Source organism: Cupressus sempervirens, chromosome 2, assembly GCF_028749045.1.
Source record: "Cupressus sempervirens isolate cs-2001-9-10 chromosome 2, ASM2874904v1, whole genome shotgun sequence".
Classification (NCBI taxonomy): domain Eukaryota; kingdom Viridiplantae; phylum Streptophyta; class Pinopsida; order Cupressales; family Cupressaceae; genus Cupressus; species Cupressus sempervirens.
In genome coordinates, this window is record NC_143119.1 from 306,771,471 (window position 1) to 306,843,559 (window position 72,089).

General features: G+C 34.7%; 1 protein-coding gene and 1 long non-coding RNA gene across 2 annotated transcripts; one reads left to right on the top strand and one right to left on the bottom strand.

Annotated features, from left to right (window-relative positions):
• The first annotated feature begins 7,004 nt into the window (after positions 1 to 7,004).
• Positions 7,005 to 25,972, top strand: LOC149572303 (villin-2-like). Its single transcript, XM_089813511.1, has 23 exons — positions 7,005 to 7,096; positions 17,027 to 17,149; positions 17,509 to 17,608; positions 17,845 to 17,913; positions 18,022 to 18,258; positions 18,541 to 18,718; positions 18,848 to 18,980; positions 19,331 to 19,490; positions 19,586 to 19,736; positions 20,951 to 21,051; positions 21,183 to 21,341; positions 21,589 to 21,657; positions 21,775 to 21,843; positions 22,064 to 22,201; positions 22,857 to 22,985; positions 23,267 to 23,414; positions 23,684 to 23,694; positions 23,831 to 23,971; positions 24,217 to 24,342; positions 24,621 to 24,686; positions 24,771 to 25,077; positions 25,236 to 25,474; positions 25,598 to 25,972. The coding sequence occupies exons 2-23, from the start codon at positions 17,100 to 17,102 to the stop codon at positions 25,709 to 25,711; spliced, it is 2,895 nt and encodes a 964-aa protein (XP_089669637.1). The 5' UTR covers positions 7,005 to 7,096; positions 17,027 to 17,099; the 3' UTR covers positions 25,712 to 25,972.
• LOC149572304 (uncharacterized) lies at positions 8,501 to 27,836 on the bottom strand. The gene is made up of 2 exons (XR_016359908.1): positions 27,614 to 27,836; positions 8,501 to 8,868 (listed from the first exon to the last, which is right to left on the bottom strand). It is a non-coding gene; the product is annotated as an uncharacterized LOC149572304 (long non-coding RNA).
• Between the last annotated feature and the right edge of the window lie 44,253 nt (positions 27,837 to 72,089).

Genomic DNA, 72,089 nt, shown 5'->3' on the forward strand with positions numbered 1-72,089 from the left:
ATTCCAATATATATTATGACTAGAAAATTTGAACATTAAATTTTTTTTAGTGGTTCAAAGGTTCATGGTTCATGAGCCTTAAGCTTTCCTCAACAAAGATACTATTAGAATATATAGTCCACCAATATAATTGAGAGGGGGCATAAATTAGTTATACAACTATTATCAAAATTATCAAACTTATTAAACTTTGGCCATGTGCACAATATAATCAGAAACCACAACAAGATACTCATGCACAATAACACCAAATATGTGAACTAGGGAAACCCTTGATCAAAGGGAAAACTAGGTGGGGATAGTGCCCACAAGATTATTATATTATTTATTAGAGGATGGACTCTGTTAGCAATCTATAACAACATTCAATACATATCAGTCCATGTTAGGAGACTTTGAATCCCTATCAGGAGATTACAACCCTATTAGGAGTTGTGGAAGGCAGATGGACCCACTATCCAAATAGCTTCAAGTGCAAGACCAATGAAGCCATTGTCCAAATGATCTCTATAATATTCCTTGCAAAATAATAAAAATGAATAGTACTACTCCTTTCTCTTTCTTTGTCCTATCAACTGGACTTGTGCTCCTTTTGATCTTGTAACCAAATCACAAATTTCGCATACAATAATCCCTTGGATCACTTACTCGCATTTACCAAACGCTCTGCTCCTTTTCACACTTCCTTGATTACTTCGCATTGAACATACATTACAAACAAGGGAAACATCTTTCCTTTATACTGTATCTTCAAAATAATTCTTTGAGTCGGTCTTGAGGTTTTCTTAATTAATTATAATAAGATAATTAATTAATTTGCAATTACAACAGCACTGTCAGCTCATAATCTATACAACTTCTCACACATGCAACACTAGGGCTTGTGCACTCACTGATGTCATCAAAAAATTATCTTCTGCCACTAACTGACCGCATTTCAATAGATTATATCTCTGTTAGAAGATATAATACAAACATCAGAAACTGCTTCTCAAGTACTCTATCTCTACACTGCTCTTTGTAAATCAGCCATATCTTTCGTACATCTCTGACTTAGTTAATGCACATTGCACCTTATCATTAGGACACAATGTAGAACATTTCCTTAGTTGTGCTTGACCAAACAATCAAAACCTTGTCCATACCACTGAGATCTATGTCTGCTACTCTACCAGTCTTCGCGGACTTGCTACTATGTTAACATCAATGGCAAACACAGCCATGAATGCAACATATCAATACTACCACATGCTCAACAATGCTTAGGATGCTCCCCCAAAGGAATATCATCAATATTCATGCTAAAAATCTCCCCCTTTGGCATTGATGGCAACATAGATGAAAAACATCTAGGTTACAAGATTACCAAACAATACTCTATTGTTGTTGTTGTTCTCATCTTTTCAAATCCTCTTCATCAATCGAATCGGAAATCCTCTAGAACATTGCTCCATTTAGAAACTTCTTAGGATCAACAACAATTGTTCACACTAAACAACTCTTAGCTTCTCCCCCATTCAAAGGTACTCTTATCTTTCCCTTAGGCATTAATAACTCTTCACATTGCATATCTCCCCCATAGAAATACTCCTTTTATACATGAATCTTTCTAAATCTCCCTAATAACTATCTCTCCCCCATACATACTTAGGAGATGTTTTTCATGCACTCATCTCCCACATTGACATCAATGAAAAAAAAGGTCATGAATGCAACATATCAATACTACCACATGCTCAGAAATTCTTAGGATACTCCCCCAAAGGAATACCATCAGCATTCATGCTAACAGACACATGTCTGAGTAAATGGTAGTATGAAAGATGATTTGTCTTTCCCAAAACCCATGGAAAAGACATATTAATTGGTGATTAATGGTAATGATGGCAAGACATGCTTCTGTATGTGCAAAATTGAAGGAAACATTTAATGATGGAAAGTACCCTATCACCTCACTTATATTGTCATCAATCTGCATGCGTTTTTCTCCAGGTCACTTGCATTAAAAAGGCTATTTTCTTTTCATTCCTTTTGTCATTGATGTTTAAGGTAAGAATTTTGTTTTGTCTAGAGATACAAGAAGATAGCATTAGGTCCATTACCAACAAATTTTTCACACGGCCAACATGGTGAGTCGTCTATTTCTTTTCTATTGGTGGTTTTTTTTTTCATGTGGATTAAATTCTTGTCTATGTTTTTTTTTTCCATCTTTTCTTTGCTTGTGGCTAGTCAATCCCAATTGTTCATGGTTGCTTTCTGCCCCAAATTGACTGAAAAAGAGAAGTAGTCATCCATAAGTAGTTTCCTGCTTGAGATTAAGGATACATTCCTTGCTAATGAGGACTTTGGAAAATTTGTAGCTAGATTCTCCAATTCAAAACCTGGGTCTATATCTGAAAAAGTCTATGAAAGTGGGTTGTTGCAAGTCTTTGGTTTCCTTGAAGCCATCCCTTGCCCAGAACTTGTCCTAGAATGCTAAGATAGGTATGATGCTACTGAGAAGTGTATCTGCACCTACAGTGGAGAAGTTTTGGTATATATGAAGTTGTGATGGGCACATTAAGAATTCCTTCGCATGAAGTTTATGAGGATTAGACTAGCAGTTCATCCTATGCACAATTCACCACTACTACTAATGAGTACATTAACATAATTGCTAAGGGTTGGTTTCTCAAACCAGAAAGAGGTGGTTCCCATCTCCCACACCCCCTAACCAAAGAACACATGATTCTAGAGATTAAGGATATCATAACCTTGTTGAACAGAGTAAAAGGGAACCCACATGTGTTCCATTGGGAGAATTGGATGTACTTTTTCATCCAAACCATTTTGAGCAAAAATAAATTCATCGATTAGGTTGATATTATAGAAGTAAGATTATAGGAAGAGCTTTCCCAAGTGTCTAAAACCTCTAGCTTTTATATGTCATCATATTTGTTGTATATTTTGGCTTGCGATGGAGAATGGAAAGGCCTTCCTCATCAGGTGTGGAACCAAAACATGCCCATCTATGAGTACTACCCCTTGTTGCAAAAGTACAAAAACCCAAAAGGTTTCAAAAGGGTTCAAGATACCTTTCTTTCCAAATAGTGTTTGAGCTACAAGGGAGGGAGAATAGGAGGTTGTCTAGGGAAACAGCTCTTCTAGTCAACATCTTTGGTTGTTTCTTCACCCAGTTTCCAAAATTCACATTTTTGAGGATAGGGTGTATGAAGGAAAACCTTTAAGGCTGCCTTGGCATTGCCTAGACCGTTATGTATTTATTGAAGTATGTAAATAGTTGGCGGAAGTGGAGAAAATTTTTACAACTTGGAAAGGCTCTAGCTACACCTTTCTTGTAGAGGTCGAACATTACCAGTGCAAATCTCTCCAGGATGCCCTAAATCTGAAGGTTGAAATTAAGACTATGAACCCCTCATTCTACTCCCCACATCCAAGTTTTGATAGCCAAGATTTTTCCTTGAAATATTTCGAGATGCGTTCGTCTTTCTCTCATATTCCTTAGAAGATTTTTGGGTAGATTACCAAGATAACTATGAGGTTAGAAAAAGATGGTGGTCGAGGCTTACCATAAAACAAGTCAAAGATTTTAGTCTTCAAATCGACATCTCTAGAGTTATTGAAGAGACAAATGAGGAAGTGGTTGAGCCTATCCTCTATCTATGGTTGATTAGTCAACACAACAAGAAGAAGGTTTACAAACCAGAACCTTACCTATTATAGCAAGAACTAAACAATTGCTTGCAAATAAAAGATGGCCAATGCCAATCATCTCTAATGTTCAAAAAGCCTCTACTAGCTCTAGTTCACCTCATCCTATTTGTGATACTAATGAAGTTGTCCCCTCTCCCACTGCAGATTTTCAAAAGCAGAGAATTGAACATGAACTAACTATTCAAAGTTCAGTTCAATGCTCTCCCTTAATCAAGTGGACTCGCTCGCATAGTAGGAAGAAGTTGAGTCAACAGAGCTCTACTAAAGAAACTCATACAAAGCCAATTGAGATAGCCTAAGGGAAGGATCTGTGGCAAAGAGCTCAAGTGGTGAAATGGATAAGGGAAGTAAGTAGGTTGTAGAAGGAGAAAATACCCTAAGTTTAATGGCGATTTGTGCATCCCCTACTTTTCAAAGTCCTCCCCCCAAGGACAGTGTTTTTGTCCCTAATTGGTTCAACTGTCAGTAAGCAAGTAGAGAAGTATAGTTCCTGCAACCCTCCTAGTGGAGGATATGGTGAGTAAGTTCCTTGGAAAGACTCCTAAGGCAAACCAAAAATTGAAACTATGTTAGATGTTGATGTGAAAACAAGGCACTAGGTAGTCAATGTTATGAAGCCTGTAGCTGACAAAAGCTTAGATGATGTGCCACCATAGGATTATATAGTTGAGAAAACTATCCTCAGCCCTGCATCTAGAGTTGTAGACATGAAGATATGGATCGTTGGTTATACAAGGATTTCTCAGCGTATTTGGAAAGATCAAAGGGATAAGCAAGAGCTTAAGCAATCCCTACATAGGATGGCAAAGTATATACATGAACTTCAAAATCTGGATACAGAAGCCTTGCCAAGTGCAATATATGTTATAGACATTACTTCTCCACTTAATAAAAGCTTCATTGAACAGGTCAAAAGAGACAGGTCAATTGCCCACGCTTATGATGAATGGTTGAATGTGGTGGATACCAATGCAAGGGTAGAAAAATTGATGATCGCTCTAGAGTCAGAGATGAATGCCTAAGAGTCTAAGAAGGTAAAATGGGATGAATATATCATCAATATTTCTGAAGTCCAAGAATATGGGGTGGATAAGTTCTTAGTTGAAAAACCTGGAGTAAATGTTAATGTAGATTTCTCGATCATAGCTTGAGCCAATCTGGAATGGAGGAGCACCATAATTGAACAAGGCTTAGAAGAGTGTGTTGAATTGCAAAAGGAGATGAATTGTTTGAAGGAAATTCTAACTGGTGACATCAAGAGCATTGATGTCAAAATTATGGAGAACATAGACCAAGAGGGGAAAACCTCCAAAGAAGTAGAATCGGCTTTCTTTTCGAAGATAGAGGCATTGAAGCAAGCAAAAGCGGTCTATGTTAAGGACCTAACCATAGTTGCCAAGGTCGGTTCAATGATGATCATCTGCATTGACCATTTGGAAGCACAAGATAAGAGGTTGGAACATGTCATTCAAATCATAATGATGTGGAATTTGTACCTTGAACAACTTGGAGTCCCTCAATAAAATGAATTGACAACTTTCTGGCAATACACAAAGCTTGGAAAGAAGCCAGTGATGGTCTCTCTATGACTAGGGAATTGAATGATGATGTCAGCAACATGGCTGGCAATTAGTTAGTGATCTAGGGGCCACGAGCGATAGTTGTTTTATTTTTCTTAGGCCAGTATGTTTGTAAAACTCTTTTTATTTGACAGTTGATAACTCCTTGAGGAGCTAGTTTTAAAAATTGATTCGGAAGCCCCACGTGGCTATTTATTTTGTTTTGTTAGATCTTTGAAGGGGACTCTCTAAACATGGAATAGATGTAGTTATTTTGATATAGTTGATAAACATCTTTTTGGTGATTTATGATAGTGAAGTAATGATGAATAGTGATTAATCGTGTGGTTATTCCCTTGTCATCTCTCATATGATCGTATGGTTATTTGGTTGGATTGTGTTTCGAGTGAAATTTTGTCTTACTGTGATGATGTATTTTTCCATTGATTTGTTGAAATAATGTGTACATTCATTTTGGTTGTTCAATAAGTTTGATCAAAAATTTGAGAAGCTCATTAATGTATGTCATGTGGCATAGATTGTGAAGCTATTATCTTTTAGATTTGCAACATTCTTTTATGTTTATGGGTGAATATTTTAATTGTCTTCGTGTTCTTTCGAGTTAAAAGAGCAAGTAATTCAATTCATTTGTAATAAAGGTTATAATGATTAATCTTTTAAGAAGGGAGTTGTGCCTTTGAACACAGAGTTTTTTTTTTTTTATAACATTGAAAAACTCATTTGTGGTGAATTAGTTTTTCTTGTTATTAAAGATACTAACTAACAAGCAGGAAAAATTGTTCACTAACAAATTTTACTAAAGTTACAAACATTTAAAAACAAGAAAACTTATAATACTCTAAATAATATTAACCAGTAAAATTATGCCTTTGTTATCACCTTCAGTATAACCTATCACAAATTAATAACTAAAGTTATTATAATTTAAATATTGTTTACACTAAGTTATGTGTTAAAAGGTCACCATAGATTGAGAGATATTACCAAACCAATTTTACTTGAATTCTTCAAACCATGTAACCCAATGTCCATATTTACGAAATTTGATTATAAATGAAAAAATGATACGATGCTTTAGCCAAATTAAATTATTTAAATAATTTCTCAATTATTATTCAAACAAAAATCCTTTCACCAATGAAATGAAACAACCCATCCCACAACTCATCAAAAGCACTTATACAATCATTACATAAAATGAACCTCATACATCTAGGCTCACACCTCATAAATCTAAACATACACCTCATATATCTATAAAATAATACATTTCTTCATAAATGTGTCTAGATTTATTCAATGTGTTTTATATGACTACATAGCCGTTTCCCAACCCATCTGGCCAATGTAGCAAAAACCATTGAAACTATAGATGAACCCTTACACATCCAAATACACATGGACACATTCAACTTTTGGTAGAAGTTAAGAGTCTCTTATAGGCAATACTACGCACAACACCCCAATAATCTATAGCATAGACCGTCCCAACTTATGACCAGAAAATAATTGTCCATTGTGCCGACTAAATAAGATATGAAATAGAGAGTGGTCCTTGGGTATCACACTTAAGTGGACGGCTTCTTTTTTTCTTTACCGACTTTTGCTTTATTATCAACTCTTATTTTATTACACAAAAGAAGAAAGAAAATATATTCCCTGCGTAAGAAGTAGACTAAAGGGAATAACAAGCTTCTTTGCACTTGTGTTTCGCATTTCTGTTATCAGCAATATAGTGGATTGCAGATTGCTCTTCTCATACCAATCTCATCAAATACAACAGTATCCTTCACCTTCAGAAGGTAATCTTATATATTCACAGCTTCTGTTTTTCCTTTATAATTTCTGGCTTCATGTAGCATCACGATCGGTCTCTGTTAGTGTAATTTAATTGGATGTGCCAATGCATTGAAAGTGTTCTTCGTAGAGTTTTTCGTGCTTTGACCTGTGTTTATCGCAAGGATGATTGAAGAATCTGTGTTATAGAGATTAGTTTGGGTTTCTGCTCAAGTTTTTGTGCAAAGCAATTGTTGTATTACAGCAGTTTATAAACTGAAGATATGAGTACGGGTACACAATAAGGATGGGAACCGTTTTGAATGCTAAAAGATTACTATTAAGATAACAAGGAAGATCCTAATGAGAAGAGCCCTTCAACTATTCAACAGAGACATCTATAATTCATCGGCCAATCGAGATCCTCACACTCATCTAGAATAGATTAGAGGCACTTTTCAATTGGTAAACCAGTAACCAACATAACCATTAGATCATACCTGAGCAAGAGCAAAGATGATCGAGCAAATTGGCATGGGGTATAGGAGTTCCTAAATAGGAGCAAAACCTATGTTTCATTTGTAAATAGTCCCTTGGAGATGTTTGTAAGCTATCTGACATTTGAACATAGTCATTAGGAGGTCTGATTAAGCTATTGTACATTTAAATTTATTGATCAAGAGATGGGACTGATATTACAGGGTTGGGTGCCCCTCTTTCCTACTCTCAAATTCTGTGATGCAATTTTGTTGCGGGGGTAACCAGAGTTTCCTGGTGACTTCAAAGTTATTGTGGTATGAGTTCAAAATTGAAGATTATGACTATTATACGACTGTAAGTCACTTCTTGCTAACCATGACAATCATTGTATACTCGGTAGATAGCCTGAAGACATGGTGTTCTTCAAAAGTCAGAATCAAAACCTTGCAAAGTTGGGCTGCCATCGGAATTGATCGATATCTTGATTGGATTATACTCCTTGAAAATTAATGACTTGTGTACAATTTTAATTCTTTTACAGTTTAAGTAGATATTTATGAGTACTTCTACTATACAACTCTTCAGAACAAGAAGAAGACTCTGCAAAAGTAATTTGAGCTTGAAGATTTATTTCCTATAAACCTGAGATAAGTTGAACGTCCTCCTTTTCTGTTGTCAAGTACTCACGTTGAGAGAATTTAAGAATAGCAACTAGTATCTCTTTCCAAGAACTACTCAACTGAAAAGATCATCAAACGACGTAGACTAATAAATAAGATATCATGCTACTGATGATGGTCTCCCATGGCATGGTGGCTAGTGAAGATGCAAGACATAAATAGTCTACAATTGAATCTCAGCACAATCATATCCTCCCACATTAATGTGGGTCGATCCATGTGAACCTCTCATTTTCCAAAAATTATTTTCTCTTCCCTACAGTGAAATAATGAAGTCAAGCACGTAAAATATATAGAATTGCCAGCTAGTTTTATGTTTGCTTAGTTATACTGCTATTTTAATCCATAGCGTACACTAAAAGAGTCTACATTCTCATATTCAGAGCATCTGAGAAAAACGCTCCGTACAGACATGGGAAATGCTGAAGAAAATAAACAGATAAAAAACCACCTATATCTTTGGTAACAGATTGCAAACAGTACTGTTACACAAATAAGTTTTCCGCAAAGCTTGATCACATACTGTACAATATCCTAACGAAATGAAACGGCTATTGTAGAATTCATTTCTGCCATCTATGTAGCACTTCATCAGTAATAACAAGTTATGTTCCCCTGCACTATAAAAGCTGCATTCCCTGTTTCAAACAAGCAAAAGTATGCATTAGCTAGATGTATATGGCATGCAGGTCTTGGAAAGATAGAAAATTGATGAAAAACTTCATGATTAAAAATGAAGGCAAAAATCCTTTGTGTGTAGACACGATTCCAAGTAAAAAAAACAGACTTATCTGTGTTGCAATATTTTACAACGTTTTATGTTTTATTGCACACTAGCCTTTTAAACATATCTAATATTTTATAATATTCTCAAAACATAAATTTGCCAATTGACCCATGATGGTAAATTTGTTATTCATGGGAGAGCAATCGGTACCAGAAGTAGCAGCAACACAGTCACCTGGATGTTGGATATTTTCCAGGAGAATATAAGTCATGTTAATTGGCTCTCGCATCATTTACCTTTTCTCAAGCTAAACTTTAATGGATTTTCAGAGAACCTGTTCAAGGGAACATATTGTGACGTATGTAGTAATCTTCTGAAACACACTCATATTTCGTTAGTTAAATTTCAAATAAGGTTTGGTATTCAATCTCATTGAAGAAAGTGATAATTGCTATTGATGTCTTTCTGTTTATAACTACACTCTTTTAACCTTCTTGATATACCATAACAAACCTCAAGCTGTAACATGTTTCCTCGGTTTACGAACCTCATGACCTTCAATGGTTGTGTACTGCTCCCACAGTTACCAAACCAAGCCTAAATAGTTGCATATCAACTTATGTTGTAAGGCCTTTAACTAAATTATTGTTTTTTGACAATTTGCTTCTGGATTTGATTGTGTTTGCTATTTTTTTTTTTAGCATCAACGTTTCGGATCACACTCTGTGGTCCATCATCAGGATGAGAGAATGCAAGAATGAAAAAATGTGAGCTGATCCAGCTAGTGCAGGGGTTAATAAAGGGAGAAGGTAGGTAAAAAGTGAGGTGGACAGAAAAAAAACTTGAGGGTAGGACCCACGGGAGAGAGAAAGAAGAAGAAGCATTGAAAACAAGGAGTACAAAAATGACAAAACCCCAAAGGAAAAAAGAGATAAAATTAAAAGAACTTAATTGAGAGTAAACGAAGGAGTCTCCCAAGTAATGAATTAGAGAAAATAATTAGTAAAAAACAAAGAAATCTAGAGGCAAAAGCAAGTAAAAAAGAAAAAGAAAAGCGTTAAAAGGACAGGAGATATAATAAATATATGTATGCGTATATGAAAATGTAAATATAAATACTATAAAAGGAAATTAATACTAAATACTGGTACAAATATGACCTAATAATAACGATATAAATAAAGAATAAATAAGACAACTATTGAGGTAAAAAATGAATAAATAAATTTAAACAAATAAAAATCAGTGAGGAGGAAAAGACGAGAAAAAGCGAACAAAGGAAGAAGAAAAGGGGGACCAAGACTAGAAAGTACAAGAAGGGGGAGGCTGAGGCGGAGAACAAAAAGGGGGGGGGGGGGGGGGGGTTTAGAGCCACGACATAAAGGAAAGCATACACAAGAGGCAAAGGAGCGAGCACGACCAGGGAAGAAGAGAGGAGGAAGGACATAAAGGGGGGGGGGGGGGGGGGTTTAGAGCCACGACATAAAGGAAAGCATACACAAGAGGCAAAGGAGCGAGCACGACCAGGGAAGAAGAGAGGAGGAAGGACAGGGAGGGGGGATGCTCAAGGGCAGTGATGACTATCCAGCGAACTTAATAATGGTTGCCAAGACTGGCTCAAGGACCATCCATCCTCTCGATTGAGATTAAGGGGATGGTGGTGAATTTCAATGGCTTCCATTAACTTCCTCTTGAAGTAGTTATCTTCCTTGACAAGGATTTGGGTGCTCTCGAGACAAATGTGGTGTTTGGTTGCAGATGAGTGCTTTGCTAGAGCAGATTTTTGGACTCTTTCATGTTTGATGTCTGCACCATGCTCCCTAATTCTAGTCTGGAAAGAGCGACCTGTTTCTCCTATGTAGGCTACACCACAAGAGCAAACAATCTTGTAGACTCCTGAGTTTAGAAGAGCATCCTTGGAGTCCTTAAGAGGGGGAACATAGTTACGGATCCTGGACAGGGGTTTGAAGGTAACCCTGAGGCCCTTTTTGGACAAGATTTTGGCAATCTTTTGGGATATACCATCAACGAAAGGAAGGGCCGCACTCAAGGGAGGAGGAGACAAAAGAGGTTTGTGGTTGGCACTGGCGAGAAGGAAAGATTTGGCTTGGTTAAGCGCCTTAGAAATTTGCTTATGAGAGTAACCATTAAGTTTGAAGACACGGCGGAGATGGGTCAGCTCCTGGTTCAAGTTGTCATCATCGCAAATTCTAAGGGCTCTAAGAGAAAGGGTCTTGAGGATGCCAACCTTTTGGCTGGGGTGATGGTGAGATGAAGAGTGGAGGTATAAATCAGTGTGCGTGGCCTTGCGATACACACAACGACCGAGGGTTCCATCTGCCTTCTTGATGAGAAGAACATCAAGGAACGGTAACTGGTTGTTTGACTCAAGGTCCATCGTGAAGGAGATGTTGGTGGATAAGTTGTTGATGTGCTGGTGGAACTCCACTAGCTTGTCTTGACCATGTGGCCAACACACATTTGTGTCATCCACATATCGCTTCCACCATTTGGGTTTAAGGGGGTAAGAGTGGAGGGCCACCTCTTCAAAATGCTCCATATAAAGGTTGGCGATGACTGGGGACAGGGGAGAGCCCATAGCCACCCCGTCTACTTGCTCATAGAAGATGCCTTGGAAGGAAAAGAAAGTGGACCTCAAACATAAATCCACTAAGGAAGCGATTTCCTCACCCATCTTCTCCTTGATGATGTCGATAGAGTCCGGAATGGGCACCTTGGTGAAGAGAGAAACCACATCAAAACTCACCAAGATGTCATTTTTCTCCAACTTGACGTCCTTGGAAAATTGGACGAAGTGGCTAGAATCCTTGACAAAGGTGTTAGAATTTCCCACCAATGGGGAGATGAGCTTGGCAAGATGAGATGCCAACTCATAGGTTGGCGACCCAATGGTGTCAACAATGGGTCGAAGCGGGATGCCATCTTTATGAATTTTCGGAACCCCATAGATGCGAGGAGTTACTTCTTTAGATGGCCACAATTTTTTCTTAGTGGTCTCATCAAAGGAGGATTTGGATATGGCGGCCTTGACAAGCTTGAGAATCTTCAAACACGGGTTACGAGGAAGGATTCTGTAGCTATTCGAGTCAGAGAGCAAAACCTCCATCTTGGTGACATAATCATGTCTGTTCATGATGACAGTGGCATTACCTTTGTCAGCCTTGGTAATGACAATATCGTTGTTGGCAACTAAATGCTTGAAGGCACACAACTCAGCTTTGGGGAAGTTGAGTCTGGGCAGTTTGGCACGCCTGAGGGCAACAGCACAGTCCTGTCTGACCTCATCCGCCAAATCAGAGGAGAGGGAGCGAATAGCTTGCTCGATCTCAACCAAAAATTTAATGTGAGGAATAGATCGAGGAGCACAGGCAAAGTTGAGACCACGTTTCAAAAAATTAAAGGAAAGACGATCAATAATGGCATGAGATAAGTTAACCACAAGTTTATTTTCCCAATCGAGCACTGTGTGGTGGGAAAGAGAAGGGAAACCGGACTGGTCACTAATAGGGTTAGCACTAAGGTTCAAGGGATGAACCACATGATTGGCGGCAGCTGGGAGAGCATTAGAGCCACTAGGAAGATGGAGAGACTCCCACTCCGACGTCGCCATAGTGGGGGATGAAGGAGCAGAATCCAAGATGTCCCAGGAGGGAGCTTGCACGTTGGACCCCCGCTCACTCTTATTAGTGGTGACAGGAAATGCAATTAAAGAGTGAGGGGCACGATGGGAAGCATCAACAACCGCATTAGAGAGCGGAACACCAACAGTCCGACCAAGAACGCTGGACGAAGGGGTAGAAACAGAGTTAATCAAGCAAGAGGCCTGCACGCTGGACGATGGCTCATTGATATTCAGGGTGACAAGACTAGCATTTAACGCATGAGGGGCTCGATGGGCTGCACCAACTACAGAGTTTAAGAGAGAAGAACAAAAAGACTTACAATGCACGTCATGAGAGTTAAGAGTGTAGGTAGACGTACCTGCATCACCCAAGATGGAGCCGTTAGGGAGCATGGTGCAGACATCAAACATGAAAGAGTCCAAAAATCTGCTCTAGCAGAGCACTCATCTGCAACCAAACACCACATTTGTCTCGAGAGCACCCAAATCCTTGTCAAGGAAGATAACTACTTCAAGAGGAAGTTAATGGAAGCCATTGAAATTCACCACCATCCCCTTAATCTCAATCGAGAGGATGGATGGTCCTTGAGCTAGTCTTGGCAACCATTATTAAGTTTGCTGGATAGTCATCATTGCCCTTGAGCATCCCCCCTCCCTGTCCTTCCTCCTCTCTTCTTCCCTGGTCGTGCTCGCTCCTTTGCCTCTTGTGTATGCTTTCCTTTATGTCGTGGCTCTAAACCCCCCCCCCCCCCTCCTTTTTGTTCTCCGCCTCAGCCTCCCCCTTCTTGTACTTTCTAGTCTTGGTCCCCCTTTTCTTCTTCCTTTGTTCGCTTTTTCTCGTCTTTTTCTCCTCACTGATTTTTATTTGTTTAAATTTATTTATTTATTTATTCATTTTTTACCTCAATAGTTGTCTTATTTATTCTTTATTTATATCGTTATTATTAGGCCATATTTGTACCAGTATTTAGTATTAATTTCCTTTTATAGTATTTATATTTACATTTTCATATACGCATACATATATTTATTATATCTCCTGTCCTTTTAACGCTTTTCTTTTTCTTTTTTACTTGCTTTTGCCTCTAGATTGCTTTGTTTTTTACTAATTATTTTCTCTAATTCATTACTTGGGAGACTCCTTCGTTTACTCTCAATTAAGTTCTTTTAATTTTATCTCTTTTTTCCTTTGGGGTTTTGTCATTTTTGTACTCCTTGTTTTCAATGCTTCTTCTTCTTTCTCTCTCCCGTGGGTCCTACCCTCAAGTTTTTTTTTTTCTATCCACCTCACTTTTTACCTACCTTCTCCCTTTATTAACCCCTGCACTAGCTGGATCAGCTCACATTTTTTCATTCTTGCATTCTCTCATCCTGATGATGGACCACAGAGTGTGATCCGAAACGTTGATGCTAAAAAAAAATAAATAAATAAATAAATAAATAAATAAATAGCAAACACAATCAAATCCAGAAGCAAATTGTCAAAAAGGTCTAATGGATTGTGGAAACCTATTCAGATAAATTATTGTTTCAAAATTTTCGTTAGTGGCATTTAATAAAATTTGTTACTTGTTTCAAGTTTCAACACTTCTGTGTGAGTTAAGATTAGTCATACTGACCCGTAGGCAATATACATTTTGCCTATACCCTTCTATACTTCCCTAATATCTCTAGCAATACTCGTATCTTTCAATTAAAAAATTTTCCAAGCCTCGAAGAAGATCAGAAAACCATTCCCACATGCTGTTATGTATAGGAGTGCACCTATGACCATACTCTTTTGCAAGTCCCGGTTCTAACCGCATAATCTTTGTCCATTTCTTTTGCACGCAAATCTTTACCAGAGCTAGACTGTTCTTTCTTATTTTTTAATGCTTACCCTCGCCTGCACATGCTGTTGTCACCAAATGAACATTTAATTTTACACCTCTTATCTCTTTTGAATAAGTAATAGGCATATCGTAAAGCATCCTAAGTCTACCGACACAAATTGTCCCTCAAATCTTCTCGTATCTTGTACCACAGTTTATCAAGAAAAAGCTTTCCAAAAAACTCTATCCTGTACCATTGGCCTTGCCACTAGAAACATATTTTCATTAAGATGCTTATCCTTTCGAAGATCCATAGGTTACGATGATTTCACAAGCGATGACGAACATATTATCTTGTCCGTATGCCCAATGTCTCCTAGGAACATATATGGCATATACAACTTCACAATTTTATAGATCATTTTGCCCCATTTAAACTCAACCTGTTTTAAATGGTATTTATTATAGAACCAATCACTCAAAATTAAGTTCCTCTATTTATGACTTCTTTACAAATCTATGTGAGCAAAACTAGATACTTACTATTTCCTCACTAGTTCTTGGAGGAAATTTCTCGCCCTAAATTATGAATTAGAAAGTTCATCCTTTCTCATTATTGTGCAGATTGTAAGATGATTTACATTTTAGAAAGTAAACATATGTGCAGTCTTAATAGGAGATTTCAACAATCTGCTACAAGATACCTGAATATTATATTGCAATTTTCCAGCCACGTTGTCAAGTTAAACAGTTAGTTGCTATATTGCAGTAACGTGATTTGGAAATAGTGCTCGTCACTCTACGGAACAATAAGAAAATTTATAAAATAAAGTGCACAATAAAGTCGATAATGGCCATCTTCGATGCTGAAATTTATTTAAAGTATCCATCTTCGATTTTTCTACAAGTTATAATTTTTAGATCAATCTTGCAATAATACTGTTGCACCATTCCTACAACTGAAATCGTTTACAGTTAGTTGCTATATTGCAGTAATGTGATTTGGAAATAATGCTCGTAACTGTACAGGACAATAAGTATATTTATAAAATAAAGTGCACAATAAAGATTGATAATGGCCATCTTCGGTGCACAAATTTATTTGAAGTATCCATCTTGGATTTTTCTACGAGTTATAATTTTTAGATCAATCTTGCAATAATTCTGTTGTGCCATTCCTACAACTGAAATCATTTATGTCCAGGTAATTATGTTTAAATTATAGGTTTGGTCTTTCAAACAGTGGATTTGAAAATATGTCACGCAATGATCAGTTGCATATTATATGCCAGCCACAGTATCATTTGAACATGCCATTGCTATTTTGCAAGAAGTGGAAAAGATAATCATATCTAACGAAGTGTGTAAAGATTCAGAATGAACATTTCAGTGCTGAAAAGTTGCTTGTCGTATCCAGCTTGGAAATTTGAAATATCACTTGGCCCCATTCATACTTGTGAATATATATAGACACACATGTATGTGTAACATACTAGATGTATATAAATATATACACATACGCACACATATACACATAATTGCTGAAATCTATGACAAGAATATTACTCTTAATCCGAAGTACCTTCACCATTTGGTGATGGCCTTTGTCATGTTGCTCAGTTATGATTACCTGGGTTTGAGGAAATCCATATGTAAATATTGTGTGCTCTTGGTTAATAGTTTCGCTGTCAATCTTCTAAAGCTTGAAGGAGAAATCTTGATTTCAGTGAGTTAAAAGGAAGCCGAACTTGTAATGGCTTTTAACACCGAAACGTTGTATGCAATGACCAATACAATACACCCCCTGACCTTCTTTACTTGGACCCTCATGGATACAAACATGACCCAGATATGTTTAAGGTCCATATCTGTTTCAAGCACAAAATGGATACAGAGAATTCACATTTGTGTACTGTGAGTTATCTGGTACCACAAGACTAAGAGAGATGGATTTATTTGGACATTGGTATATAAAAGGCAACAATTTATACCGACATGCTACATCCATCCAAATCACCCCCAAAGTCCTTTCTCTATCACAAATTTTGCAGGCATTGTATTATCACTTCTAGCCTATGCATAACCACATCCAGTAGTAGCTATCCTCCATTTCAGAGGTTACCCCAACTATCTCTCCATTCAGTAGTTGGCTCACTTGTAGAACTATTTCCTTTGCAAATATGAACTTCATAGCACATTATTGAAATGTATAAATTAAAATATTATATCTCATGACTCTATAATCTGCTCATAAGGAACTACAAATTTTTGGGTTGCGAATATTAATTTAACTTAGCCACGGATATATCCTGCATAAAATGTCAGGGACCTTTTCCCATGCATCATAAGTTTGTGACCTATTGTTTATATAAATTGATGACTGTTTATTCAAATCTCCATCTCAATAAAGAAAATCCCTCTGTACTGGACTACCTGAATTCCTTTCATTTGTCATCATATTTTCCCTTAAGTATAATTTCTCTCTCATAAGCATAACACATATAATGATGCCATGCAAGATGTTTTCTCAGAAGTAGCTGACTATTAAATTTTCAGAACTTTATGGGGTGCAAATGATTAAAATTACTGAAGATGTGCAATTTCTTTTGGAACAGAAAGTCAAAGCTGTGTCAAGGAAGCCAATTTGGATCTCAAGTGAAACAGAACATTAAAAAATCTGCAATCACCATGTCTATGAAGAATGTTGATCCCGCATTTCAAGGAGCTGGTCAGAAAGTGTATCCTCCAAAACACTTGATCAATGTGTACATTTTACCTTCTTGTGACAGGTGTACATAAAAAATGCTCATATGATACGATTGTATAGTGCATGCATTTGAAGATGCATTGTTGTTATATAGTTTTAAAAAACGCTTCAAGACACCGTAGAATTTGCATATATGTTTCAGGACACCATAGCTTGCAATAATACTTCATTTTCATTGTTGTAAACTAGCAGAAACTAGCCACTGTTAATATATAAGGTAGATTTTTACCATTTACAGATACATTACATGTCATGTCTGGGGATTTCTGGCAATTTGAGAAGTACTAAAGATTATTTCTTCTCTACTTTTACCTTAACTTTTATTCTCAGTGGCATGGATATATGGAAAATTGAAGATTTACATCCAGTTGCAATACCAAAATCAGAGTATGGTAAATTTTACTCCAAAGACTCTTACATAGTTTTGCGGGTAAGCTTGATTTTCTCAGCGCGATATTGATTATTGTCTTTAATCATTTTCCCCTCTTATATCATGAGAAGAAGAATGCAGCCCCTTAATTCCAATCAACAAGAGTTTTGCGTACAATATATTTTAATCCTGTAAACTGCTCAATATAGAGTCTTGCATTGCGTCATTGAAATACTTAATTATATTTATGAATGCTGGATAAGTTCAATAATTTCTCTTGGTATATTCTCTTGCAGACAGGGGCATCAACAAGTGGGAATCGTTATTATGACATATTCTTTTGGATTGGGAAAGACAGTAGCCAGGTAAGTTCAGAAAAAGTGGATTACTTAAGGCTATAGAGTTGGGTACAATTTCTTATGTATTTCTTATTAAATGATTTGTTTTTATGAAGTGACTCTTAATGATCACAGGATGAAGCCAACACAGCTGGCAAAAAAGCAATTGAACTTGATGCAGCTCTGGGTGGACGAACAGTGCAATATAGGGAACTAGATGGCTATGAGAGCGATAAATTTTTGTCATTGTTCAAGCCATGCTTTATACCCTTAGAAGGATCTATGCTTTCTGGAGATAATGGGATAAACACAGGAAAATATGAACCAAGTCTATATATATGTAAAGGCAGGCGTGTTGTACGAGTGAAGCAGGTAAATATGATGTAGCTTAGACAGCCAGTCACATTTTCTTTCTATTCAGAATCCACATATTGAATGAAAGATTCAAAGATACAGAAAGGAATTTCTATTCAAATCACACAATATCTTTTCTTAGGCTCAAAGAACTGACTTGAAGTATTTTTTTAACTCTTCTTTAATAAGATATTCAGCATAGAACACAAATGCTGGTCAGACTTCAGTGTCTGATTAGAAAGAAATCTTCCACTCTGCCATCTGGGAATTACAATATGGATCCTGGTTTTGGCAATACAGGTCCCATTTGCTCGTTCTTCACTGAACCATGACGATGTTTTTGTTCTTGACACGGAATCAAAGATCTATCAATTCAATGGAGCAACATCAAACATTCAAGAACGTGCTAAGGCCTTGGATGTCGTACAGTACATTAAACATAAAAATCATGAAGGGCAGTGTCAAATCGCAGTGATTGGTTCGTTCTTAAATACTCACTTTTCTTTGATTAGTCACTTTAAAGTAAGATTTTAATTTTAATTTTGATATGCTTTATGATGTCAATGAATCCATTTACTGACAACATGTTTTGAGTTTTGATCAATAGAGGATGGAAAGCTTGTAGCAGAAGCTGCCTCTGGTGAGTTCTGGGCTTTGTTTGGGGGATTTGCTCCAATTGGTAAGAAGAGTAACACTGAAGACAGTATACAGTTAGAGACATCATCCGGAAAACTTTACCTGTGAGTTCTTATTTTTCTGACAAATATGCCCGTCTCCTGAGCTCCTTGTTTTTCCTTACATCACATGTCCAAGAATTTAGATGGCTTCTAAGTTTTCCCGTGGTAATGTGCCTTGTACATCAAAAAGGATTGAGGCCCATCTTGATGCAATTCTAGATTGCACAATCAATCGCTTAAAAAGAAAATTTTTAATTATAATGTATCTGAGATTGGTATGCTTAATAAAATAACAAAAAGATTGTGATACAGAAACTGCTAATAACTAGGTCACTTTAATGAATTATGTTATTGTTTCAGGTAATTGAATTAAACAACTGAATAATTGTTTTATTTGGCTTTCTGCGAATTAGTATTATGGATGGACAGCTGCAGGCCATGGATGGGCCCTTGTCGAAGTTGGTCTTGGAATCAAATAAATGTTATGTACTTGATTGTGGATCTGAGATCTATATATGGGTTGGTCGTGTAACTCAATTGGAAGATAGAAAAGCTGCAAGCTTAGCTGCAGAGGTAAGAACATGATTTAGTATCAAAACGAATGTAAGTTTTAAGTAAATAAACAAAAAAAATTGAAGATTTCTGATCTTAGACATTACCTTTTTCAGGAATTTGTTTCAACCCAGAAAAGGGCCAAGCAGACACATTTGGTACGAGTCATTCAAGGATTTGAAACACTAGATTTTAAAGCTAATTTTGAGTCCTGGCCAATGGGTAGTGGAACTTCTGGCTCCGAGGATGGGAAAGGAAAAGTTGCATGTGAGTGATGTATCTATTTAAGCCTTGACTTATTTGTAATAGAAAAATGCTAAATGATACTCTAGAACTGAATAATATGTCTTCAATTGCACTTCAGATTTTTTATCCCTAATTGAAATGCTAATAATTTGCATAATTATTATGGACTATCAGTTGCAGTTCCTTTACATGTTTCTGTAATATCCAGTTTTTCCCAGCCTAACCTAACAACTTTCATATCATTGAATAGAGTTACTTTTGCATAATATGAGCATGAGAAAGCAGTGATAACAGCTATTTTACATGTTCATTAGAAAGAGATTAACAGTTGTAAAAGATTAACTGAATTATCTTAACTAAAATTGAAACAGCATTCAACAAACAAATGCTATATATATATATATATATATGCCATCATAACTAACCATTACTACTAAGTTCAACTAATCAATACTGAAAAGAATATTTCCAACTGCCACATGGTAATTTCATAATCAACTGAACTTGAATAACATGTAAAGAATAGTACCGTTAATCATGAAGGCTTAAGAATGCAGATCTTGACCATGTCTTGTGCAAGTCCTGGCATCTGGTGCAGAAAAGAAGCATTGTCAAGGGCTTAACCTCCCACTTGTGGACCCTTAAGTATCCCCACACAATCTCAACTGAGAAATGCCCTCCCTACCCGGGATTAGGCATGGGACACCCTTGTTCTGCCACGAAGCATCCTAGGGTTAGAGTGTCGGTGTTGCTTCATATACGCCATATGTATGTGAAGCAACACCATATAATTTTCAACATGATGAGTCTAGAATCTTGCATGAAGCTGAGATATCACCAATATTTCAGCGAGATTTTGAACTATGATTCCAAGTTCCCATGAAATTATAACAAATAACCAACACTTCCATTTCACATAAAACCATAACGATCAACTCAGCTTTGCCTGAAGTCTCAACGGCTACAAGGAATATTTTATAATTAAGCAAAAATAAGGATGCAACAGTTTCATTCAAATCATTTAAAATCCTACCTCTCGATCATATTGAAAAATGTCCTCTTTGTTTGTGAAATCTCATTTTTCATGTCACACATAGTTTACAATTTCTATGTTTTCAAGGACTAATGCTTTAGGATCAATAATTTGTATTTTTTGCCTTGCTCAAAAAGCGAGAAGTGATTAGTATAGATTAAGGTGCCTATTATTTTAAGGACTAACTGTTTAATATCAATAGCTTTACTTAAAAAGCAAGAAGTCGGTGCTAAAGGTGTCTCAAAGGCAGCTCCAGGGAAAGACGAAAGTCCGCCTTTGCTTGAGGGAGGAGGAAAGCTAGAGGTCTGACTTTGGCAGTCCTCATAAAACAATTTACTAGATGTTTCGGATATTCTGGTTGTCAATGTATTGATATACTTTCCGTCAAAGCTAACCAATTGGCTAAGAGAGAACACCTCATTGTGATATCCTAGGTATGGTGGGTCAACAACAATGTTAAGACTCTTGTTCCAAAAGAGGATGTTGGAAAATTTTATAGTGAAGGCTGCTATATCATTTTGTATACTTACCACAGAGAAGATCGTAAAGAGGACTATTTTCTTTGCTCATGGCTTGGGCAACAAAGTACAGAGGTATGAGAACACAATTTCTTATTATACTTATGTGTCGTGATTAAAACTTGGATGATAAATATGCCTATCAACCTTGCATTATGTAGATGTTGAAACTTGAAATCTTTTTTGCTTCCGGTTGCGACGAAATTTCACCTTCAAGGAATGTCCTGAAACAGAATGTTTGTTTTCAGTATTTTTATTTCACTTGAATAGTATAATTGTATTTTCAGAGGTGTTGATGCTCCCATTTTTTCAATTGGTTTAGGAGGATAAAAGAAAAGCTGTTCAACTAACAAATTCAATCGCTAACTCTTTGAAAGGAAGACCAGTACAGGTGCATGGTTGTGGATGTAATGACCTACAGGATTTTAACTCATATTTCTTATAATGCAACACTCAAAGCAATTACTGTACACAATGAACTAACATTAAATGGTTGCTGTTGTTGTAGGGTCTAATTGTTCAAGGAAAAGAACCAGCCCAGTTTATTACTCTCTTTCCAAACATGGTCATCCTGAATGTGTGTATTGAAAATATTTGTAAAGCATAATATCTTCTTTAAGTCTAATTTTTAAAATCGCATTTAGCTTTTCTGGTTTGATTATTCTGGTAATTTTCAACAAAATAAGTGGGCACCTGATTTGTAAAATTTGGAATCAATTGCTGATGTATGTTTTTATGGAGAAAAACAAACCCTTTCATATTTGCAGTGACATAACTGTATCTCCTTTATTCTCTAGGGCCAAATAAACTTCGGAAGCAAAGAGGACAATCTAGAGAATGGTATGACAGATGAGACAAGTAGCGGGGATTATGTAATGCTTCTTCAACTTCGTGGTACAGAACCCCACAACAGTAAAGCAATTCAAGTTAATCCGGTAAATGTCATTGTCCTATTTTTACTTATCAGTTATTCTTGCCATGTAATGTTTATATAATTATATGCGGGTAAATATACAATTTATCTGCCTACAATAAAGGCAGATCCCAGAATCAAATGCTTAACTTTGTGTATATCAAGGACTTTTCTTTCTGTGCACTTATGAATCGATGTATGTAGAATAAAATAAAAAGGATGGCAGGCCACCTATTCTGTTCAACTAAATATTCAGAACCAAAAATTAGGACATGATTTAACTGAGGACCTTTGAAGTATTTAAATGCGTTTTTTGTAACCATAAACAGTCTTCAACAAATTTTCACATTTGGCTACCAAGAAGATGAAGCCTGGGATATAGTTATTATTTCCTGTGGTCATGGGCAGGCAGAAAGTTACACCTAGGAAACATGTCATAACAACCTCTTTTTGCAAATGAGCTTGAAGTATTCTGAATACTTCTATTGATAATAAAGTTATAAACGTATCTCAGTACAAAACTGTTGATTACATAACAACATACTCTACAAACTACAAAGAGCATGAATGTGAAGCCAGATTCATGTAAATAGAAGATAAGCTTGAGAACCAAAAACACCTTTTGGTAGGCGGGAATCAAGTCTATTCTCACTAATGTTTTTATTTGATACATACAGGTGGCAACCTCTTTGGATTCCACATGTTGCTTCTTGCTACAGACTGGAACATCATTTTTCACTTGGCATGGTAACTCTACAACGATTGAGCAGCAAAGATCAGCAACCAGACTCCCAGAGTTCTTAAAAGTGAGTATTATGATAAGATGGCAATGCTCAGATGCTAATCCTAGTTTCCTTATCAGTGACTTTCTAAATAAAATCATGTTGTTATTGGCTTTTCTAAATTGAACTGCAAAGAAAAATTGTTAACATATGAGCCACTATTTTTTTAATTCGTGGACTCAAATAATTAATAAATTACACATTGAGTAATAAATGGAGAAAGCTTTAGGACATGCCATATGATAGTGCTTGAACTTTCAATGTTTTAAGCTTATAAAGATACTTGACAACCATTTTATTTTCAGCCCGGTACTAGTTCAAAAGCTGTAAAGGAAGGAACAGAACCAGCAGCCTTTTGGAATGCACTCGGTGGAAGGCAGAGTTATGTAAGTCAGAAGGGATGCCAAGAAACCAGTGGAGATCCTCATTTATATGCTTGTGAATTTGACAAGGGTACGTTTTCTAATTGCTTGGACTGTCACATTTTGAGGCTTCTCAGGATCAATTTTCTTTCTCCTTAATTACTTGTCTCATTTAATTAATTGAAAAGACTGATTATTAATTTATTTTTCCTGCACTAATTGGGTACCAGTTGTAACTTTGCTTCAAACACAATCTTCAGAAGAAACTGCCAAACTGGCACTAGGAAAACTAATTTCCCGTGTTTGAGGTATGCCTAGAAAAACTAATTTACGTGTTTGTGGTATGCTTGAAAATTGCAGGCACATTGAAGGTGGTTGACATACTGCAGCACTAGTATATTTCATAATGATAAGGCCTAGCTTATTTCACCTTTTTTCTGTCAAATAGTCTGCTGAGTTCTCATACCAAGATTGTATTACCTTGTAATTTTGTATTATTTGTAGCAGCTTGTAGAAGTCTTCAACTTCAGTCAAGATGACCTACTAACAGAGGATATCATGGTACTGGATACACATAGTGAAGTTTTTATCTGGATCGGTCAGCATGTACAGGCCAAATTAAAGCAACAAGGTTTTGAGATTGGCCAGGTAGAAGAAAAACAAATATAATAATTTGTTTGCATCAATTTTCAAAATATTATTATATGAATGAGCTTGTTGTAACTAGAAAGAATGTTTATAGTTTGAAGATCATTATCTATGGAAACCAGTACTCCTACCAACTTGTGCCTTCATGTAATGCATGCATGTGCTTGAAAAAAATGTGACCACGATATCTCCATGGCATCATTACCATATCATAGTTTCTAACTGAAATGGTACAAATTTAGCAGAAATACATGGAGCGTGCAGCCTTATATGAAGGGTTATCTCAAGATACTCCACTTTACAAAGTAACTGAAGGAAATGAACCATATTTCTTTACTCGGTATTTTGCATGGGATGCTTCCAAGGCTGTGGTATGTTTTCTATTACGTCAAAATTTATCCAACATGTTCTATTGTATCGAATGCAGATCTAGGAGGATACATGTCAAAAGTTCGATATGATAAGATTAATTATCTTCCTGGCAATCAACTTTCTTCTAATAAAGTACTGAAAACTTGATTAATTGTCAATTTGTTACACTGCAAACAGTGATCCATAAACTGTCACATGTTTTCACATAACTTATATTTGGCTGGTTTGAATGCTGAGAATTATGTGATTGTTTGGGTGAGCATTTTTACCATTGCAGATCCAGGGAAATTCATTTGAAAAAAAGCTTTCAATTCTTCAAGGAAAGCCTGCACAAACTGTTGAGGTCAGAACCATAAATATATATCTTATTCTCAAATGCTGCATTTCATGATGTACTGAAACAAATTCATGTCAAATATTTGTACAGAAATTACAAAACCGATTTTCTGATCTCACTCCTGGATCCAATGGAAGTGGGGACCAGATTTCACATAATTCAAATGGTGTTAGAAAAGGTGTTGCAACACAAAAATCAGCTGCACTGGCTGCTCTGACTGCTGCTTTTACATCAACTAATACAGAGAAAAGTAAAGTGACTAAAGCATCTTTCAAGCCACAAATATCAACCGCTAATGGAGCATCACCTATGACCTTAAGTGTTCAAATAGAGAGCAATTCACCTGCAAATCCAACTGCCGAAGTTGCAGATGAAAAAATTTCCCTGACAGTTTCAGGTTGGTGGACAGATCCATACTTTTCCTGTGAATATTTTATGTTCATTGCTATAGGGCCTAAGGCTAAAACGAATAAATTTAAATTCTTAGACTATGTTCACGAAAAGGATTTTAATTTCTAGCCAACTGTTCTATTCTGTACAACTCTAAAAATTCAGAGAAGGCTGAAACAAGCATTACAGAGGATGTTGAAAGTAAGCTGACTGAGAGTGAAGGATCATCCACAGAAAATGGTACAAAATTGAAAAGGTCTCTTGCAGATGGTGATGGAAAAGAAATATCAAAGGATGCTGGAACCAAGCCTGAAGACGATGTATTTTCAAGCACATACAGCTATGAACGGTTGAAAACCAAGTCTACAAATCCAGTACCAGGAGTCAATCCCAGAAAAAGAGAGGCAAATACCTAGACCTTTACTTTGACTTTCAGTATGGTTTCTTTCGTTTCAGTGTTTATGCTGATTAATGCTAAAGCAAAGAGGGTGTACATATTCACTGATAGTGATAATCCTTGTTTGCAGTCATATTTAACGCCTGAGGAGTTTCAGAAGATATTTAAGATGGACCAGAAAACATTCTATGAGCAGCCCAAGTGGAAGCAACAAAGGCAAAAGAAGGCTGTTGATCTTTTTTAAATGGCAGAATCAATACTCTTAGAAATTATTTTATCCTTACTGAAAATCTTACTTATCTTCTATCTTCAGAGGCACATGAGTTTTGTAGGGCTTTCTAGGATGTGGTTTGAAGTGTTGATTCTGGTGATATAACTGCCAATAATGAGATTTATTGCATTGCCCCATATTCTTTGAATTATATTGTACAACATTCTGAATAGCCTAAAGCATAAAGAGAAAGGGCAGTTATTTCATGCTATATATTTTAATTCTTTTTTACCAGTAGTTAGCTTTCGTGCCTATTAATGAAGGCTCCAAAATGACCAGCAGAAAAAGTGGCTATTTACATTGTTGATTATTGTTTGAATGAAAAGCAAAATTGTTACGCCCATTTAAAATAAATTCATGCATCCTAGGCTGTAATATGTGTGGCAACCATTATAAGATAAAATGGAATTTAACACATAAAATGCTCCGCGAGATGTAATTTAGAAGAACTGCTATTTACTCATTTCGATTTATTATCTTCCTTGCAATAGATTCGTTATCACTTATCCTCTAATTAAGCTTGACATATTCTGATGCCTAGTTCACAAGAATATGCATTGTATTTTTTCAGCTTAATAGACTCAATCACATAGTCACGACGAAATTTTGGTTCAGTAATCAGACTGGGTTCTCTCTTAAATGGTTGATGCAAGTTTCTGTTCAGAAATCTAGAGGAATGAGTTTTATCAAACTCCACAGAAGCAGGCATTTACATTTATCCCTGTCATTGGGCAGTGTTCACTTCATTGCCACGCTAGTAACAATAGCAGCAAATATATTTTATAAATCTCAATTGTTATGATAATCGCTAGCTGGTCCAGACAGCAATTCAATTCTCTGACCGCTAGCACAGTTCCTGAGGGTGTCCATTTGTTCCTCTGGTTGCTGACATGATTCCTGAGGCCAGTTTAATAGAAAATAAACTGTATTTCTTTCAATCTACCTATAACATACTTTTGTTTTTTGATTTTCCATCAAAATCTCATTTTTAGTATCAAACTTGCAGATTTGAATCTTGCCAAAGTAACCAAACGTCAGATTGATTAGGGTGCACTATAGGGTTCATTTTTTAGCAAACACCTATTCCATTTCATTAAATTAAATCCTAATTACTCCTTTGTGACCTCTTGACATCCACAAATTTTGAAGAGTTCGAGCTAGGTTAAGCATGATAATATAATGAAAAATAGCATGTACCGTGATTTTGAGCTGTGTCAGATGGAAAAGTAGCAATTTTTTCTTTGTTTGCCACTATATTTCTTGTTTTCTAAAAGACAATTTCAGGAATTTTCAAATGTTTTCCGATTTCCTATTTTTCTCCCAAATATATCCCACTTAATTGAAAAAAAAAAAAATTCATGATTTGGAGTCAATCCTAAGAAGATTTAAACTACAATGACTGTAACTGATTCTTAGTCCACGGGATGTGCCCCACATCTCCTGGTAACGATATTCCAATGTAACATAGATGTACCCTATTCATTAACTCCTTATCCTTATTCTTAACCCACAAGCCCTATCTCAAAAAAGTGATAGCTTCCACACAAATGTAGCTCAAGTCGAGAGGCAACTGTGTAATAAAACAATTGCATTTTTCCCTGTCATAATTGTCTCTAGCAACACTCTTCCAGATAACTCTTCATTGTCTCATTTGGTTCACCTTTTTGTTGGCATGGTAAACACGCTTCCCTAAAAACTGTGTAATAGCTGCAAAGTGACTCCTCTTAGAACCTCTCATGTTTTAACCCTCGTGAAAGCGATTGACAGGATGCTGAGCGGCATGTTTTGCAGAAGCCATATGTGACTAGTATGCTACATTATATTAGGCTTCGAGATTCGAGAATACTGGATTGATTACATGAAAACAGAACTTACCGTTCTGTGAGGCTTTTCTCCTTTGCGCAGCACGAATTTTCCTCGCGAAAACAAGTCCTTTACAACTTCTTCACTTCGTGCGCTGTCACTTCTTACCTACGTTTTCATAGACGACATCTCGCAAAAATCTGAGAGTTTCACAGGGTTCTTCGCTGGAAGACTTGCCTTGTTATGACATTTTAAAAATAATTAATTAATTGTTTTAAAAGACGGCTATTTTTTCATTTTTTCCTAAAACTTTAAAATTATAGATTTTGTAGCATCAATAACCACATTGTAGAGAGGTTCCACTAGAATAGTCTAAATTAATGAGAGTCGGAGGACTAAATGATAGGGTTTAAGTGGACTACTGCTTTTTTGAAGTTCTTTTTTCTTTAAATTTGTGAGATAGTGAGATAATAAAATTATATATTTTCCATATATATAAAATAAAGAATTATTAAATTTAGAAAAAAATATTAATTTGTTTTTCTTAATGAAATTGGTCAAGTTGAGTTTAAGAGCAAAAGAAAAAACTTTACTAGGTACCATCATAGTATTGGGTGACTCATGTTAAATACTAAAACTATCAAGTGCAAGTTGCATAGTAAGAGCAACAATGAGAGGTGCCTAATAAAATGTTATGAATAGTAACAAGTAGGCTATTATCTTGTGAGTGTAATTTTGCACAAAAAAAGAACTATACAAGGATGGAAACTTAAAGCCTTATTGGAAAAGGCAACTAACATAGCATCAAAGTTGAATGATTATAACAAAACATATTTACCATGAGACTAATTCGGTGACTAAGGACCTTGCCAACTCGACTATTAATGAGACTGACCAAATGGAGATTATGTCAAATTATTAATACAAGTCACAACTTGTTAGCATTGTAATAATCACTCATAAGCATTCAATGTTTAAGTTTTAATTTAAGGATGAGATCATGAAGGAACATTCACTCTCATTAATAAGTATGCATGCAAGATAATTTCAAAATAGGGTGTATTCTATGTTTCATGGTGCATCGAGTGTAATTTCAAGAATGAAAAGTACAGACACTCTAGTTTGACACATCTACTTTAAAGGCAAATAGTTTTTCTCAACCAAATTATGGATAAGAGACTCAAATGTGTGTTCAAAACCCATGTTGATCTCAAATTGGTTTTTAGTAATGAGTGTCTACACACTTAAGTCATTTACTTAGTTCATGTTGAACAAGTAGTACATGTCGAGCACAACATGTATATAATAGTGCATGTCAAGTCACTCATGTGCCGAGTCACTCAAGTGCTGAGCAAACTGTATGTCGAGAGCTTTAGGAGCCGAGTAAGTAGAGCATGCTAAGTGATACAGATGCCGAGTCATAGTATAGAGACCAATATATGTCGAGCATCAGAGACTTTAGATGTCGAGTAAGATAGTTTTGTCATAGTTGTTTGTAATGGCACAAACAACTATGTAAACCATTTTTGAGCTGACTTAAAGATTAAATTATGATATTTTGGAGATAAGGATGAATCTTATGTTGGATTCTCAATGCATTACATGCAGCCAATTAGGTAAAGGGAAGGTTTAAGCGGCAAAATGGATGAATCACAGTCATTGATTCATACCTAACCCTAAATCACCTAAGTCTTCTTAAGGAGGACAAACCCTAAACTTTCTAAAGTGTATGAAGGAGCAAAGAGAGAAGTTTGCATGTGAAAAGCAGAGCATTCATGGTGGCTAAGGAGTTATGATCTGAGATTACATTACAGAATCAGTTAAAGGAGAATAGAGGAAAGGAAAAGTATACAGTAGCGAGACATCTGATCAAGAAGGATCAAGAGTACATCAGTATAGAGGTGACATTTCATCAAGCAAAAAAGTGCTAATCGGGATTAATGTTGAGTCATTCTAACATGTGAATCAATTAAATCTCTTAACAGAGTAGTCTTAACAAGGTGTATTGAAATCCTCTAACAAGGTGCTTACTTAATTGTGAGTTGAAGTCCTTTAACAAGGCACACTTCTAATAAGGTGTTGAAATCCTTTAACAAGGTGAGACCTAATAGTCTTTGTAAGCCTTTAACAGGGCAGAACTTTCACAAGGTAGATCATGTCTCATGATCAAAACATTGTAACCTTCATTGGATACACTTTATTACTACAATAGTGAAGATTTGTGGGTATCATCCCCACCCCAGTTTTACCTTCTCATTGGAGGGTTTCTAAGTAATCATATCTGGTGTCATATATGTGTGTATGTTTACTCATTTTCATTATTTACAAGTACGTGCTTTACATGATATTTTAGTTTACTTAGTGAATGTATGAGATGGATGTGTGGTGAATACTTTTATGGGTCAACTTTTAAACTACTATTTCACTGCCCCCACCCCCCTCATAAGTTTACCTTTCCTATTATGATTTCAACAATTGGTATCAGATCCTTGTTCTTTGAAAGAGAAGATTTACAACTTTGAGGAAAGATCTAGAAATGGAAGTCTACAAGTTGGGAAAGATCGTTGAGAATCAAGGAATTGAAATATAACTCATTCTACATCAACTGGATGAAGCAAGAGAAGATCTAAAGAAATCTTTGAAGAGAAGGAAGGAAATTGATATTGAGGAGAATGACACACAATACAAAGAGATGGACACTACTAAGCTATTTGCTAATGGAGACTCCAATGAATTTGATGCAATAGTTGCATATATAATGGAAAAGAATAGAGCCCAAGCTAAAGAAATCAGAAATCTCAAGTTGGAGCAAGAATCACAAGCCATATTGCTATGTGAAGTGACTAGACAGAAGAAGAAAGCCAAGGAAGACAAAGCCATGATTGAAGAGGACAAAAGAATTTTCACCAACAGACTGGAAGAGAAATTATTAGAGCTAACCAAGATTTCCAACATGCAATTGGATACTTTGAGTCAAATGATGAATGCCAACTATGAATTGAATGTCAAGGACATTGAGATAACAACATTGAAACTATAGAATGAGCAATTGAAGAGTAACCTAAAAAGGGTAAAGGAATTTTCTAAAAGTTTCAATAAACCTAATGAAGCCATCAAATACTTTGAGCAATTATTGAGATCCCCAAGATCCAATAATGATACATTTAGACTGGGATACACAAGCATTGAAGAAGGAGAGTCATCCAAAAGTGCTTAAGAAAGGAACAACAAAGGTAAGAACTCTAAACCTACTTGTGATAATTGTGGTAAGAAAGGACATACTGCTAATGTGTGCAGAAGCAAGATTGTAAGTCAAAATGTCAAGCATAAGAGCATGGTTCATTGTCATAAGTGCAACAAACAAGGTCAGTAGGCACATGAATGCAGAACTATGACCATGCACACACAAAGATTTGAAGGATATTGTTACAACTATCAGAAGTACAGAAATAGAGCTTTTGAGTGCAGATCTAAACCCATGTGGTCATCAAACCGGCAAACAAAGGTAAAGAACAATGGCAATAGGCAAACAAAGGTAAAGAACAATGGCAACTCTTATAACTAGGATTACAATACAAGGTATAGCTATCATTATTGTCAAGAGTGTGGACATGTTCTTGAGAATTGTATTAGGACACACTTCAGAAGTGACTACAAAAGGTGGTTGAGTCAAACCACATGTTTCAATTATTTGAAGATTGGTCACATCAGTCGATATTGTCCAACAAGGTCAAAGGAACCAACTTGTGAATTTGATAAAGGCAAAGGGAAGGCAAATGTTGAAAATGTCACAAATGAAATAAACAAAACATGGAAGAAAAAGGGTGATTGCAGCACATCAAATGGAGAAGGGATCACTTCACCCAATGGGTCAGGTGATCACAGCTCATCAAACTAAGCAATCAAGAGGTATGTGGGACTGATATTTAAAGGTTATGTCATACATCAATTCCAAAAAGGATTTAGCACTATAAAGATTACATAAGCATGAACAAAGATGCAAGATGTTATTAGGAATTTTAAGTTTTTCATGTTATTGTTGAGCATGAAAAGTTTCCTATGTGTGCCAAGTGAAGTGATAGAAGATGTTGAGCTAACAGACTGGCTAGTTAATCTCGAGCTCGTAATGGTTATTGAATGAATAAAATACTAATGGATTCCAAGTGAACCTGAAATTGGTTGATGTTGAGCTTATAGCTATGTAAGCACTCAACATTAATTGCAGTACTCCAAAAGGGTATTTGATCAATTTTCAACTCATTTTACATCATTTCAAAATCAAGAAGAGCAAGGAGAGCAAGAGGCAATTAGGAAATTCATCCAAAGTAATTACAAAAGATTTGAGTACCAATTCAACACCATTTCATCATATCTTGTGAGGTATTTATCAAGTGCCAAGTTACATTGTTTATATTTTCAGAAACCCTAGTTTTGCATAATGGCATCTAGTTCAAAGGATGTAGAGGGAAAGGAAGTTTTGAATGTTCAACTGGTTAGTAATATTGCTTATAAACAAGACCCCTTTGGTGCATTATCCATGATACCACTAAATGTTTTAATGATTCAAGATGTTAAGAAATGTTACAACTATAAAATTGGAAGTATTGGTGATATGGAGATCATGCAAGCATATGATAAACTTTGTGAGAATGGTGTGTTAAGGGAAGAATACAAAATTGTAGAAAAGAAAGGGTTAACTCATGCCCTAGATTTTTCAAATGTGTTCAAAATTGAATGGATTAGGATTGCATTAAGTAGGATTCATGATAGTTCACTTTGGTTACATAATGGACCTATCAAAATTACCAAAAGGATAATCCATAGGGTAACAAGGTATCCAACCCTAGATCGGCCTAAGACTTTGATGAGTGATTCAGAAGAGGTTATTGAGAAAAACACAGGAGCCATGTGAAATAAGAGAGGAATGACAATTGACACCATTACATATCCATTGATAGACTTTGCAGTCAGGGTAATTGCACATAAGTTTTACCAATTTAATAGATTGAACAATGTGCCCTGTATTACAGTAAATGTTGGTTATAAGATTGTGTTGGTGTAAATAAGTATTTACTATTTACACTTTACTTAAGTTTACTTAGGATAATGCATATTCATATTAGTTGTCATGTAGACACCTAGGAGTTTGCATATTCATATGAGTTGTCATGTAGACAACACAGTAGTTTGCACTCTAATTGAGCACATGTTGTCTACTACATCTCTTTATGAGATACACCTTTGCATTCTTATCCTCTCATTGTTGCATGTACATTCATGCATAATGGAGGATAATCCATTCTTGGTGGACATGTGCTTAGTTGTTTCTTATCTCTTTGCATGACTCCTAGACATATCAATTGCCTTTATATACAAGGCTCTTCTACAATGTATTAATCCAATTATTTGATATCCAATTATCTAATCAATCCATTCTCCTTTGATCATAGCTTGTCCCTCTTGTGTTATCTCTTGAGCTTCTAGATCTTGGCATTTCATTCTTTCCTTAGGCAAATTCTTACATGGTATTAGAGCTATACCAAATTCTTATAGATTGTCAAGAAAGATCACACATACGATCTTGCAAAGCTACAACTACAACAGTTGATTGAGAACCTAGGAGCAATAAGAAAGACTAAGAGTGCTCAATGTAAATTAGGTTCAATTTTGATATGCATTTTCTTTTGTGTTCAAAACACTTTTCCTACATTTGGCACAGTTGCATAAAAAACAAATAGGTCAGTGATAGTATAGATTGGTGAGTTTATTGGACAATTGGGTGAAAATTTTGAATCTGTAATGACAAGTTACTTTGAGGACTTTAAGCATTCAATGAAGAAAAGATTCAAAATTCTAGTATCTTTAGTGGAAAAACATTATGATGATGTTTGTTTCTTAGTAGATGTTGATTATACTTTTGTTCAAGCAGAAACTCCAAGGGTAAGATGGTTGAGGCCATTAGGATATGAAATAAATGTAGATGAAGCCTCTATAGCAATAACTGCTTTACTTGCAGAAGATATTGATATTATGAAATGGCCAAGTCTAAAATTACTATGGAACTAAAAATTGCCTCTGTTATAAAGAAGGAGAAGCTAGTGAAGAAGTTGTAAGCACAATTTGGTGAAGATGAAGAACAAGAAGAAGATGAAGAGGAAGAGGATTAAGAGGAAGAAGACATCCAGACACAAGCACCACTTGCACTAACTCAAGGAATGGGAAAATATTAGCCAAAGGAAGAGACAGAAGTTGTTGAAGGTACCAAGGAGGAAGAAGCTGAGGAAGAACCTACTCCTACTGATCAAAAGAAGAGAAAGGCTAAGGCTCAACCAGTGACAAAAGCTAAGAAGACTGCTAAGCTAAGTCAACCCAAGCCTATTGCACCTACTACAAGGGCTAGTGCACATGTCACTACACTAAAGGCAAAAGAGAAAGCCAAACCAGCAAAGTAGGAAGGAGGAATGTAGAAAAGACCGAGGAGGAAATACATTGCACAAGTTGAATCTAATGAGGAAAGAATAGAATTAGATGACAATAGCCAATTCAAAGTGGTGAGTCACAACACATTGTTTGATTTAGAAAACCTATGTAAAAATATTAAGAATAGTGCAGATTTAATAGGATTTTCTCATATTGATTTTGATAACCTTGGTAAAGTTGAAAAGAATCAAGTGGAGGAAGCTATATATGCCATGATGGAAAATTTTAAGAAAGCCCCACTAGAGATCACTATTTGTATGCCTAAAAGCTTATATGAGAGAGTGGAGCATAAATGACATTATTGTTTAAACATCGAAAGGCAAATAAGGGAGACATCACTTGCGCAAGTCATGCTTGAACTCAGTAAGGCACAAATTGCTAAGGCTATGAAGAAATGTGCTATCATATTTGTTCCAAAATATAGAGCCTTTAGCATACTACAAAACAATATTGAAGATGTTGTGAAAAAGTTCACACAAATGTGGAAGATAACATATGGGCCTGCTATAGTAAAAGAAGGAGAACAGGAACCCATTGAGGTAAAAGATGATGAAGAAGATGCTAACAATGAAGACACTATTAAGGGAGATAAAAAAATAAAAGTAGATAACCAGGCAATAGTTAAAGGAGAGCAACAAGAAGAACATAGTGTACAAGATACACAATTGCTAGATGTCAGCCCTCAACAAACAACAAATGTAAATACTAAAATAGTAATAGTAAAGGATTTTTTTGATCTCACAGCTTAGAATATCAATCCCTTAACAAGGGAAGATTTGAATAAGATACCTGATCAATCTACACTACAGGAAAAATTGTGTGATAATCCTGTATTGGTGAGTGTAGATGAATTGTAAAAAATAATGATTGACACTTCAAGGGAAGAGGCGAATAAACAAGAACCACCTACCATCACCCCTCAAGTCACTAATGTACAACCTTTGGATAAAATACCAAAAGCCACATCAGATAAGGATGACACAGTTGGAAAGGATATAGTGGAAATTCAAGGCACCACTAAAGCACAAAGTGAAATAGGTTAGATAAATCTATCTAAACCTCCAACACAAGTACAAGGTGCATCACAAGACATTGTGGAAAACAAGGACAAGCTTGAAGAGACTGAGTTGACACCAAAGCTAAAGGAGCAAGCAACCATTCAAGCATGGTAACTTCACCATAATTCGGCACTCCTTCCAGTCACACTCTTCAGAAGCCAAGCATAGATGCAACACCATTGCAAATCTCAGTGCCAAGTCCAAGTTCATCAAAGGCAGAAGAAGTGATACAATATGGAGATGTAAGCCTGGATGATGAGATTGTGTTACCAAAATATGATTATGACACAATGATAATTGAGCATATAGGCATACTACAAGAAGCCCTGGCCACAAAGAAGCATCAAGAACTGCTTAGAAGGGAACATGGGTAGAAGCAAGAATTATTGGATATCAAAAACATCTTTCTAGATGCATTTAATTTGCCTACTCCAAATGAGACAAAACCACTCATTGAATAACTAACAACTATAGTGGAAAAGACAAGTGATTCAGACCTTGACACAAATGCAAAATTAATAGAATGGTCAAAAAAGAAATTTCATAGCAAAGTGAATGAGAAAATATTAGGTGAGATAACACTCACACAAGTTGCATTGACAACTAAAGTAGAGAGTGTGAAGAAGGTACTTGAGAACATTTTCTCACTGTACACTAAACTGTACAATCCAACACTCTTCACACAAGAGACAAGAAGTCACATTTTGAGTTTGGAAAGTTAGATTAATGCATCAGGTGCAAAATTGCCTATGACACCAGCTCAAAGTGAGAAGCACTTTAGAACTTTTCTACAAACCTAGAGTTAGTTAGTTGCATCATTAGCAAATGAAGCCAATATAAGGGAAAAATTGATTAGCATTGGAACAACATTGAACCCCGACATAGAGATTTTGCACAAGGAGTTAGGCTACATAGAAACTCTTATGAAGAAAGACCCAAATCTTTCTACATTAGATGACCTAGTCCACCTTGCTACTGAGTTGGCTATCCAAATCAAGTCTTTAGATGTAGCACGTGAAAATTGGGATGAAACTCTCAAAATTATCCTAGAGGTTCATAAATCTTTCTTGGACAAATACACTATTAGTGTATAGCCCATTTAATATAAGTGTCAAAAAGGGGGAGAAATAAAGAGGGAGATAAGAGAGAAATAAGAAAAGGGGAGAAATAAAGCAGTAAAGAAAAAGGGGAGAAAGAAAAATCAGATGAAAGAGTATCAGTGAGTATTAGTTGAGACACATTTACTCAGCAGGAGTACATAATTTTGAGTATAGAACCAGATATATCAACTCAGGGGGAGTTATCAGATTTTGAGTTGTTATAAAATTTTGAAATTTTGAAGTTTTGTACATAAGCTAAATAAGAGATATGTTATGCTCGTAAGATTAAGGATATTAATGCATGACCAAGTGTTTTTAACACTCATGTCAAAGGGGGTGACTGTTGATCTCATATTGGTTTTGACTAATGAGTGTCTACACACTTAAGTCATTTACTTAGTTCATGCTGAACAAGTAGTACATGTCAAGCACAACATGTATATAAGAGTGCATGTCGAGTTCACAGTGAGTGTCAAGTCACTCAAGTGCCGAGTACACAGTGTATGCCAAGTGATTCAAGAACCGAGTAAGCAGAGCATGCTAAGTGAGACATATGTGAAGTCATAGTATAGAGACCAATATATGCTGAGCATCAGAGACTTCAGATGTCAAGTATGATAGTTTTGTCATAGTTGTTTGTAATGACACAAACAACTATGTAAACCATTTTTGAGTTGACTTAAAGATTGAATTACGATATTTTGGAGATAAGGATAAATCTTAAGTTGGATTCCCAATGCATTACATGCAACCAATTAGGTAAAGGGAAGGTTTAAGTGACAAAATGGATGAATCACAACTGTTGATTCATACCTAACCCCAAGTCACCTAAGTCTTCTTAAGGAGGAAAAACCCTATACTTTCTAAGGTGTATGAAGGAGCGAAGAGAGAAGTTTGCATGTGAAAAATAGAGCATTCATGGTGGCTAAGGAGTTATGATATGATATTACATTATAAAATCAGTTAAAGGAGAACAGAGGAAAGGAAAAGTATACAAAAATGAGACATCTGATCAAGAAGGATCAAGAGTACATCAGTATAGAGGTGATTTTTCACGAAGCAACAAAGTGCTAACTACAGGATCAATGTTGAGCCATTCTAATAGGTGAATTAGTTAAATATCTTAACATAGTGTCCTAACAGGTTGTATTGAAATCCTCTAACAAGGTGCTTACTTAATTGTGAGTTGAAGTCCTTTAACAAGACACACTTCTAATAGGGTGTTGAAATCCTTTAATAGGGTGAGACCTAATAGTCTTTGTAAGCCTTTAATAGGGCAGACCTTTCACGAGGTAGATCATGTCTCATGATCAAAACATTGTAACCTTCATTGGATACACTTTATTACTGTAGTAGTGAAGGTTTGTGGGTGTCATCCCCACCCCAGTTTTACCTTCTCATTGGAGGGTTTCTAGGTGATCATATCTGGTGTCATATATGTGTATATGTTTACCCATTTTCATGATTTAGAAGTACATTCTTTACATGATATTTTAGTTTACTTAGTGAATGTATGAGATGGATGTGTGGTGAAGGCTTTTATGGGTCAAAGTTTAAACTACCGATTCACCACCCCACCTCCCCCCTGCCCTCCCCTCCTCTCAGAAGTTTACCTTTCCTATTGTGATTCTAAAAACCCATTGTGAGTTGCATTGTCACATGAAATTGCACTATGTTGAAACTAGGTCTAGCACTCTAGTGACATAATAGAAATGGCCTCAACTTGTTGGTTGCTTGTGAAATGAGGTCAAGTCTTTAGAGAAGGTTTCCTTCCTCTCTAATCTAGATGCAGTGATGTTGCTCCAACACAACACTAAGAGCAAGGGCCCATGTAACTGCTTAGCTTATTTTGGCTAAGATTTTTTAGGAATAATTTGTAGAGTTAGTGGCCCCATGCAATTCCTAATTTTGTGGCCTTTTTTTTAAAATAGACATTTTAATATTATTTTTTAACATAAACTTTAGAGAGAAAAGAAAAGAAAAGAAAAAATAGTAACAAATAAAGAAGGGAAAGAGATTTGTGAAGACACTTGGAAGTTTTTTCAATAAGCGGTGCTCCAATTTTAAGCCCCCCCCCCCCCCAATTATCATTTTCCCATAAATATAAGTTTACATGGGAACATATAACTGCTTAAATTTAAGCAAAAAATACACTTAAGAAACAATATAGGAACATGAGGCAAGAGCCTACAACACAACGGTAAATTGTGAGCCTCTTAATTGGGAGGTCTTGGGTTTGAATCTACTCAAGCTTAACTAATAATCGAAATAATGAATCACAACAAATAATAATCAACCTTGGCTTTGGCCTCTTATCAATTGAAATATATATATATATATATATATATATATATATAGGAACATGAGGAAAGAAACTCTATAACTTTAAACTCATTCTACTAATTTGCAAGAGTAAAGAGGAAGAAAGAATGCAAAAAATTAAATGTATGGTGATGCACCAAGAATAGAATGTTTATCTTCCTACTTAGTTAGGATTACAAAAATCACCAATAAAACTACCTAGAAACATAAAAAAACTCTCAACATTCCACAAATTAATACATCAATTTTTCAAAGTGAGGTTTTGAATCATTGCATCTTTAGAAGGAAAATAATAATCTTCACATCTAAGGATTGTTCAAACTTGCAACATAGTCTATAAATTACACTACATATGTATGTTAAGTATTTCAAAGCGAGGTTTTGAATCATCACATCTTTAGAAGAAAAAATAATCTTTACATCTAAGGATTGTTCAAACTTGCAACATAGTTTATAAATTACACTATATATGTATGTTAAGTATTTTAAAGTATATACACAGTTAAATCATAAGATAATACATCAATCACCAATTATTCACACCACTAAATGGATAATGAATAGAGAAAAAGATGGGGAATAGAAAATTTTATTGATAAAGAGGCATATGGCAAGATACAAAAGTAGAAATGCAAATATTACATAAGGCTCTATCGAGAACTAGAAGAAAAAAACCCCTTTTGAATAAATATTAATAACATTTTATACAATTCTAAGTTTACTAGAAGAAAATCATGGCATGTGAAAGGGAAAAGCCTTTGTTCAACACTAACATCTAGAAAAAAGATGAATGGGCGTTGTCCAATGTAATGTCCCCACTAATAGGGTTATTTAGGGACAAGTAATAGCTACAAAATAAATGTTAGAATCACAATAATAATAAAACTAACTATATTAATCTACCCTCTAATTTAACCCCAATTTGAAGGATGTGTCCAAATCAAGCTTCCTATTTCATAGCTACCTTGTCATCTTCTTGGGAGTGCACCCCTTAAGATTCTTCTTGTACGAGCATCCTCTATCCAAGGCTACTCACATATGCATATGTTGACAACTTCAGAATATTTTGGTACATTGATTATTGGCCATGGTGGACTATGGAGATCTTAAATATCTTACACGCTCCATGCTACAATATCAACACTCGGCCATGGCAGACAATGGAGATCTTAAATATCTCGCATGCTTCATGCTATGAGTAACATTGATCCTCAGCCACAACAAACAATGAAGATCTTAAATATCTCACATGCTCCATGCTATGAGTAACATTAATTCTCAGTCATGGCAGACAATGGAGATCTTAAATATCTCACATGCTCCATGCTTCGAGTCTCATTAATATCCATGGTGTTAACCCCATGAGCTAACACAATATTATCCAGAAGTATGGTTCATAAATAAATTCATAAACATAATTAAACAAATATAATTCATAAACATACCTTTCTTACCTTCTTCTTTTTCAAGAGTTGCACCCTTTCATAATACAAATCCTTTAAAAAGTCACAACACTTCATAGTTATAATCCTTCCAAAAAGTCACAACCCTTCATAACTAAAATCCTTTGGAAAAATCTCAATACTTTATAATCACAATATTTTTGAAGAGCCATAGCTATTCATAATTATGACCCTTTCAAACAGTATGCATCCTTTCAATATCATTGATATCTTTTCAGAAAGTCACTTCCTTATTTTCTTCATATTACTTTCCTCTTTCATTTTCTCTTTTTGAACTCCTCTCCTCTTCTCTTCCTTTTTTTCCTCCTCTCTAAAATAAACTCTCCTCTCTTTTATATCTTAATTTTAAGGAGTCATGTCTATTTTTTAAACATCTCGACTTTTTCTTAGATTTAGTTAATTTATATTATTCTATGTTATATTATTTATTTACTTATTTGTGTTTATTTTATTTATTATTAAATTGTATTTAGAAAGTTAACATACTTTCTACAATATTGTCTCTTATATTTAATTTTATTTATTTCTTTACTCATTGAAATTTTATTATTTTTAAATTATTTAAAATATCATACTAAATATTATTTTATTAATAATATAAATTAAATAAATATTATTTTCTTGTTTTATATTTTAGTATAATTTTATTATTTATTTAATAACATTGTATTATCTAATAATTATTAAAATTCTATCTTAGAATGGGGATATGACATCCAATCACCTAACTAGCCAAGAGAGTTTGAAAAGATGAGTAAAATGTTGACATTTCTGAGTGTTAATGATATTTTTTAGCTTGAGTATATCAAACAAAAGGGAGATTATAGTAATATATTACCATGACATGCCATTTCCCTTTTGACCAATTAAATAATGCATTTAAGATTTCTATCAAGTAGTTCTATAACTTGAAATCTAATATTTAAAATGATTGGTGAACATTCATGGTGTTCCTAATGTATATATGAAAATCTAATCTATGAGTCAAGTGCAAACAAGGCAAACGAGTTAATTTATAAAATACTTAACTAAGAAATATAATCACAAACCTTTTGATTGAGCTAGAATAGAAGCAACCTCATTCCATTGATTTTATCATTGATGGGAGAATGTGGATATGCTTTCCTAACACAACAAAGGATTCCTCAAGATGTTGATAAGCTTTCTCAATATCAAGTGAAGCTATAATATGCAACTGAATGGAGAATGGGTGATGAAACTAATGCAATGTAGATGGTGAACTAAGATGAAAGATGACAAAACTGAAATGATGCAACAATGATATAAACTGGCAAGACTAAGATGATAGTTGATTGCAAGATAATATGTTAAGATGAAAACAAGAAGATTTTTATATGATCCAAAAGTAGAATAACATGATAATACTATGAAAGTTAAGAGAATTCTAGAGCTGAATGAACATATAAGTGATGGATGAAATGCTTGAGGAGAGGCCTCTATTTATAGGACATGGAGGAAAATTGCTCATTGGGATTCAAAATAGAATGAAGGGATATAATGCACTAGGATTGATAAGGTGGATCATAAGTGGAAGCCAAATTAGAACCATAAGAGAAATGTAGGTGGCCACAAACAATCCATGTATGTGAGTAACCTTTAAAAATGATGGGTTATTGAAGAGGAGAGACAAAGTGGAAGAGTTGAAAAGCTCAAGGTTTCTCTGATAGCATGAATGTTAGTGGTATTGATGACGGGCCACACCACCCGTACCAACTCACAACCAAAAATGCAACAAGATGGAGATAGAGAGATGACAAAAAAAATGCATCATAAAGCATCCATTAATACTTGAAATCCACTAGAAGAGATTACATACAAAGAGCTTTACTACAAGAGCTTACACTTGAAGAACTTCTATTTCTCCAACTTCCATTAGAAGAGCTTCCATTTCTTCAACTTCCTGAACTTGATTACAAATGATAATAGGCCTTTCTTAAATAGGCACTTCTAACCCAAGACATTACAAACACAACCAATGTGGGATAAAAGGTAAATACAACTACCTTTAAATAAATATTAAATTCCCACCCAAATACAACTAAGCACCCAACAAATATTAAATACATGATTTAAGGATCTTTCCACAAACTTCTACCTTGATTAATGGAATGACAACTATTTTTACTATTTTTCTTTTTTACGCCACCTATGCGCCTCGAAAATAGAAATATCCTTTTCCTTTCTTTTCTCCTTTTTATTTTTTTATTATTTCTCCTCTAATTTTCGTCACTTTCTCTCTCCTCCAGAATTTTTTTTTTTTTTTTTTTTTTTTTAAAATTTTTTTTTCTCTCTCTCTTTTTTTTTTTTTTCTAATAATTTAATTTTCCCATGTAAGATGGCATCAGGTATTCCTCAGGGGGATTTTGTTAGCATGTTTAGAGAGATGATTGAGTTCTTATCTATTACATTCATGACTTGGTTTGTCATTGATGTCAACATATATGCTTTTTGGTTGAAACAATTAGAGATTTGGTTAGTGAGGTTGAAGGTTGTAGAGTTATTTGTTGTGGGCTTAGAATCATGTTTGTGGATATATCTTTATGATGTATCTATGTTTTCATAATGTAATTTGAAGGTTTGAGTGATTTATGGCAATTTTGTTGAAGATGGATCACACAACAGTTCTACAAAGAACATTGTACTGGTAATGGAATTGTTTTTGTTAAGAAAGATAAAAGCTTGTTATGGGGTCTTATATTTTGGTTAAAGACATGTTCATGTTGATGTGTTTAAGGTAGCAGATGATAGTGATGATATTTTTGATGGTCATTGAAGTGTAACATGTCATATGTTCACTATCAAGTCAATTGTGTATTAGAATTTGTTTTGGATGAGTAATTATAATGTAACATGTAATTTTACATCTTATTGAGGTCTTATATTATTCATTGTACATTAGGGAAGCCCCAAGATTGACTCAATTAGTTTATTAGGACTTGGTATATAGGAAATATGTTTTCCTTGGCTGTAAGTGTCATTTTTTATATTGTGATGGTTATGCAAATTGTGGATGCAAATTCGATGAGATTAGAGTAGAGGATGATGTTGATGATGATGTAAAGAAGTTATTGTTTTGGTTAGTTCACCCTTGAATATGTTATCCTAATAATTTTTTTGTGAAGACAATTTTGAGGCAATTTGGACAATGGGTTCAATTAACTTCCTATCAGCTCCTAACAAGGTTGGAATCTTCTAACAGTGATTCAAAAGTCTCCTAACAGGGACTACATGTACTGATTGTATGTAATTGGCTCCTAATAGATTCTTACCCTTTCACAAGAAACTTTGATATATTTACATAATATTGTGGGCATCATTCCCACAGGGGTTTTCCCTCTAATTAAGGGTTTCACTAGTAAAGAAATCTTGTGTTATTGCGCATGATTGTTATCTTTTGGTTGTTCTATCTATTGGTTATATTTTTCAGATTCAATAAAGTTAATTAAGTTGTTAAAGAACACAACTTATTCACCCTCCCACCCAGTTGTGTTGGTAGACTTTACTTTCTAAAATTTTTATTAGAGTATTAGGTCCTTGCTCAAGAAGTTTAACAACTTAAGGAGATTCATGGCATTCAAGAAGGAAAGTCTAAAATTTGATGGAGAGAACTATGACAACTAGAAGGAGAAGATGAAGACACATTTTATTTTATTATTGATTAGTTACAATATTTTGATACAAGTACTCTTGAATAGGAGGGAATATTCCTGTTTAACAATAATACAAGGGAAGCACTTATTATTGCACTACCTTAATCAAAATTTGTTGAGGTAAAGAATGTATGACTTGAACATGAAATTTGGATTAGATTAGAAGCTCACTTTGAAGGTGATTGGTATGAAAACAAATATAAGTTACAAAATTGGAAAGATATGTTTGATAGTACTAAGATCCATGAAGATGAATCTACAAGGTATATTTTCAGAGGATAACAAAGATTGTTGTAGTGATAAAGATTGTGTAGGAACGGTTACAAAAATGAAATGGTATAGATCTTGAAGTCATTTTGATGTAGTGCAAGGGAGAGGAATCCCTAAAGGAGATGTCCTAGCTTCCAAAAAAAACCACATAGAGGAAATAGAATAATGATGCAAGATCTGATACCAGATTACAATAATTTATTCATAGATATAACTAATTACATGTAATGTGCTAGGCTATAAGACCTTCTCGGTTATGACTAAATAAAAAGCAAGTAATAGTTCTACAAGATCCCTCAAGATCTAATTCAAACCCTAGCTAGTCTAGATCCACACTTTGGTAGAACCCTCAAGGAAGATCCAACTAGTACTCACAAGCCCACCAAGAAAGTTCCTTTTTTTCCAAGCCTCAACTACTAACCTTTTTCAAAATTCGCTCCTCTACCACCTCCTCTTCCCAAAGATGGATGAATAATCACAATCCTGCTATAAACTACCTCACATTTGGCACTCTATCCACAAACTCAGGAACTCACTCTTCAGCTACTCTCCACACTCACTCCTCCTCTGAAAGAATGATTGTATAATGATGAGACAAAGCCCTCTAGTTATACCAAACCAAGCCACAAATTGGTTACTAGCAAGTTAAATTAAATAAACCCTCAAGCCACAAGTCGGCTTAGCAAGTTACATTAAATAAACCCTCTAGCCACATGTTACATTTAATAATGCTACCTATTCAATACCTTTTCCCTCTTTTCTCCATTTTTATTTATTTATTTAATATTTTTCTTCTAATTTTCATGACTTTCTCTCTACTCCACAAATTTTTTTTTTTTGAAAAACAAACAAAAACAAAATTATTTCCTACTTTATTTTCTGATGTAAGATGCTCCTGCATTAGAATCCATAGGTAGATAGAAAAGTGTGTCCCACACTTTGATGCCAAAAGAAAGATCCTCAACAATATTCATCTTCACCAAAGGCTTCCACTCTATTAGGGACAAGAAAACCAATCTACACATCATCCACATCTGCATCACTCTATCAAATACCGAAATCTCAACCATCCAATCAACATGCTCATTCCCAAGAACAAACTAAACACAATGATTTGTTGACAAACCCTCATTCACATCAACAACTAGAAAATCCACATTGACAACAACAAACTCTACATCAACAACAATATGTAACTCCTTAGCAACATATTCCAAACTCACAACACCATAGGTCTCATTGCTCACAACAAGATGCCTTGCAACATACAAGTCACCACCAACAACAACTAGATCATCCACGACTGAGTGCTCCACAATCTCCATGTTAGACTCAACCAACTGATGATGAAAACTAATCTCCATCCCAACATCAACAAGGTTAGGAATATCCTCAGTAACAACCTCTAGTTGCTCTGTAGGTTCTATTTTAGGCTCCTCAAACTGATCAACAAAACCAAACTCTTCCACCTCAACCTTGCTATGCCATCTTCTCTCTCGAACAAGTCTTCTAACTAGCTAGGAAACTCTCTTCTAGATTGGTAGACTCCAATTCTAGTAGCATACAACTTCCTTCTTTGGTTCCTCAAATATTTTTAAAAAGAAGCATCCACAACAACATCCACCCAAGCTATTGTCTCATTAATCCTCCTCTCCACTATATCACGAAGATTCGCAATCATCCTAGGATTTAATCTTCTTGTACCCATCTTCCAAGATATTCACAAACCCTCTACAACCACCAACAAATCAATCTTCTCGAACAAGATCAACCTTCCATCTTCACAACCATAGATCCATTTGCATGTCCACCCAAGGTCCTAGTGTAAAATGCCTCAACTTTGGCGATTTGTCTACATGCTCAAGAACAACCTTCACTTTGATACCACTTGATGTAGTGCAAGGTAGGAGAATCCCCAAAGGAGATTTCCTAGTCTCCACCAAATAACCACATAGAGGAATACTAATAATGATGCAAGATCTGATACCAAATTACAATAATTTATTAGTAGATATAACCGATTACATGCAATGTGCCAGGCTATAAGGCCTTCCTAGTTATGGCCAAATACAAAGCAAGTAATAGTTTTGCAAGATCCCTCAAGATCCAATCCAAAACCTAGTTATTCCAAATCTGCACTTTGGTAGAAAACTTAAGGAAGATCCAACTAGTACTCTCAAGCCCACCAAGCAAGCCTCAACTAATAGTCTTTCTCAAAATTCACTCCTCTACCACCTCCTCTTCTCCAAGATAGATGAATAATCACAATCTTGTTGTAAACTACCTTAGATTTAATGCTCTATCCATAGACTCAGAAAAAAATCGCTCTTCAGCTACTCTCCACACTCACTCCTCCTTTGAAATAATGAACGAATAGTGACAAGACAAAGTCCTCTACTTATACCAAACCAAGCCACAAGTCGGCCACTAGGAAGTTACATTAAATGAACCCTCAAGCCACATGTCGGCTTAGCAAGTTACATTTAATAATGCCACCTATTCAATGTCTTTTCCCTCTTTTCTCCATTTTTATTTATTTATTTAATATTTTTCTTCTAATTTTCATCACTTTCTCTCTCCTCCATAAATTTTTTTTTTTTTTGAAAAATAAACAAATTTTTTTATTTCCTACTTTATTTTTTGATGCAAGCTACTCTTGCATCACATTTCCACTTTCTTATGAGAACAAGGTGATAGTTGTGGAAAAACCGTTACACTTAACTTTAACAAGGAAACTTTGTTTGGAAATCTACAAGCATTTGAGTAGATACTAAAGCAAAAATTGAATCAACCTAGAATAAAGACTACTTTTAGAACAAGTGCACAATTAGACAAGAGAACCTTAACTAAAAGGGCAAGCACAAGTAGAGATTATGCTACATAATAGGCAACTAAGCAAGCAAAATCTAGGAAGATAGATGGAGGACTTGCATTACCTATGAGGAGAGAAACTAAAGGTATGAAATATTTTTCTTGTTGGACTTGTTGGAATTCTTTATAAAAAATTCATATCTATGCATGCATCCATAGGATTATGCAATCTCTAAAACTTGTAGGTTACTGTTAAATCAACTTGTAGAAATATAAAACATGAAACATAACAGATTCATCAACACATTTGACACAATGATTTATGTGAAAACTCAATTTGAGAAAAACCACCAGTAACATGCTACTCCTTTTCACTCTTCTAAAGTGATGCCCGGTGAAAGGCCAACCTTGTTAAAGGTTACAATACACACTGTTAAATGTGACCTAGTTGAGGGATTTCAATCACCCTATTAGAAGTGAGCCTAGTTGAGGACTTTAGGCCATTCACTTGGAATGCCACTCTGTTAAAGGATTTACAAATGACTAGTAGGTCAACCTTGATCCAAAGGATTTACCCTAGTCTAATACAATTGTTAGAGAGTAACAATAGAGCTTTGATCTGATACAACTTACAACTTCTCTTACATATTATAGATCTTTGTTTAGTCTTCAATTCTACTTGGCCTTCATACTTTGCAACTTTGATAGCTCGTTCACCCTTCAAGCATTCAACTCCTTAAGCCTTCTTGCTTAACATGCCATTATAGTCAAATTTTAGGTCACTTGATGAAGCAAAACCTTGTCTCCCTTAGGTTCTTGGACATGACTGTCTGCTCTCTTTTTGCTTCATGACCAGACATTCCTATATATAGGAAATTAAGATAGTTTGCCACTTTATTTTCCATTATCCATTTTAGGGTTCAAATGGATTAGATAGGATACAATGTATCTGCCCTATATCTTGTATTTCTTCTAGAAAATTCTCCTATAATCCACTTTGAATTCACCTAAAAATGGTTTACATCAAATTCTGTGCCACTAACTCATCAACCTTATCCTCCACCTGGTTCACAAAATTCAAGAAAATAAACTTGTTGGCTTAGATTCAACGAATCTTCAATCTTTAAAATGATGTAGCAACTCAACATTATCAACCTTTTAATGCTTGGCACATACTGCATTGCTCGACATCAACTAAAAAATCTCTCGGCATCAACTAAAGTTTATTGATGCTTGACATCAACTAAACTTTACCTGACATCAATTGTCTTGCTCGACATCCACTAGAATTTTCGTTCACTTGGCTCCAACTGACTTTCTGCTTGGCTTGTACTAACTTTTCTCGACACCTACTATCCACTCAATCAAGCTTGGTAGACAAACATTATGTAACTTGTTCTTCTAAACCTTCTAAGTGTAGCTATTGTTTGTAACCTTAAGTAGATTATGAATTTATCATGTCACCACTATCTTAACTGATCCTTGTACTTCATTACATAATCATAACTTAACTTTTGCTCTAGGTGCTTTTGTTACATCTTATTGGTCAAAACTTCTTCATCAATCAACTAAGTGATAGTACTTGAATCTTATAAGCAATTGTCTTACTAGCAATTAGTAGGTTTGATATCAGTGACAAAATAATGATTGAAACATATAGTCTTCTTCAACAATCTCCCTCTTTCAATAATCTCTTTTTGACAATGATCTTTTCAATCATATCTCAACAATCTCCCTCTTTGGCATTGATGGCAAACCAAATTGATCAAGCAATTCAATCAAATGATGAACATCTTGTTCAACCAAACTGACTGGGTTAAAATAGCAAGACAATATCAAAAAGAAAACTTGCTCCCTCTATCAACAACTTCCATCTTCTATATAGGTTACAAAACTCTTTTTTATAACTCCCTCTGAGTTTCTTCTTGTAGCTTCCTCTTATTAGGATTTCTCCCTCTTTCTTTTATACTGGGTTGATCAGCAAAATATCTCCCTCTGTGATTATACATCTGGCTCTTTGATCAATATCTCCCTATCTGTTCTGACTTGACTCTTGATATCTTTCTCTAATATACTTTTCTCCCTTTTTTATCAGTGTAATGTACTTTCTCCCTTTCTAATCAATAGATCTCCCCTTCTGATGATGACTAGTTTAGTGTACTTTCTCCCTCTTTAACAATAATGCCAAAGACATATACCAAAAACTTGTCATCTTAAGACATGCAGATATAAGCTTTTGCAATTTCTTTAGTTTCTCCCTCTGTCACCTTGCTTGTGACTATTTTGAAGTTTTAGAATTTTGATTACTTCAAGCAGCTCCTAAAGTAAGATCCTCTACATCAATTTGTAACATTTAGTAATCATCTTGTTTGATGCAGGGTAATCCTTTTGTTTCTTAGATAGCCTTTGATAGGGGTATCACCCCTAATTTACTTCTTAAATACTCATGAGCATCCTTAGGTAATGGTTTTGTGAAGATATTAGCAATTTTCTCCTTTGTATTGACATATTCCATCTTCACCTCTTTATCTTGAACTAAATCTCTCAAGTAATGGTACTTGATTACAATGTGCTTTTTCTTTGTGTGCATCAGTAGATTCTTTGATATATTGATAGCACTTGTATTATCACAACAAAGTATCATTGGTTATGTTATCTCTTCCTTCATTCCTTTGACTAGCTGTTTGATCCATACAAGGTTTGTGTAGTTTACACCGACAACAACATATTTAGCTTCAATAGTAGATTGTGAAGTACAACTTTGTTTCTTGCTAGTCCATGTAACTAGTCTCTTGCCTAAGGAAAATGTTCCTCCACTGATGCTCTTTTTGTCATCAACGTTTCCAGTCCAATAAGCATCAATGGTGGATCTCAATTCAAACTTTTCATTCTTCTTGTAGTATAGACCAAACTCTTTTGTTCCTTTTAGATATCTCATTATTCTCTTCACAACCATTAAATGATTCTCCCTAGGATTAGTAGAGAATCTTGTAACTATCCCTATAGATAATGTAATGTTAGGTCTATTATGTACTACATATTGCAATTTGCCAATCATAGACCTATATAATGTTTGATTCACCTCAACAACATCATCATTCTTTGACAACTTATGTCCTATCACCATAGGTGTACTTACTTGTTTGGAATCTTCTAATCCAAAATTCTTCAATATTTATCTGACATACTTTGACTAAGTGATGTATACACCATACTTCATCTGATAGGCTTGCAAACCCACCAAAAATTTGATCTCTCCAAGCATAGACATTTCAAACTCTTGCTTTATCTAATTTGCAAAATTCTTACATAAAGCATCTTGACCTCCAAATATGATATCATCAACAAATAATTTAGATAACAAAATACCTTTTCCTTTTTTTGTCTTTATGTACAAATTGTTGTTATCATCAATCCTTTCAAATCCAATCTTCACAAGATAAGTATGAAGTCTCTCATACCATGCTCTTAATGCTTATTTCAAACCATATAGAGCTTTGTGCATTCTACATACCATGTTCTTATTGTTAACATCAACCAAAGCTTCTAGCTATTCTATGTAAACTTCTTCCTCTAATATGCCATTCAAAAATGCAGATTTAACGTGCATTTGATAAACTTTGAAACCTTTGTATGCAACATAAGAAAGTAGAGTTCTTACTCCCATTCTTGCAACAAGGGAAAATGTCTCCCCATAGTCAATTACTTCTTCTTGTGCATAACCCTTGCAAAATATCTTTTTTTGTTTCTTGTGACTTCACCATTCTCATCTATCTTGTTTCTAAATACCCACTTGGTGCCAATCAAATTCTTGTCTTCTAGTCTAGGAACTAGGCTCCATGTTTTGTTCTTCTCTATTTGTTCAATCTCTTATTCCATGGTAATCAACATCTTCTAGTGCATCTTTCACTATTTTGTGTTCCTTCATGCTTAGAAAACATGATTCACTTCTCAATCTATTTCTTGTCATTGGCCTAGCATCTTTATTTCCATTGATTTGATCAATAAGATGATGTCTTTTGACATATTTTGACAATCTTGGCTCAGCTCTTGTTTCTTTATTTTGTCTTTCAGCCTCAGAATCACTATGTACATCTTTATTAGGTATCTCAACATCTCTTTCATGTGTACTAATTTTAGAATCAAAATGTGCACCCACTTCATTCCATAACTCGATATCTGAATGCAGCTCAGTTCCTAAATGCAACTTGACATTCACAAGATGTGACTTGACATTCATTAAATTTTTTTGTTGGTTTGTAGCTTGATTTACAACATCTTCTTCAACAAGAATTCCTTCATAAAAGTATACAAATGATTTGTATTCTTCTAGTTCTTTCATGGGTTTAGCCTCATGTACTTCTGTATATTCATCAAAATTCGCATTTGCACTTTCCACAATTTTGTTAGTGTTAGTATTCAAACACTTATAAGCTTTTCTTCTTGTGGAATATCCAAGGAATATTCCTTCTTCACTTTTTGTATCAAGTTTACCATTCCTAACATCTTTAAGAATGTAACACTTACTTCCAAATACCTTAAAGTATTTTATATTGGGTGGATATCCATACCATAGTTCAAAAGGTGTTGAATGAGTACCTTTCTTGATTTACACACAGTTTAGGGTATAGACAATAGTACTTATAACTTCTCTCTAGTATTTCAAAGCAACATTCTTCTCCATCATGAGTGTTCTAGCATAGTCCATTATAGATCTATTTCTTCTTTCAACAATTCCATTTTGTGGAGGGGTCCTAGGGGTAGATGTCTATCTTTTGATTCCTCCTTCATTATAGAACATCTCAAATTCATTTGATGTGAATTCTCCTCCTCTGTCAGATCTCAAGCATTTCAAACTTTTACCTGTTTCTTTCTCAACTCTTGCTAAGTACCACTTAAACATTTGAAAAGGTTAGATTTTAGTTTTTCAAACATAACTGTCATCATCCTAAAGTAATCATCAACAAATAGCATTATGTACTTATATCCCCTATAGCTTTGCACCTCAATTGGTCCACACAAGTTAGTATAAACAATCTCTAGTATTTCTTTAGAGGTATAAGCTTTAGTCTTAAAGCTTGACTTTGTCATTTTGCCTAGCTGACATTTTTTGCACACTACATTATCAGGCTTCCTTAACTTAGGCAAACCTCTAAATTTCTTCATGTTACTGATACAAACCAAGTTATCAAAATTAAAATGACATAACCTTTTGTGCCAAAGCCATACATTATCAAATTTTGAAACAAGACAAGTAGCATCCTCTATATCAAGATAGAATAGATTACTTCTAGTTTGATCACCTTTTTCAATTAGTTTCCCATTTGTATCATACACCTTAGCAATCTTGTTTCCAAATTCAACCTTGCATCCCAAATTATTCAATTATGACATATTCAACAAGTTATAGTTTAGTCCTTCAACATAGTAAGCATTGTCACATGAAATCTTATCTGTGAGTTTGATAGAACTTTTCCTTTTATCAAGCATGGTGCATCATTACCAAATATTACACTATTTCTATTGTAACAATTCAAGGTAATGAACTTACTTTTGTCTCTAGTCATGCGATGTGAGCATCCACTATCAATGATCCATATATCATTTTTTTTCACACGAGTTCAGTTGCCTCATCTTATCAGATTCATCCTTCATTGCAACATACACCACTTCATCATCATGTTCATCAGAATCATCCATGGTTTCCTCTTTAGCAATGTAGCATGACTTCTTGCCTTTTTCTTTGTAATCTTTACTGTCATCTTCTCTTTTGTTTTTGTACTTGTTTCCATCTTTGTATTTCTTCTTCTATGTACATCTTGTAGCAATATGAACAACCTCATTATGATTGAAACAAATGATGGATAACTTACCTTTGAACTTGCCTTTACCTTTGTGAAATCTTTTTTCTAGTAGTGCTTCTAATTGTTGAACATCCTCCTCATCTGTATCACTGTCACTGGATACATATTTTATCTTTCTCTTCTTCTTCTTTTTCTTCACCTCATCAGAGTCCTTCAATAAAAACTTACCTTTGAAATCAAATTCAAGACTCTTAGTTTTGTAATTATCAAACTTAGATAGCTCAAAAGTTGTGAGTCTACCTACCAGACCTTCAAGGGTTAGATCATTTGCTGGAATACATCTCAGTTCTTGAATTTTAGAAAATCTAATAACATAAATAGGTAGTAGTGTTCTCAAGACCTTGATTAGCATAGTGTCATAATCTATATGACTAGTAGCTCCTTTTATTTCACTAAAAACTTCTTTTATTCTAGCAACATATTGAGCAATATTCTCACCTTCTTCCTTTCTCATATCATCAAACTTACCTCTGAGACTCTCAAATTTGGCTCTTTGAACATTTTTTTCTCCTTCATAGATGGTGTGTAGGGCATCCCACATTTTCTTTGCAATATCACAACCTTTGATATGATCAAATTCAGCATAGCTTAGGGTAGAGGCAATCTCCAACATTGCCTAATTGTGTTCTTCCTTCTTCATATCTTCAACAATTAGGGCTCCAACTAGATCAATTTGTTCCACTAAAATGGTAGATTGTGCATGATCTCCAAGTCCTTCAAGATATAGCTTCATAAAAAAATTTCATGCAGGAAAGTTATCTCTATTGAGCTTGGGTACTTCTCTTTTAGACATCTCAATCTTTGTGCTTCTAGTACCTTGAAATAGTCCTCTTAAGTAGATGGCTCTGATACCAATTGTTCGAATTCTTTAGAATAAATTTGGTGGGGGGGGGGGGGGGGGGGGTGGAATTAGTTATCCAAGGTCAAGATGTATAAATAAAACTTTTCAAAGCTTAGTGAACCCATAAAATATTCATATCTATGCATGCATCCATAGGATTATGCAATCTCTAAAACTTGTAGGTTACTGTTAAATCAACTTGCAGAAATGTAAAACATGAAACATAACAGATTCATCAACACACTTGACACAATGATTTATGTGGAAACCTATTTTGAGAAAAACTACTAGTAACATGCTACTCCTTTTCACTCTTCTAAAGTGATGCCCTATGAAAGGCCAACCCTATTAAAGGTTACAATACACACTGTTAAATGTGACCTAGTGAAGGGATTTCAATCACCCTATTAGAAGAGAGCCTTGTTAGAGGACTTTAGGCCATTCACTTGGAATGCAACTCTATTAAAGGATTTAAAAATGACTGTTAGGTCAACCTTAATCCAAAGTATTTACCCTAGACTGATACAATTGTTAGAGAGTAACAATAGAGCCTTGATCTGATACAACTTACAACTACTCTTGTAGATTATAGATCTCTGTTCAGTCTTCAATTTTACTTGGCCTTCATACCTTGTAGCTCTGACAGCTTGTTCCTCCTTCAAGTATTCACCTCCTTAAGCCTTCTTGCTTAACATGCCATTGCAGTCAACTTTTAGGTTACTTGATGAAGCAAAACCTTGTCTCCCTTAGGTTCTTGCACATGACTCTCAGCTCTCTTTTTGCTTCATGACCAAACATTCCTATATATAGGAAATTAAGATACTTTCTTGCTTTATTTTCGATCATCCATTATAGGGTTCAGATGGATTAGATAGGATACAATGTATCTACCCTATATCTTGTATCTCTTCTAGAAACTTCTCCTAGAATCCACTTTGAATTTGCCTAAAATGGTTTACATCAAATTTTGTGCCACCAGCTCATCAACCTTACCTTCCACCTGGCTCACAAAATTCAAGAAAACAAACATGTTAGCTTAGATTCAACAAATCTTCAATCTTTAAAATAATGCAGTAGCTCAACATTATCAACCTTTTGATGGTCGACACATACTACATTGCTTGACATCAACTAAAAAACCACTCGGCATCAACTAAAGTTTACTGATGCTCAACATTAGCTAAAATTTACTTAGCATCAACTATTTTACTCAACATCCACTAGAATTTTCTTTCACTAAGCTCCAACTAACTTTCTACTTGGCTTGCACTAACTTTTCTCGGCACCTACTATCCACTCAGTCAAGCTTGGCAGACAAACTTTGTGTAACTTGTTCTTCTAAACCTTCTAAGTGTAGCCAACATTTGTAACCTTAAGTAGATTATCAATTCATCGTGTCATCACTATCTTAACTGATCCTTGTACTTCATTGCATAATCATAACTCAACTTTTCCTCTAGATGCTTTTGTTACATCTTATTGATCAAAACCTCTTCATCAATCAACTAAGTGATAGTACTTGAATCTTATAAGCAATTATCTTACCAACAAATAGTAGGTTTGACATTAGTGACAAAATAATGATTGAAACACATAGTCTTCTTCAACAATCTCCCTCTTTCAATAATCTCTTTTCAACAACGATCTTTTCAATCATATCTCAATAGGACTTGCAAAGAGTTTGGTCATTTTTCATATCAATATGCTAAGAGAGAAAGAAAGACAAAATCTAAGGAACCATATAAGTCAAATATTATAGAAGATTGCTTCTTTTTGATGAAGATGATGAACTTGATTTCAAAGCTATAAATTTCCTAGAAAATGACAATGAGGATGATGAAATTGGATTTGTTTCTATTGAAGAAGAACATCCTAAAAAAGAAGAGAAAGAATTATTATTACATGTAGAAAAAAAAATATTTGATTGGATTATAGATAGTGGATGCTCTCATCATATAACTAGAGACATGAATAATTTTTTTTGATTTCAATAGTTATGATGGAGGAGTAGTTAGATTTGGAAAAAATGCACCATGTCATATTGAACGAAGAGAATATATTACTATTGATGGGAAAACTAACATTGAGGATTTATATCTTGTTGGTGGATTGAAACATAATCTTTTGAGTGTTGGACAACTTCTTGATAAGGGATATCAATTGTAATTTATTGAGAAGACTTGCATAATCAAAGACAAGAATGGTAAACTAATTAGATCAAGTACAAGAACTAAAGATAATGTTTTTCAATTGAGTCCTACTAGGATGATTGGTTGCTAAATTATATGACAATTGGTTATGGCATAAGAGATTTTGTCACATAAATTTTGATAACATTATGAAGAGTAGTACAACAAATGTAGTAAGATATCTACCTAATCTTTTGAAACCCTCTAACATAGTTTTCAAGGAATGTGTGATGGCTTAACAAAAGAAGAACTCTTTTCCAAGAAAGATATTCACTACATCAATAAAGTTGTAGATTGTACACATAGATTAATGTGGTCCTAAAAGAACAAGGGAATTCTATGGTGAAAGATGTTTTATTCTTTTCATTCATGATCTTACAAGGATGACGTGGGTAGCATTTCTTAAAGAGAAATTTGAAGCTTTTGAGAAATTCAACTTATTCAAAAGTAAAGCAGAGAATGAATCAGGATTGAAGATAAAGTGTTTAAGGTTAGATAGAGGAGGAGAGTTCATATCAATTAAGTTTAACTTCTTTTGTGAGGACAATGGGATTAAAAGATAACTTTCAAGTCCTAAGACACTGCAACAGAATGGTATAGCAAAAATGAGGAACTTAGCAATTAGTGAGGTAGCTAGAGCTATAATACTTGAAGGTAGTGTATCACATATCTATTGGAGAGAATTAGTAAACAACACAATATATAGAATGAACAAAGTATAGATTAGACAAGCTACTAGTAAGAAACCCTATGAACTTTTTTTGGGAATACACCTACTATGAAATACTTTAGAATCTTTGGAAGTAAATGTTATATCAAAAGAGAGGATGATATAGGAAAGTTTGATCCTATAATTGACGAATGAATTTTTCTTAGATATTCATTGAAAGAAAGGCATATAGTTGTTTTAATCAGAGATTGATAAATATTGTAGAAAGCACTAATGTGAAAGTTGATGAGAAATTCAAAATTCAAGAAAGGATGATTGTTAATAATTTTGATGGTCATATTGCAGAAAAAAAACTATTTTATGAAACTAATAATGATTTGCAAGTTGAAGAACAAAAATAATAACCAAGGGAAGAAGTCATAATAGAACAAGGAACATTTGAGCAAAGAAAACCAAGGTATGTAGCAAGTAATTACCTTGAACAACAAATTATTGGAAGTACAAATAAAGGAGTCTTAATAAGGAATCAAGTAAGAGATGAACTTTTTTTGATATCATAAGTTGAGCCTAAGACTCTAGATGAAGCGTGTAAAGATGAATTTTGGATAAAGGCTATGAAAGAGGAAATTGAGCAAATTGAGAAGATGCATGGAAATTGGTTCTTAGACCTTAATACAAGAACATCATTGACATTAAGTGGGTATTCAAAAACAAGATGAATGAATAAGGGGAAGTGGTAAGGAAGAAAGAAACTTTAGTATGCAAAGGTTATTCACAACAAGAAGGAATTGATTTTGAGGAAACATTTGTACTTGTTGCAAGACTTAAAGTAGTAATAATGTTTTTGGCATATGCATCTAATAGGAATTTCAAGGTATATCAGATGGATGTCAACTTAACTTTTCTTAATGGAGGAAGAGGTTTGTATTGAACAACCTAATGGTTTTCCATTGACTAAAGATACAGAAATGGTCCACAAACTAAGAAACACTTTGTGTGGATTGAAGCAAGCACCTAGAGATTGGTATGCAAGATTGAATAAACATTTTCAAAGTTTAGGATTTAAGAAAGGTGATGTAGATAATAACATGTACTTAAGAGAAAATTTAGATGGATTACTAATTATAAAAGTACTTATTTATGATTTAATCTTTGTAGGAAATATTGAAGGTAGTGAGAAATTCTTAGAAGAGATGAAGAATGAATTTGAAATGAATATGATTGGTTAGATGAAATATTTCCTGGGATTACAAATAAATTAGAATAAGGATAGTATTATTATATCACAAACTAAATATCATAAGAATTTGTTAATGTAGTTGGAGTTGTGGAAATATTCTAAGAAAATCCTAAAGAGACACATGTAGCAGTGGTAAAGAGAATTTTTAGATATTTGAAGGGACCATCTAAACTATGGATTATGGTATGTTAGATGACATGATTTTACCTTATGTGTAAACACTAATACAAATTGGGAAGGAAATTTCGATGATAGAAAAGTACAAGTGGGGGAACATTCTTCTTGGGAGGAATATTAGTTTCACAACTAAGCAAAAAACAAGATTGCATATCACAATCTAAAGTGGAAGAAGAGTATGTAGCTATAGAAAACAATTGTAATCAGATTATTTGGATGAAATAAATGTTGAAGGACATAGGTATTGAATTCATTGAACCTATTATCATACATTGTGATAACACGAGTATAGTTACTATGTCAAAGAATCCAATGTTACATTCAAAGACTAAGCACATGGTAATTAACTATCACTTTTTGAGAGAGAAGGTAGCAGAGAAGGAAATTAGATTGGAGTATGTTAGAAAAAATCAATATATAACAAACATATTTATTAAACCTTTGGCTAAGGATACTTTTGAGTATCTGAAAGGCATATTTTGGGTTATCCCCCAACATTCTTTAGAGTAGGTGATGCAAGATTGCATGAATCCAATATATTCAAAGAAAATTCTTACACCTGGACTTTATGTTTGGTGATGCTTCCTTTGGGGGAGTAGACACATTTTTAGCAGAGTTACTAAGAACTCTTTGTTAATATATTATATAATAGTGTCTTTTGGCATTTTTCATTTGAACAGATTGTATTGGATATGATTGAACTTGGAGCATTGACATAATGATACCTTTTTCATTAATGTTAGTGAGGGAGAGTAATACATGAAAAACCTTATCATTTATGGAGAATAGAAATTGAGGAAGAGTAGTAGTATGGGGGAGAGAAATGCATATATTGATATATGAGAGAATATTTAGTATCTATTGATATCAAAGGGGGAGCATTTCAGTTTGGTATTTTTAGCATTTATGGTTTTTCATCATATTTTCTTATCAATGCGAAAGAAGGAGACTACTAGAATGAATGTTAATAGTATTCCTTTGGGGGAGTCTATTAGCATGTTTTGAGAGATGATTGAGTGCTTATGTGTTTCATTCATGACTTGGTTTGTCATTGATGTCAACATACATGCTTTATGGTTAGAATAGCTAGAGTTGCAGTGAGAGATTTTTGAGTAGTGAATTTAAATGTTGCAAAGTTATGTTTTGCAAGCTTAGAATGATATTTGTGGATATGTCTTGATGATAAATCTATGTTCATAGAATTTAATTTGAAGGTTTGAGTGAGTTGTGGTAATTTTTTTGAAGAAATATCATAAAGTAGTTTTTCAAAGAACACTTGACTAGTAATGGAATTGTTTCTATTGAGAAAGATAAAATCTTTTTTAGCAGGCTTGATTTTGGTTGAGGACATTCTCATGTTGATGTGTTTGAGGTAGTAGATGCTAGTGATGGTTTTTGAAGTGTAACATGTCATATGTTCACAATCAGGCCAATTTTGCATTGGAATTTGTTTTGGATGAGTAATTATAATGTATGTGTAATGTAATATCCTATTGAGGTCTTATATTATTCATTGTACATTGGGGAAGCCTCAATATAAACTAAATTGGTTGATTAAGACTTGGTGTAAAGGAAAGATGTTTTCCTTGTTTGTAAGTGTCTTTTTTGATATTGTGATGGTTATGTGAATTGTCGATGTGAGTTTTATGAGATCAGAGAAGAGGATGATGTTGATGATGTACTGAGAACTTAAAAGGAATTTTATTGGATAAGAAGTTTTTTTTTTGGTCAATTCACCCTTGGATATGTTATCTTGAGAATTGTTTTGTGAAGAAAGTTCTAGAGCAATTTAGATAGTGGGTTTACTTGACTTCCTATAAATTCCTAATAGGGTTGAAGCAACTCCTAAGAGGGTTGGAATCTTCTAGCAGGGATTCAAAAGTCTCCTAACTAAGACTACATGTACTAATTGTATGTAATTGGCTCCTAATAGAGTCTTACCCTTTCACAATGAACTTTTATATTAGTACATCATCTTGTGAGCATCATTCCCAATAGGTTTTTCCCTCTAATCAAGGGCTTCCCTAACTAAAAAATCTTTTCTTATTATGCATGGTTGTTATTTTTTGGATGTTTTATCTATTGGTTATATATTTCATATTTGATTAAACTAATCTAAGTTGTTTATGAACACAACTTATTCATGCCCCCCTCCCTCTTAGTTGTGTTGGTGGGCTTTACTTCATAACATTCTCATACATGTGTAAGAAAATCCCAAAGAAGAAAGAGGAGACAACCTTGTAAGAATATAGTTAGCTATTTAAGGAAGGTGGTTAGCCACCTTCTTCAAGATTGCTCACACATGTGTGAGAAACATTAGGACACTAATACTTGCAGGAATTATAAAATTAGCATAATTAACCATAAGAGTAGGTTGATAGGTGATGGTGATGGGGGCACGCAAGGGATTTAGGTTTCACTATAGAATGCTCTTGTCTTTGTAGGACCACAAAAATCTATATGAACAATCTCAATTATTTTTTATTTAATAGTGATTATCTTTCTTGGAAATGAATTCTTCTTTTGTTTAGCCATCACACATTCCTTACATACCATGTTAGAAGGTTACATAGTCTTTGGAAAATATGTTAGTGCATTATTGTTACTTATCTTCAAAATGTTATCAAAGTTTATATGAAAAAATATTTTGTGCCACAATGAACTATCATCAACATTAGCAACTCAACAAATTATCTTAGTATTATTCAATTGAAAGACATTACCTCTAGTTCTTGTACCTATTCCAATTAGTTTACTATTTCTTTCCTGAATTATGTGTATCTTTTGAGTGAATTGTAGAATATATCCCTTATCAAAAAGTTTTCCAACACTCAACAAGTTATATTTCAATCCATCAACAAAGTAGGCATCCTCAATGTTAGTCTTACTATCAAGTGCAATAGATCATTTTTTCTTAATAGGACATGGAGTATTATAACCAACTATGATACTCCACTATCATAGCTCTTAAATTCAACACAATTTTCTCTACTACTATCACTAATCCAATCCAAAATTTTATTTTCTACATATGATACAAGTACTTTCTCTTCTTTAACAAGAGTTTCTTCCTTAATATCAACAAAACCTTTCTCATATTCATCATTAATGTCTAATAAGTTTATATTTTTGAAATAAAACTCATCCTCACTAACATAAAAAGAAATCCTTTGGAATTTTTTACTTGTAAGGATTTCTAGGTTTCACCTTTCTTTCTATTTCATGATATTGATATGAAAAATGACTATTTTTAAAAATATTTCCAACAAGAAAATGCTTTCTTACCTTTAGGTTTTCTCTTAGAAATTAGTGAAAGAGTGTCACCAATATTCTTTTCTTATTTCTATATATCTATCCATTCTCTAGAATAAACACCACTTGTGCTTGGACTTTTGGTTAACATCCTTTTATCCTTTCCACACTAGCTATAAAAGAAGTCTCAGATATAGGTATATTAGTCTTCAATCTAGATCCAAATTATTGCAACTTTGCAATTAAAGTTTCCCTATTGAAATCTGGCATAAATGGTATAATTTCTTCTATAGCTAACACCTTAGTTTCATGAGCAAGAGTTCATGAACTCATAATTTTGTAACATACGTCATCTTTCGATATAGTTCCTTCATGCCCCTTTATGCCTACAATAATATCAGTGATCCCTTGATAGTATGACCTAACTAATTCATCTTCCTTCATCCTTGCATTCTAAAGCATAGTTTTTCAATGTTGCAACTTAAAATTCTTTGAATATTTGTCTCCTTCATAAAGGGCTTCTAACCTTTTCCAAATATCATAGGCTAGGTGTAGACCTTTTACTTCAAATTATTATTCTAGAAGTCTAGAGATCAATGCTTCTCTAAAAAACATATTGTACATGAATTGTTTCTTCTTATTAGCAATGCAAGTAGAGAGATCTTTTTCTTCCATCATGGACTTATGAGCCTTGGTGATCATCCAATAGTAAATTCCCATGAAAAGTAAATGAGTTATCATCTTGTGCTTCCAATTTTAATAGTTAAGTTCATCAAACTTTGGATTTTCTTTGTTGAATGCCATGGATATCCTTAAGATGCAAAGCTTCTTGATCCTTGACTTGATGCTCTGATATTGATTGTTAGAAAGTGAAGTTCACCAATACAATGGGGGTGGGGGGTGAATTAGTTTTATTTCAACTATAAGTTAGATCCAACTTCAATAACCAATAGATTGAACAATGCCAAGAGATAAAACATACACAATAACATACTGATTTGTTAACTAGGGAAACCTTTGATCAGAGGGAAAACCTCGATAGGGATGGTACCCAAAAAATTATGTACTAATATAAAAATTCCTTGTGTAAGGATGTGACCTTGTTAGGAGACAATTATAATACAGTTAGTAAATTAGTACCCATAAGAAGATTTTGAATCCCTATTAGAAGATTCTAGCCCTACAGCATAAGGAAGACAACTAAGCCCACTATGCAAATTACTTTAGCAACTATTATAGAAATAGATATTTAAGGATAACAAATCCAAGTAGTGAACTAACCAAATATACAATTTAATTTTTAATGCACTTCCTTTAAAGTTCTCAAATCAACATCAACATAATCCTTCACTATGCTTTTGTCAAATTCATATCCCCATTATTTGAACATCAATTACATAATACCACACAATCACACACCAACCCAAGGAAATAATATTTCCTTTATACCTTATCCTAACAACTAATAAGCTCAAAATTTTGAGCTTCCCTAATGTAAAATTAATTACATAGGACCACATTAAGATATTACATTAAGGTTCCATGTGCTACATTACACTTTACAACTTCCAAAATAATTCTCTATAAAAGAGTCAACTGTAAGTGACCTTATCACATGTTATACTTTAGTGGCCTTCCCAGAATTTTTTTTAGCATATACTAACATGAACATATCATTGTGAACATGTCTTTGTAGACACCTAAATCTGATTACATCATTAACACAATCTTATTTAGTCATCTTCTAGGACATTATTGATTAAATATTAAATATTAAATAAATTAATCACCATGCCCTTGTTAATTAATTGATTCAATTAACTATAGTCCAATTGATAAAATTAGATGACAGCCCAAGGTCTAATTATCAATTAAATCCCTATTCTTCTATTAAATAAAATAATTGCACTATACCTATTTAATTTAATTCTTAAATTCCTCTTTAATTTAATAAATCATCTAATAAATCAATCCTCAACCCCTAACTATTCCTAAATCCCTATCATTAGCTAAATCCAACCCATTCACCCATGCTAAACTCACTTAGCCAACTAATTAATTCACCTCATAAATTCCAGCCCACTTGCATCCTAATTCCCTCCTAAGCTAAGCCTTATCTCTTCCCTAGACATGTGCACAACTTTAAACAATACTTAAGACTTCATAACCCAAAGCAAGTCAAACTTCCATCCCATCCCCCTTACATTCCTATCCAAAGGTATTAATGGTTCTTTAGGGCCTCTTACATCCTCCTTCTACACTCCTTCCTCATAACTCCCTTTATGGATTTGAGAAAGCACAATCCATGTACTTCCCTCTCCTTCAATCCTAGCCTTCCCTCACCCTTCATCCATCCTCACACCTTGGCCATCCATCTCACTACCCCTTGGCCTATTACTAGACCCTCCCCTTCTCACAAACCATCCACCTTTTATGCAAACTTATGATGCTATTATAAGAGCTCATAAACTATCAAAATACTATCTATAATGTCAAAATCCACCCATGCTCCCATTGCAGAATCCGTCACTCGCCATCATACTTGACCATAATCCATTGTTCAAATCTTGAGCATATTTGAGCACACATCCAACCATCATTTGGACATATCTAAGAGTCAAGTTCACACTTGGGGAGCTCACCATACTTCGTTTGCATTCTCTTTTTGTGTCTCCTTCATCCTTTGATACATTGTTATTTTAGTTGTGAATGTTAAATTTATGTTAATGTTCTGTGCACACTAAATCTTATAGCATACATTTTGGCACACCCAGTGGGACCTGACATTCAGGTCATTCTCAATCATTTTATGCTTTTTTTTACTAACCACATAAAAATTGATGTATTGATTTTTTGTTGTGTGTATTAGGTCTTTAACCTTGTTTGCATGTTTATAAGTGTTAGTTCAAACAATGCATTCCCAACCACCTCATCCATTTTCACATAACAAACCCAGTCAGTTAGCTTAATACCTTAGCAACAAAGGATTGAACATCCTTTCATAGTGACTCCATGATTAGATAGAATCATGTGTTTTCCTAAAATGACATAGTGACTTCATTTTATTTTTTCAACCTAGGAGCATAAGCTTGAGAGACTGGCTACAAATTATATACTCTAATTCTTCTTGAAGTCATTACAACTTAAACAAATAAAATGCTCAAGGAGACTTGAGTTAGAAACTGAAACATCTTAACTTAAAGCTCAAAGTAATGTTACAAGTAGTAAACCTATCTATTCACCTATGCTACAAGAACAATTCAATGATTCTATTATCAATGGCTGCAGGAACAACATAATTCTACCTTTCAAAGAAACAAACAAGGAAATGAAATCTATTCTAATAGAGTAGTTCACTCACCAAGTGGGCCACCTTGGATAAGTGAATAGAAAAGACAATCAAGGTAGAAGATGTAAACTTGAACTTTGTATTCTATTCATTCATGGTAAGAGATTACATCTAATTAAAAACAAGATCACACACTACTGCAAATCAATCTATTCTATCTTTCTTCCAAAAAATCTTCTCAAAGCTACAGTAAGCGTTATTTAAAGGGAAACTACAACAACTTCCTAACTCTAAGATCACTCCATCAATGAGGATCAATTATAGATTCATAAAGTTTGCAATAGAAATATCATTAACCATGATTAAATCCTCCAAGAATATAGCAAGTTGAGGGAGCTATATTCATGCATTGCCATAACAAAAATCATACAATAACTTGTTTGTTTGCGACGATTCAACAATTTGGTCAGCTTTGACTCAGCGCTAAGGTGGTGACTTTGAATACATGTGACAAGTACCTATAAAACATTGAATGCATACAACTTCCATATTAATATATTCATTTCATCATTAATGTTAGAAAAGGTGTAATGTTCAAACTATCTCTCTTTGCAAATCCTATGGCTACAAAAAGGAATCTACCCAAATCATAACATGGATGAAGAAACATTTTTCAGTATGTAACATTCCTTCATTATACCATAAAAGTCCATAGATTCAAGAAAATATAGCATATTTGAACTATCCATACTTCTACTTCATATCTTAACATATAGATAACATATTCATAAAAACACAAGTTCATTTGCTTAAAACCATAGAGTCATGACTATTTCTACAAGATAACTGTCTAAAAACAAGATAAAAGGATCTTAAAATAATGGCCTTTTGGAGGCCCATCATTCCCCCCAATTGAGCTATTGCTGGTCCCCAACAACCATGAAGTTTCTGATTTGGACCCAAACTCTCCAATCACTGGGTGTTCTTTCTCCTGGCTCATTCTTCACATAGTCAAAATACCCATAATTTTCCTTGAGCCTTCTCTAATGCCACACTTCATCTTTCATGTCAAGATCCTCTACATTGTCATTTACTGCTAGTAGTCGCTACATGAGAATGGGAGGTTGATACCTTAATGGAAGTCAATGTTTGCATTGATTTCTCCCCAAATCAATATACCATGGAATCCTAATAGTAGCTAGAGTCAAATTTTGAGGAGAGTGAGGTTCTCTTAAGTCATGCAACATTCTTGTCCATTGTTGCCTTGATGCAACAATTAGTGTCTCGACATCTTGAGATGAGTGTTGTTCCTAGTCTGTAAAGGATTGTTCTCTAACTAAACACACTTTACCTACTCCAGTGGGATTTCCTAGAATAGAAATCCAATCCAAAAATGTCCATCTAGAATGTTGAACTTCTAGTCTCATGAGAAGTGGTGCTGTCATTTCACTATCCCTATAAGGTGCAACTTAATGTTCCCTACTTATCTCATTTTGTATCCATGACATCACTGCTCTCAACTATACATCACCTATATACAGGAGTGAGTTCCACTCCATGTCATTTGATACTGCCATATTATGGAGATACAATTCACACAATATTTTTTTCAAAGCCATGAGAACATATTGGAATGCATCATAAAACTCATGTGGAGTAGAAATGGAGGGATTAAGACCTTCCACAATTCTAGTCAATTTGAAATTTGAAATTTTCTCTTTGAGAAACAAGGCATACACTGGTGATGGTGACTTGCATTCCATTAATTTACAAATCAATCCTATGATTTGTTCAATTCTTTTTTTCATAACTTCATTCTAGTTTGAGCTCTCTTTCAACTAATAACTCTATTCATTAATAACATGTTTCAATTTTTATTTTTCTAGTTTCCATTGATCTCTCTCCCATAACAACTGTTGAGACAAATTGATTCCTGCAGATAAAGGTGTGGACAAATTGGGTGGTGGCAATGATTCTTGGTTAAAAATGTCTATCCATGTAGATTCCAAATGGGGAGTTTTGTTGACGCTCTATGGTGTGGAGCATTCTACTTCTCTGTAATGTCCCTGATTAGGACATTAGATTATAAATCCCAACTTTGCATGTATTTTTCTATAATTTCTTCTGATATATCCCTCTATCCTATTTGTGAGATTCACTATTCCTTTATATATTTTGAAATATGAAAAGTTGTGTTTTTTCATAATTGTATTATATTAATAATATAATAATTAATATGATTATATTATATGAATAATATAGATAAAATTAATTATATTTCTTATTATAATATTAATATTAATATTAATATTCTTTCATATACCACATAATATATTTAGATTATTAATCTAAATATTATATTTAATTCTTAGATTAATATATTATGCAATATCATAATATGATAATAAATGTTATTGACATTATATTATTATTACTATTTTATTTATTAATATTAGTTTGTCCTTATTATTTTGTCAGTTACTACCTTGGTAACATATTATTATTATATTTTTAACTTGATAATCGACTCTCTCTACAGTCGATGGCGAGTGAAAGTGGAGGAGCAGCTTTTCAAAATTAAAATTTTTCTTTGGGTGGGATTCCTTTGGTAGGCTAGAATCAAAATCATGGCTTGGGCCACGGATCGATGGGAGGGGATGGAGATTGTCAGGGAACACATAGATTGAAGAATCCTTAGAGAATAGAGATGGGGACCCTCTTTCTCATTGCAAGGATCTAGGCAATCCTCCCTTGGTCTCCAAGGCAGGACTTCTTGTGGTGTAGATCACAAAATGGTCCTCATTGTTCAGAGTCAAACCTTCTGGTAAGTTCTCTTTTCTAGCTATTAAAGTGCTCCCTAGGTCTAAAAAAGGATCTTTTGCAATTGCAATCTTGGACGAACTTGTCGACCACATCATTGCTACTATGGCTTCTACCCTAGTGGGTAAGTTTATCGGGAAAAGGCCAAATATAGACATTGTAAGATCTTTCATGAAGAAGAAATGGAACCTGAAAGGTCAAATCACAGTTACTACAATGGCTAAAGGGTTTCTATCTTTCAAATTTTCCTACACTGAGGATCTCTCAAACATCCTTTGTGAGGGGCCTTAGGTAATTGAATGCTCAATGCTGGTCCTCCATAAGTGGTCCTTGAACTTGGACCTGAATGATTCTTTTTTTGGTCAAGCACCAGTTTGGGTTGGACTCCCAGAGCTTTCTTTGGAATTCTAGAATGAGGATGTTTTTGTGGGAGTGGCCAGATGAGAGCTTCTCTCAATTGATCTAATAACATCATCAAGAAGATGATTAACCTATGCCCATATCTGTATTGGAGTTGGGGAGGGGGTGGATATGCTGGAGGTAGCAAGCTTCCATTCTAAACTTGGAATTCATGTTTAGAAGCTGGTTTATGAGAGTGTGCTTTTTGCTTGCTTTCATTGTTTGAAAAAGTGCCATAAGGCCAAAAAATGCCTGAAGGTTAAGGAGGAAAAGAACAGGAAAAAGGCTACCTCCAAACCTCAAACTTAGAAAGAAGGGAACAAGATTTGGAAACAAAAGAATAACACGGGCCCTAAAACTAGTCTCACTAATCATTAGGAGGTGGTTGTGGATATTCCTTTAAAAGAAGTGAATGCTTCAGTTCTGATTGACCCCCATATCAAAGTTGTGGAGGGTGAACCAATTAGTAGATCAAAAGGACCCAACAATGAGAGTATGCTGCCATCCCCTGAAGGGTAGGGTGGCCCCCAGATCATAGCTATGGAGGGGGAACCAATTAGTGGATCAAAAGAACTCAACTATGAGAGTATGTTGCCATCCCCTAAAGGGGAGGATGATGGTCATTGTGAAACTCCACTTGAAGGACAATGTAGGGTTTCTTCCTTGAAGGGGATGGGGGAGGAGCTAAGAAAGACTAATGAAGAGGAGGAGGATATCTCGGTTGTGCCAAAAACTCAAGGGCCCCAAGGAGAAAAGGAGGTCCCCCCCTCACCCTCTAGGGATCATCTAGCATCCCCTAGTTTAGGTTTCTGGATTTGGTAAGAAAATCTTCCCCTGAACAATTTTCTAGAATGGAGGCTTGGTTTGAGAACTATGTAGATGAAAATAAGGGGAACATGTCATGTCCCCTTTTCAAATATTTAAAAATAATAATCTTTGCTAAGGCAGGTAGGCCCAAAAAAGGTGAAGTTTCGGAAAAAGGGGCTAATATTTGGAAACCAATGGAGTAATAAATAAAAATTATTATTAAAATATTTTTATTAACCCATCTTGGACGTGAGTTAGGGTTATGCCCTCTTTTAAGGGATTTGGAGGCATTTTGGGCTCATTCCAGAACTTGATTTTTACTCATTGCTTTGTTGTTCTTTAGAGGCTGGCAAACCTGTGGAGAAGGAGACCCAAGGATGGGAGTTTGCAAGTTTCTAGGAAGGCTAAGGATAGGATTTTAAATCCATTCCATGTGCAAGCTCATGTAGAGTTTTCCCTTGTGTTGAACAGTGCAGATTTGTGGGTTTTCGGGTGTGTTTTTTTGTAAGAGTTTGGTGTTTCCGGTTGAGTATTTCATATCAGTATGGATTGCTACTATATTTTAGAGTTATAGATGTTAAAATAGAGCTGAATATATGTGTTGGGTCATGGTTAAAATTTTGTGATAGATTATTAGTGTTTTGTGGTGATTTCGGGCTATTTTGTGTTATTTTTGGGAGCCCGATAAGCATTGTTTTTGTCCTCTGTTTGAAAGCTATTGTGTAAATGTTATATAGATCTGAAAATGTCATTTTTTAGGCTGTTATGCTACTGAAATTTCTATAAAAATTTCCACTTTCAGATTTATTAATAATATGTGAAGTTGTGAAGTTTTTGGCACTATTTCGGACATTCCAGATTTGGGGTTTATTGAGAAATTGGTGGATCTTTGTAATATTGGTTGTTTGATTTTGAAAATCTGATTAGAGGGTTGAAATATCATATAAATTCAGAAAAAGGGACATTTCAGTGGTATGAGAGCTATGATCTTGCCAGCCTGAGGGTTTGTAGAAGTTTGCATGCAACTAAGTGAAAGAGAAAAGAGATATTTGCAGTGAGAAAAGAATAAAGAAATTTTGATCAAACCTCTAGCTAAAAGTAAAAGTAAAAAATCCAAGGAAGGAAAAAGTATGGCTGATCAAGATGAGATGGTAAAGAAATTTTTCCAAGACATCCAAGATACTGAGAAACAAACAGTGGATAGTTTGGCGGAAACTAGAGAGGCTTTGCGAATATTGACGAAAAAATTGGAAGGAGTTACATCTATTAATGAGAGAGGGAGCACTTCAGAGGAGCCAAGAAATCTAAAACCCACACCCTCTAAATCAAAAAAAACTATTTTCTTGCCTACAGATGAGCCATCAGTACCAAATCTAGCCCTTAATCCCATGGAAGAAGTTACAGGTAACTTGATTGCATTAAGAGCTACTTATAATGGCTTAGATGATGACTTTCGCAGTTCGGTACCTTTTAGAGAATATGTGGATATGATGAACACTTTGATGCCCAAGAAAGAGTATAGGAGGGAGCATGACATAAGTGGAAGAGAGCTCAAAAATAAAATAAGCAAGTTTACAACACCTACTTTTGATGGAACAAATAAAATTTCAGCTAGAGCATGGCTACAAAAATTACAGACCTTCTTCACACTTAACCCCATGAAGGAGAGTGATGTTGTTCAATTTGCAAGTCTACACTTGGAAGATGCAGCCTATGATTGGTGGTATCATGGAATGATTACTCAAGGTCATGATCAGGTAACTACATTTGATGATTTCAGTCAAAGAGTGACAGATAGATTTGACCTCAAGGATGATGAAGAGTACTTTAAAGCATTGCCAAAGTTGAAGCAAACCAAATTAGTTAATGAGTATATAGAATAATTTCAAAAAATGGCTGTTATGGTACCTGATATGAGTGAAAAGAGGATTTCTTATCTTTTTCTTGATGGTTTGGAAGATTCTGTTAAGGGTTTGGTTAAGGCTTTCTCACCCTCAACCTTACAGGAAGCTATCAAAAGAAGCTTGCAACTTGAAACTTGCGTGCCTATGAAATCAGTCACTACTCAAAAACCCCCAAATCTTGGGCAACATAAGGAGAATTTTCAGAAAAAGACTTTTCCAACACTACCACCAAAAGATGTGATAAATGTGGCAAAAAAGAAGGTAGATGAAGAGACTAGGAGTGAATTATGAAGGAGAAAGCTTTGTTTCACTTGTAGAGAACCATGGGTTCCAGGACATAGATGTTTGGGGAAAGGTCAAGTGCACTATATTGAAGTTGCTTCAGAATCTGATTCAGATGAGCATGAGGAATTTCATGACACTAAGGAGGAGGAAGAAGAAGAGAAAGGAAAAGAAATAAGCAAGGATGGAATTTTAGTAGCATTATCAGGAGTCCCAAGATACCATCCCTTTTGAATTCGAGGGGTAGTAGCAGGGAAAAGGTTGACAGTTCTTCTTGATAGTGGGGCAACTCAATTTTATTGATGAGGGATTTGTCATGAAAAGAGTGCTTAAAGCAGAAGATTTTGAAGGATTCAATGTTACTGTAGCTGATGGATTCACTATGCATTGCACACGGGTGGTGAAACAACTCAAGATGACCTTAGGAGATTATGAGTTATGTGATGACTTCTATGTTGTTGGCATTGGGGAGACAGATCTTGTATTGGGTGTTCAATGGTTGCACTCTATTGGAGGCTATTACATGAACCATCAAACTATGGAGTTTAAATTTCATTCCAATGGGAAAGAAGTCTTATTGAGAGGCTTATCAAATGGAGCACCTAAGGTAGTCTCTACAAAGAGGATGGAGAGGACTTTTCGAAGAGGACAAGTAGCATGGGCAGTAGGAGTCATAATCCATCCAACAAGCTCTCCAAAGAATCAAGGTAATTTCCATTTTGAAATTCAAAATATTCTTGATAAGCATAGTATAGTTTTCAATGACTTACCTCTAGGATTGCCACCAGATAGAGGTTTTGAGCATGTTATAGAGTTAGAACAGGGTGCCAAACTAGTTATAACAACCCCATACTGCCATCCAAGAGGTTATAAAGAAGAAATTGAAAAAACTATTAAGGAACTCCTAGACATGGGATTCATAAGGTCTAGCTCTAGTTCATTTGCATCATTTGTGGTACTTGTCAAGAAAAAGGATGGTACAATGAGAATGTGTATAGACTATAGGGCTCTAAACAAGAAGACCATAAAAAATAGGTATCCCATACCATGCATAGATGAACTCATTGATGAGTTACATGGTGTTGTATACTTCTCAAAAATTGACTTAAGATCAGGGTACCATCAAATCCGAATGAGGGGTGAAGATGTGGAAAAGACTGCTTTTAGATGTCACTATGGGCACTTTGAATTTCTTGTTATGCCATTTGGTCTCACTAATGCACCTGCAACATTCCAATCTTGTATGAATAAGGTATTTAGCCAGCATCTTCAAAACTTTGTTTTGGTATTTTTTGATGATATCTTGATTTACAGTAAAACATGAGAAGAGCATCTAAAGCACATAGACACTATTTTGAGAATCTTGGAGAAAGAATCTTTCTATGCTAATCTATCTAAATGTGAGTTTGGTTTGACAGAGATCTTATATTTGGGACATATTATAAGTTTTAAAGGAGTACAGGTTGATCAACAAAAAATTCAGGCAATTTTGGATTGGCCTCCACCCACTAATCTTACATAGTTGAGAGGTTTTTTTGGGTTGTGTAGCTACTATAGGAGTTTTGCCAAGGGATTTTCTCAGCTTGCTACCCCCTTGACTGATTTGACAAAGAAGGAGCTTTTTTTTGGACAGAAGAGG

Bases quoted from the DNA above. Each gene is read 5' to 3' on its own strand.
- LOC149572303 (XM_089813511.1), top strand. From the start codon at position 17,100: ATGTCTATGAAGAATGTTGATCCCGCATTTCAAGGAGCTGGTCAGAAA. The intron at 17,609-17,844 runs GTAAGCTTGATT...ATTCTCTTGCAG, and splicing joins ACTCTTACATAGTTTTGCGG to ACAGGGGCATCAACAAGTGG. The intron at 25,078-25,235 runs GTTGGTGGACAG...CTAAAAATTCAG, and splicing joins AATTTCCCTGACAGTTTCAG to AGAAGGCTGAAACAAGCATT.